Below are 52,827 nucleotides of genomic sequence, written 5' to 3'. Positions count from 1 at the left end.
TCCCTCTCTTCTGAGCCTGCTTCTTGCTCGTCTTCCAAAGGCCGGCACGGGAGCATCTCCTCAGCCTGCGAGGAGGCTCTGGGGAAATACCCGCCCACCCTGGAGAGAGGGCAGAGAGAGCAGCAGTTACTTGGATCCACCTGCAGGGGGACCCCCCTCCCTTGCTCATAGGGGTGGTGAATTTGCGCTCTAAGACCAGGGAACAGACTGCAGTTTATAAAATGTCACCTCACCTCCACCACTGATGCAAGCTTGGGGAGGGAGCTGGTTCTACCTCTTGCCACTATGACCTTGAGTACTCATTCAGCCAATCCTGGCCTTGCTTTTCCTCCTGGGTTTTCAGGAGCAGGTTGAGATGCTATGCATGGCACCACCGTGTAAACAATCTTATTATTAAAGTGAGTGAGTGTCTAGGGACAGCTTCAGAACCAAGCCCTAAACCTTCCTAGCCAAGGGAGTTAGTCCCAGCGGGGGCAGATGAGCCGCTCCTAGTGGGTCTGTTTACTGTTTTGGCACAGAACCCAACCTTCTGCATGCAATCTGTTGGCCTGAGTGTGAATACAGCTGCCACTCTCAGAGCCCAGGACTGACTTGCAGCTGATTGAACAAGAATCAAGCCCTGGGCCTGATGAAGACCTTCAGAGACCCCCCACAACCACAGAAAAGGTTATAATGTCTCCCTCACCATCCAATTCAAAATAAAAACAAGACCAACTTGTGAAACACCTATAAGGAAGTTTTTAGCAGAGTTCTCATCCACCCACCCTACTGATGACTTTTTGATGTTTGCTTGAAATTTCAAATATCAAAAAAATTTTAATGGTTTAGAATGCCCCTGCTTCACTAATCCTTAGGAGTCCTTAGGAATGTGCTTAGTTTGCCTTTGGGTAACCCAGAACCACCCAGGCCCAATTAACTGATTGATATCCCCTTCTCATGCAAGGGGATGTGACACTTCAGTGACGATAAAGCCAATTTTCTGGGGCTCTCATGTCTTCTACCACCTCCAAAAACCCTGCAGACCTCCTGACCATTTCAGTCCCTCTCCTTTAATGCCTGTAATCTTCTTACAACTTGCTACTTATTCTTCCCTCACAAACTCTGTGGCTTTTAAAAGAGGATACTAATAATATCCTTTTTACAATTGATTGTAATTTATTATTATTAATGAAATAATATGATATTAAAGGAGGCTTAGAAAAGGGTAGGATGGGAAATCACCTGTAGCTTTTCTACCCTAACATAGCAGCATTGGCCCTTTTGTGTATTCTTTTATTCTTAATTCCTAAGCATAATTATCCTTATGTAATGGTAACCATAATAGATAAACAAGTTTGTATCTCCTCTTTACCCATTTAATATAATATCAAAAACATCCTTTGGCTTGTGGCAAAGTTTACATGTTTCCAGGTTTTAATGCCTGTGTAATAATATCCCATTAAAGGACATTTAATGATATAGATAAACAAATAAATACATAAGTAAATATCAGAAGCTAAGGATTAGTGAAGCAGGGGCATTCTGAATTTAACCAACCATTGCCTATTGTTGGCAATGTAAATCACTTCCAATTTTGCTGTTATATAAATGGCTCCAAAATGCACACTTCACGTACAGAAGGCTTTTTACTTCTTTAGGATTACTTTCTTAAGATATATCCAGAACCAGGATTACTAGGTTAATGAATATGAAAATTATGTAGCTTCTGATATTTACTTATATATTTATTTGTTTGTTTATCTATATCACCATGTTGTTTCCCAGAGGAATTTCAACAATTTGGATTACCTCCAACAATATGCAGTTTTAGCAGGCTCACCGGAGGCACAGGATCTCTTTGTGAATGACCCTCTGCACCCAAACTTACTAACTCCGGACAACTTCTAGCCCTTACCACCATATTTCTAACATTGCTGCACCCTTCCACCTCTCTCTTCCCCTTTCCCAAGCCAACTGGTGAGGAAGGCTCTAACTTGCAGGCTACCTACATGTCATTTAATAATAAGCCCTGATGTGGGTACCATTCTTCAGGCTCTTCAAAGAACTGTCACATACACAATCACATTGAATGATCACAAGTACGGAGAGGGAGGGCAGAATTATTAAGTTGGCCCCCGACTGCCACTGGTTTCTCTCTGTCTTGCTGAAGAGGGCTGCCCCTTCGCCAAAGCCCCCTTACAGTGACACCTGAGCAAGGGAGAAAGCATGGTGCTAGGTCAACAAACCTACGAAACCTGGGCCTGGCACATTGGTCTTTCCCAGGGAACAGGCACCACATTCTTGGCGAAATTCAAGAGGACTAGGGTGCATGAAATCTTGACCTCGGGCTGCTCTCTTTCCATCCAGGTCAACGGCCGCTCCACTCCCTCGCCCTCCACAATGGCTCCTGTTTACCAAACCCTCACGGAGGAGTGGCTCCGTTTACCTAAAGGTTAATGTTCACTTGAGGAGAGAAAGCTGAGCCAGAATTTGGCCTCTGGAGTTGCGAGTTGTCTTTGCCCTTTTTTGAGTCCTTGCCCAAGTGGTAAGAATAACTCACGGCTACTTAAATTTGTCCGCCTCAAAGAGAAGAAGAACAACAAAAAAGGCCAAATTCTGTTTACTCTTGCACAAAAGTGTCTCAGGCACCTAAGGCAAGGAGCTGAGCCCATGTACTTTTAAAGGAATGGATTCACACAGCATTCTTACCTATCTTCTCCTGTATTCTAGGCTAGCTTTGACATGAGAGCCACTTGGAAGTCACCTGAGACAGGTGCAAGAGGACAGAGGACAGAGGACAGTCATTCCCGCACGTAACCACTTCTGTTTTGCCTTTGGTCCCCTGGCTTTCTCTTCCCTCAGCCCTCTCCTTCCTGCTTCATCCCCAGGGCTAAAGCCTGCTGGCTTCTCTGCAAAAGCTCCTTCCTGAAAGAGAAATATCTTGCTCAGAGTTTGCCTACCGGGGGCTTGCATCCTGAATCTAACCTGCAGAAACATTTATTTGCACTGCTGGAGTATGCTGGTGTTATAGTTGTTAAATAAAAGTAGTTGCCTATAACCAGAAAGTGTACATTTCTCATAAATTCACATTTCTATTAATTTTGGAGAAGTGGGTCCCCATTGCTTTATGCCAGCAATTAACCAGAGCCGAGTAATGGCTCACTCTTTAGACATTTTCTAGTCTGTTATTTTCCAGTCCCTAACATTCCCTAGAGTCTCCCTGACATAGAAGCCAAGCGACAGTTGCCATTGTGGTATAGTTTTCTTACAGTCACATTAAGAGACAAGGAACATTTCATATGCCTGGGTCACTTCTCTCACGTAGGCTACACACCTGGCCCCCGACATCTGGATTTACCTGCCTTCTTTAGTGTATCTCTGGCCTTGAAGCAGCAACGAGTTAGAACAAAAGCTCTTTCCCCCAGAATCCTCTCAAGTTTTCAGATGTGGGCCTTAGTTGACTCTCCCTGACTTCTCTTTCCCAGTCTTGGCAACCACTCCCTGCTAACATGGAGGTTCCCACCTACTCTCCTGCCTGACAATTTGGTTGTCAAATGCAGTCTTGTAGCCTTGAGGAAGCAAAAGAGGAGAGGCAATAAACTCAAAGGCAAGGCCTAAGGGGCATACAAGAGTGAAGGGGCTGCTGCTGGCCTCCTTAGATGTCCATACATCCTCGTATAAGGGCCTCGACAGTCAGGCATGGGGGAATTTAAATCACTTGCTAAGAGGGAGCTGTAGTAAAGTAGCTAGGAACTCAGATTCTGGGGTCTGTCTGCCTGGATTTAAATCCCAGCTCTGCCGCCTGCTAACTGTGTGACCTCAGGTAATTTACTTAACCTCTTTTTGCCTAGTTTTCTCATCTGTAAAATAGTTTGCCCCAGTTAAGAGAATTAAATGAGTTAACTCATTTTAGTTACAATACAGAAGTTCTTAGAGGAACAGTGTCTGGCACACTAAATGGTGTCTATCATTACCAGCCTTGTGGCCCTGGACTGTGAACTCCCTGAAGGAAGAGTCTGTGTTGGTGAATTCTTAGGTCCTACCATAGTGTCTAGCACATAGCAGAGGTTCATAGACCCCTTGAATGGACTAGAAGAATGAGTAAATTCATGACCTAATTTACTCTCTCTAAGGTTCATTTTCCTCATCTATGAGAGTATTAAATAAATAACATTTTTACAGCATTGATCTTGCGTCCTTTCATGTAGTAGGCACTTAAAACACTTAAATTTATTCACTTATAACAGAGCTACTATTTCCATCATACTTACCAAGTAACAGGCACTAAAGTATTTATATGTATATGTGTATGTATATTTTATATGTACATTTATATGTATATGTATATACTGTCTCCTCCTCATTATATCATATCTTAGATACAATCTTCCCTCTACTACAAGTGAGAAGTTGAGGAACAAAGAGACTCAGCTGAAATTAGAAGCCATGTCTGTCTGACCCCATGGCCCTTCTCCCCTCCACAGTCCACACCTTACCTTTTCCTCTCACTACTCACAAATGATGTGACTGTAAAGTGAGGCAACTGCTCTCCTATCTCCCAGAAGCAGTCTTGGTGACTTAAGTTCCTTAAGAATCAGTTGGTCCCACATAATTTTCATTAAAACTTACTGCTTCTAAATTCCCACCTCCAACAAGGTTTTGATCTCCCCAGATTTACCATAATCTGGGAATAGCTCTATTGTTTCTACTTTGTACAGTTGACCCTTGATCAATGCGGGGGTTTGGGGAACCAACCTCTTGCTAGTTGAAAAACCAAGGATAACTTTTGACTCCCCCAAAACTTAACTACTAATAGCCTCTTGTTGATGGGAAACCTTACCAATAACGTAAAAAGTCAATTAATATATATTTTGTATGTTACATGTATTCTATACTATATTCTTACAATAAAGTAAGTTAGAGAAAATAAAATGTTTTTTTAATTGTCACAAATCTGCAGAAAGTTTTCCAGTATATATACTGAAAAAATCCTTCAGTGGGCCCTCACAGTTCAAACCCATTTGTTCAGGACCAACTATATTAACTTTCAATATTTCTTTCCCTTCTTTTGACCAATGCCCACATTGTACCAGGGCTCTTTTTTGGGGTGTAATTACAACATTTTCTAAGTTCTGAGAAAAATTCCTGAATATTATAGCTAGGAGGGACCTTAAAGAGCATCTAATTCAACCTGTTTGCTTTTTAAAGGAGGTTTTGAAATTCCCTCCTGCCAGCTAGGGGAAGGGACTTGCACAAAGCCAGACAGCAAGTCAGCAGAGCCAGGACCAAAGCCCTGGCTATATGTCCCCTCCATGTATTTTTCCACTATGCCAGGTTAGTGGGCAGGCAATGTGGACTAAATACTTTGGGGAGTTCAAAAAAGAAGACTAAATAAAGAGTTGTGTTCCCAATGCAGCAAACATAGTGAACACTGTCTTCAGTTTTCCTTAATGGCACAGAAATATTTAGTCCACCTTTCCAAATAAGATAGTTAAGACAGTGAAAAAAACGCTAATGTTTCCTTCCATTTTAGTAGAGTTTAATCTTAGGTTGTTATAAGCCTGAGACTGCCAACCTCAAATTCTGGTTAGACTGCATGAAATGCCCTATATTGGCCACCAGGGGGAGAGAATGAACACTGGGATAGCTCCATGCAAACACACCGCAGGTTATTTGAAAATTTTCAGAGAAGGATCCACATCTCATTCTACTTCTGAAGGACTCTCCGAGTTGACTACTCTTCTTTCCCCTTAGAGGTGCTGCAGAAGGGTGGAATATGCTTTGGGCTTTCTTTCAAAGCAAAGTTGAATTAAAACAGGTGTCCAATAAATGGAAGGAAAGGACCATTTGGTGGCTGATTGAGGTAAGAATGATAGAGGACCAAGTTTCAAGATTTAACAAAGTTTTTCACCCTGACCTTCACAGCCTGAACTTTTCTTTACAACTGTAGGAATACATATGACACTGAAGAGCTCTCCTACTGTGTCTGCCTGTGATTTCCTCCCAAATAATGGGTTTTCCAGTATCCCTTCCCATTTTCATCTTTTGGTCCTCATTCTCATACTAGAAGTATCTCTCTGAGGGCTTCCAGTACCTGGCTCTTGGAAAACGTCAAAGCAGGAGAGGGTGGGGTGGGGAAGAAGATGGGTAGGTACGGCCTCTGGATCTTGCTTTTTTAGCTTTGCCTCCTTGACTTAGTATGTCATAAGAAGCCAAGTGATTATCTCCTCCCTTATTCCCTCTTTTTTTTGTGATTACAGGACCACCAGGAAGATAAAGGCTTCATATCTAGAAAAGTGCTTCGAGCTTGATGCAGACAGGATAAAATAAGATGCCTTATCAAGGGAGGAACAACCTAAGACAGGCACAGTCGCAGGGGGGCCATCAGGTGAGAAATTGGGGATCAACAGAGGTGAGGCTTAGAACCTCTCCCCCCCTGTTCTGAGAGAAATCTGCTGCATCCGTGGATGTTTTATTACCCTTGTCTAGCTTGGATTAACACATAGTCTACAGGCACACACCTGATCATCTACATCTGCTCTCTTACAACACTAAACTATGTTTTCTACCTTTATCTCGCATCTACCTACCACTTCAGCACTTTATTAAAAATAATAATTAAAGAGAGAAATGTGGTATCCACATATAAATCAAGTATAAAAATCAAACGAATATTCATATTTGAACTGATTGTTTATAGTTCATAATGCATGATCAAAACCGAAAGTTTCTGTGATGACTGCCCTTGTACTGTTCACCATATAACTTATTCACTATGTAAGAATTTGTTCTCCATGTAAGAACTTGTTCGTTATGCTTCAGAAGATTGGAGACTGACGAAAATTAGGCTTGGGGTGGATTAATGATTATACATTGAGCATTGAGTCCCCTATACAGAATTTTATTGTTGTTAACAACCATTTGATCAATAAATAGGAGAGATGCCCTCACCAAAAAAAAAAAAAAAGTACACACTTCCAATTGTAAAATAAATAAGTAACTGGGATGTAATGTATAGCATAAGGAATATAGTCAAAATATTGTAACAACTTGGTATGGTGATAGCTGGTACCTAGAATTATCATGTATATAAATGTTGAATCACTGTGTTGTACACCTGAAACTAATGTAATACTGTGTGTCAACTACCCTTCAATAAAAAATAATTATCTAAAAAAAAAAATAAGATGCCTTAATCGCTTTTTGGCTTTTTATTCTAGCCAGCCTTGTAATTTTAGCACAGGGCCTGAATGAGTTCTTAGCAAGACATGGACTAATAAGGGAGCAATGGGGACACTCAACTGCTCAAGGGCATTGAGCAGTAAGAAGTGCTGAGAACCTGCTACATCCACTGGGAACAACAACCTTGCTGACACAGATGCCATCTTTTATTCTGCTAGAAATTGAGGGATTCTGCAAGACTGGAAGGGGCCATTTTCAGGGCCAGCTCATGCCCAGCCATTTTCTCCACAATACTCAGTGCCTGACTAGCAAAGACAGATGGATCTGGATCCAAATCCCAGTTCTACCACTTGCTAGGATGACTGTGGGTAACTGAGCCTCTTCATACCTCAGCTTCCTCATAAGTAAAATGAAGGTAATAATATTCATCTCATGGGATTGTTTTAAAAATTAAGTGAGTTGTTATTTCTAATGCTCTTAAAGCAGTGTTTGTTCAAAATAAGGGCTATATTGTAAAATTAAAATAAAATAGTAGGATTGGTGTACATATTAAATAACTAATTAAAGCGTCTGGCACATATGGGTGCTTGGTAAAGGTTAGTTCCCCTCCCGTGTCACCCCCAAATGCAAGTTACATCTTCCCTAGGGTTCAACTCCCAAAGGAGAACTCTCCTTCAACTTAGAAAAATTCTTCAGGAGGGTAAGAAATAACAACTGGAAGTGAGGGGGGGGGGAAAGAGGAAAGGAGGGTAAGGGCATTTGCAGAAGGCTGTAGTAGCCATCAAAAACAGAAGTGTCTTTCTGGAAGGTTTCTCCAAAGGAAGAAAAGTGACCAGGAGAAAGACCCAATGAAGGGGAAGGAGGAGGAGGAGAGAGCTGATTCCCAGGGATCTTTGGTATCTAAGGGGCAGCCTCCTGGGGCTACCAGGTTTGGGAAATCCAAGAAGGGCAAAAAGTCAGGGTGCACACAGAGGGTGACCTGGATTCGGGAAAGAAGTGAAGACAGGAAGGAGTATGAAGCTGGGAAAAGAGGAGTCGGCGTGTGGGCGGGGTCCTGGCTTCGGAGCCTTGCGGATGATAGGTGAGGTTATTGCAGTGTTGAACGCGAGTATGGGGCGGGAAGAGGGCAAACGTTACTAAGAGGGCCTGAGAAGAGACGGGCTACACTGCCAGGGGCCACAGAGATCGGAGAGTGAGTGACTTGTTCCATAGAGCGTCACCAAAGAAGGACAGAGGGGTAGCCCTGGGGAACTGGGCACATTTGGGAGACATCGGGAGCGGGCAGAAGCAGGTTTTCAGTGGGCAGGCTCTGGGAGGCCGCGATCTGGGCCAGCATCGGGCTTTGGGGCGCTCTTACCGGCGATTCCTACTCCCCCGTCTCGCCCCCGCTCAGAGGCTGTGCAGCTGGCAACCACACAGGCGGGTTCCCTGCAAGGATTAAGGAGGCAGGTTCCCATTGGCTGCCAGACACGCCCTAACCCCAACCCCCTCTGGTCCTAACTTGGGCACCCCTGGGTCCTCATATTTGCATATAGGGCTTTCTAGGCCTTCGATAGGCCCCTGAGGAAGGCTGCCATGCCCCCCTCCCCACGAATCCAATTAACTGCCTGGGCTCTCTGAGAGGGAAGCGCCGGACGTTGTCCGGGGAGACGCCGAGGACGCTGGGCCGCACTCCCGGCGCGCGGGCACGACTACCGCTCTCCTCCCAGAGGTTCCCACCGGCCCGCGTCCGCGCCTTCCCCGCGCGCCCCCGCCCTCGCACAGCCCGGCCCGCGCTGTCGGGGCGCCGTGCGCAGGCGCGACGGGCAAGTCCTGGCGGAGCTGGTTGGATCCCTCTGGCTCCCGAGCTCCAGCTGCAGGGCTTCGTCGCTGAGCGAGCGGCGCCTAGTACTTGTATCACTTGTTCCCTCTGGGGAGGGTAAAAATCCAAAACCAGGAGCAGAAGGCGCAGTGCAGAGAGCATAGGATTGAGATCCAAAGTCAAGATCTCAGTGCAATCTTGGGTATTTGACCTTACGTCTCTGAGGTTTAGCTTCTTTAACAGTAAAGTAGATAAGGCAAACCTACAATGAACTGCTCAGGAATCACGACGGGTCATCGGGTTGGGGAGGTGGGGGCCTGGCCATGAGAGAGGGCCGCCCAGGGCTGGGGGCGGGAGGGGCGGTGTCTTAGCTTCTCGCAGCAACATCTGGACTGTCCTTAGGCAAGTGGAGGATCAGTGTAGTGACTGGATTCAGATAACTGTGGTTTCCTTCCCTTTCCACCTGTCTGAGCCTAGACTTCTGCCTGCTAGACTGCCTGCAAACGATTGGCAGGCAGTGAGGGTTTCTGCCTAGGCTAATTCAGGATTGGTGCAAGATCAAGTAAAGGATCTATCTTAAATTCCTCAACCACCGCGTTTTTAGGAAACTTCCTTATGGACTGAGTCAAAGGTTCTTGTTGCCTGTATCCATCCCTCTCCATCCTGGAGATTTCCAGATGCTTGAATTGATGTCACTGAAATGTAGCTGTTGCTGTGAAAAAGGATTATTTTAGTCCCAAGGAGTAAGACTTACTCAAGACTAGAGGTCATTAATCTCTACTGAGGGTAGAGCTCTTTCTGTCAGTTGCGGGGAGACATATAAGGAAAAGCAGGCATTTCTCAGAAAACCTATATTCCTAAGAACTAATGTAACAGACAAGATCCATGTCTGATGTGGATCAAGTTGGAGTTAGTGCAGAAAGTTTCCTAGACGATGTAAGCTTTTAGCAGATTCAATGGAAACATTGTGTCCAGTGAGTGTGCCCAGGATTTCATACTGTGCTGTGATAGAATATTGGAAAAATGCCAGGTGAAGGAACTAAAAAAAAAACAACCCTCCAAGATGGTTTTCACTTCTAAGTGAAAACATTTGAGCTACAGCAGATGGATAAAGAAATCTTACCTGAACATCCCTTATCTGAATAAAGCTTTGCAAGAGTTAGCTGTCATACACACACACACACACACACACACACACACACACACACACACACCGATGCCCTCTGGGGAGATCTCCAATCCGTGTGGGGGGTATGGCGGGCTTCGTTCCTTGGACACATGGACATTCCAAAAAATTGTGTAAACAAGTCTCATCAGAGACTTCCATCCTTTGAAGCCCTGACACCCACCTTATTAAGCTGATGTGTAAACCTTTATCCCTAGCTGTTTGGGGAGTTACTCACTCGAGTGCTCTCATATGCATGTAAATAAACTGTTACATTTTGCACCTAAGTTGGTAGAGGGGACACTGCCCCTTTACCTGCTGATCTGCCTAGGTAGGAAGCTAGAGGCAAACACTCAGCCCCAAGCAGACACTGAAAACCTCCTATGTAATTCTACCCTGAAGGACTTGAGTAGAACCAGCTGCCACTCTCCTATTCTTCCAGAAACCTTTCTGCCATCCTGTCCTCTTCCCTCTTCCTTCCAGGTGGCCCTGAGCTATCTTGTCACTCTCCCTGTCCAGGGCCCTGGGGGCCCAGGTGACCAGCAGCAGCAGATGCTTCCCTATGACCAACTGTCCCGGCACTATTCTCCTCCCCCACCCGCCTCTGTCTTTCCCCAGTGTCCTACCAATCTGCTCTGCCAAGCTCGCTTTGGTCTCAGGTCCCTCTGGAGTGATATTGTGATGGAAATGAGGGAGAGGATGCGTGAGGGAGCAGCAAGATTTACGGCTTCCATTGGGTTTCCATTAAAATCCCTGACAACTGTTTATTTATGAGAAGGCTGGCTGGCTGCAGTGGGCGCTAATAGGCCAGAGCCCAGCATTGCTGTCCTCACAGGGGTGATGACAGGAACAAACATGGGGTGAAGAGCTGCCCCCACTAGAGCAAAGCAGTCTCCAACTCTGTCAGGAATACCCTCCAGGGCCAGAGAGTGACAACCAGGAAATCAGAGAGTATCAGTGATTTGTGCCAGGCAAACGAGAAACATCCACATGGCAAACCCTGAGGGTTTTTCTGAGCCTGAGTGTGAAAGGTGGAAGCAGTGTGGTAGGGGATCCCTTCGGCTGTCAAAAAATTTGAACCGTGTCCCCTCCTCTGAGCTCCAACCAAGAGGCAAGAGTGCGAGAAAAAACAAGTCTGAAACTGTTGTTTTCACTGCCTGTTTGTTCCTACGGCAGCCACCAGGCTAAATAAATAAATAATAAGACAATAACAAACCCCCCAGCTTGCTGTTTGTTCTACAGTTGACACACAGACTCTTGTTTCTTTGCTTGGGACTCATCCTTTAAGTAGTTAATGAAAAAAAAGAGAGAGCCCTGGTTCTGCTCCCATGAACCCAGGTCCCTCCTGCAAGCCCCTCTTCCTGTACCTGTAGCCAGAATAAAGTCTTGGTATATGTACCAGGGATAGGAAACAGAGCAGAACTGAAGCAAAGATGCTTAGAAGATTTTTTTTTTTTTTGCTTCAAGTCTGCAATGTATGAGGGAATGTTGTAGAAGTGGGTAAAATCACAGAATCAGGATTCTTGTAAATCAGAAGAGATCTTAGAGACTCCCTGGTATTTTCTTGTTTTCAGATAACAACAGTAAGGCCCAGAAAAAATGGTTTGGCCAAAGCTTTGCAGTGCATTCACAGAGCCCACTGCTTCCTTGCACACTCTTATTATTGTTATGGGTGAAATAGAAACAGAAATTACTGCCCAGAACCTTTGGCATGTATCTGACAGGCCTGTGTGGCCATGAGCAACGGCGCTTCCAGGCTTCAGTCTTTATCATGAACTTCATCATCTTGCCTCTGCCTTCTGGGGAAAACAGCTTTTCCTGAAAGGAGCTGTTCATGATTATTCTTACAGCATCCTTTTCTTGGTGTGGATGGCTCTTAGAAACAAGTTGCATAGAAAATGCCCTGACTGCAGGTGAAACAGCAGGTGTATTACTCAAGCACTTCCCCTATGCAAAGCGGTTTCCTGGGTGGCATGGAGACACAGAGACACACTAATGCATGCACTACATGAAGTAAAAGGATCCTCTGCAGTCAAAGTTGTCTTTTTATTTTTCTTCAAAGTGCTTGGAGCATCCACTTCCCACTAACACTTATTTTTGGTGGGTCACACACCATGTATGTGTGTAAAATGGGTATATAGTATGGAGTCCCCTTACTTACACACTGTTGTCACTTTATATGGTAAAAATAGTAATATGTAGTCAAGTCCAGACTTACAAGCAGTTTAATACATGCAGCTTTGCTTTTAAAAAATTGTTTAACAAATAGTTTAAATATTTAATGGTTAGGGAATGGTGAAGTAAATCATAGTAGAGACTCACTTATAACAAAAAAGAAGGCAATAATTATGAAGATATAAAAAAGGCTTTTTATGTAATAATAGTAAGTGAAAGCAAATTTTATAAAGGCTACAATTAGGTCAAACATGTATGCATAAAAAACTGGAAGAAATGTTAAGAAAATTTTCAAAAAAGGTAAAATGATGACTCTCATACAGGTATAAAAATGAATGCATATTAAAGATTTTATTTAAATCATTCAGTGAGGGAACCAGCCAGATAGTCAGATGGTCCTGCTAGTCTAAAAAAAGCACAATTTTCTGAGAAAAGGAATGTTGAAAGGAATTGCAAATAGAGGCAAAACAGATTTTTCCGCAAAGAAAGGAGAAAAACAATCAAACCTCTATCAGACCAGACAGAAATTGCTTGTCTGTCAATTACTTGCAATTTACTGAGTTGTAAAATAATTCCCATCTAATCAATCCAAATCATCTATTTCAATTCAAAACAGACAAATTTTTCTCTATAAACAATGGTCTTGGAAACATGGATTGGATTATGTAATTTTTTTTTGTTCACTTAATATGATTTTTAAAAACAAAGATATCCCTCCCAAATTTTTAAAGAGGCCATAAGCAAATCACCTTTAAATATCAACATTTCCTGAAGTGTTTACTAGGTGATTTGGTTTGCTGGCACATTTTAGAAACACATGGTAGACATGAGGTATACCTGGCTCCTGATTCTCCTGAAATTTATAAAATACCATACTTGATCTGCATACAGTAAAAACCCAATGGTATCTCAGTTTAATTAGTAGTCTCCTTCCTCCCACTGATTATTCAATCCTTCTCTTTCTCAACCTGGGCATAGGAACTATCTATACTTTGTAAGTCAACAAATTGCAGAAACTTAGGTGATTACAGAGACAGCAAGCTTCAGGGATAAAATTCCACTGACCCTCTTTTTCCCTGGAGTTGAAAGTTCAAAGGCCAGAGTCATTGCTGCTGGACAGGACTGGGCTGGGCTGGGGCTGAGGGCAAAGGTGAAAATAAGTAGCAGCTGCTGCTTGTATACCTTCTCCTAGGCTACCTCCTCCTTCGTCCCATAGTCCACAGCTCTGTACCCAGATGCTATAGATCTGCACTAGCCAGGACAGTGACCACATATGTCCATTTAAATTTAATTTAAAAATCCAGTTCCCAGTTGCAAGAGCATTTCAAGTTCTCGAGAGCCACATGTGGTGACAAGACCAGACAGTCCAGATATTGACCATTTCCATCACCGCAGAGAATTCTATTGGACAGCATTGCTGTAGATGACTCCTCCTTCTCTGCACCTCCCATTTCTCTGCCATCTCTTTTTCTGCTTGCTAAGCTTGATGCAAATAAATCAAATGTCACCTTTGACAAAGACCCTTTCTTTGACCAAATTTTCGTTAGGCTCCATTGAGCCCTTTCTCAACCAGGCCTCAGCCTTGGGCCTCCACGTCTGTCCCTGCCAAGTCTAGTTTTAGCAAAAATCCTAAATCAGTTTAGAGAGAATCCTCCTCCCTTGTTATCTGCTCAATTCCTAGTCTAACTTACGCAAGAATCCTATTAAGTCAGTTTAGCAAGAATCCCCCCCACCCTTGGTATCACCTGTTAGTAATTTCCCATCAATTGACCTCTTCATTCTACTTGATGGCTATAAATCCCCACTTGTCCTTGTATTTGGAGTTGAATACAATCTCTCCCCACTATTGTAATATTCCTTTGCAATAGTCCTGGATAAAGTCCTTCTTACCATTTTAACAGGCTTCAGAATAATTGTTTTTTTAACACCTCTTTTATGAAACTTCTTCCTTGCCCCTAGGAAAAAATAATAATTCCTGTGCAATTTTAGCACTGTGTAAATTCCTGTTCTGAAGCCAGTGTCATGTGGTACTATACTCATTTATGCATTTGTCTTCCCTTATGGATTACTGAGTTCTCCTGAAAAGTACTGTGAGTGTGGTGATTTAGAGTTCAGTCACTTGAGTCAGAATGCTAGGTTCAAAGCTGTCTCCTGGCATTTACTAGCTATGTGAGCTTGGATGACTACATTTATATCTCAAAGCCTCAGTTTTTTTATTTGTAAAGAAGGGATAATAAAAGTGCTCCCCCTGTAAGGATTAAATAAGAAAATCCACTGTGTGAGGCACAGGGTAACTACTCTCACCCCCAGTCTTTCTTTGACTCCATACCTAGCAGTGAAGAGTGGAAGATTTCCTCTGTAGGTCTGAATGTCAATTTTCTCTTCTTCAATATCCAATTATAAAGGCTTGCAGCTTTCCCTTGACATTTCTATTATATATAAATCAGACTAATTAATATATTTTAAAAATACTATGATATCAAAGTTAGCTCTCAAAGTATTGAAAAATGCCCTGTTCATAAGACAAAATTAAGTTTATTCTTACCACAGTAAGGAACAACAGTACCTTGACAGAGTTTTAGTAGTGACTAAGAGGCAGCAGGACAAATAATGGTATTTACTGAAACTCTGAAGTTTGGTTTGGGCGGGTAGTCTTTCAATTCAGGGTGCACAAGATGATTAGGATTGGGTAAGGATCATGATAGTTTGGAATTGATGGACACAAGCAAGGATTTCAGGCCAAGAGTTCTGAGTCTTGGAGTGTACATATCTGTCATATGATGCTTTCTATTGAAGAGTTGATAGTTCTTTTAGGAAATTCCTAAAGTAAACAACAGATTTATTTTTAACTTCCCTGCAATAGTTGTGTCAATATGGACAGTAAATTGCATGGATGCAGGAGGGGTCAGTTCTCAGTACTTTTTAAAAAGCTGGTAAGTAATATGAAGGGAAATATATCCAGGATACTGAGGGAACTTATCCCTGTAGACAGAGTTTAAAATGGAAGAGCATTATTTTGGTAACTCAGAATGACTTGTATTTTCACCAGAAGCACATTGCTTGGTTTACTCATCATTTCCCACTACCCATTCATCTCAGTTGAATGCCACCAGTCCTAATTCTGAGAAGGCAGAATTAGGAATGCTCATTCTCCTGCCTGAAACTTAAAGTGGCCTTAGGGGCATAAATTCCTAATAGAAAAGTTTCTTTCCAGATTTTGACAAATGCTACTTATTAGAGAAGGACACATCTGTACTTAACTTCCATAGATAGCATCTGCAATGTGAAAGAATTATTCTGCCATTTGTTAAAACAATGAGAGATTTTATCCAAGACTATTACAATAGAGACATTACAATCGGGAGGAGAGACTTTTCAACTCCAAACACAAGAAGTGGATGAGAATCAAGGATAGGGGGAAGAATTCTTGCTAAACCGACTTAAGAGGATTCTTGCTGAAGGTAGGCCAGAAACTGATCAGATAGCTATCAAAGGTGGGGAATTCTCCCTAACCTCACTTAGTAGAAGTCTTACTGAATGTATGGCAGTTAGGAAGATTGCCACCTTGACAGTTAACGCTGAAGAATAATTTCCTTATACAAAGAGAAGGATGAAACACAGAAACTGGGGCACCCAGGGAGATGGCTGGGTCTCCCTTAGGGGCAGGTGGGAGGCATAATTGTCAAAGGGAGTCTTATCTATAAGACTCAGTGAAGCGTTACGTGGGGCAGGAGAAAAATGACGACTTCTCAATGGCCCTTTCTTGTTCAAGGCTGAAAGAAATAAAAAAAATTTTAAAGTTAAGTAAACAAACAAAAATATAAACAAAAAAATTAAAAATAAAGGTTAAGTAAACAACTCGCTCTAAGGGAAGAAACAGGCTCGCGGGAGTGAGATCGCTGTTCCGGAGTGGGAAAAGCCCTGGAACCCATTCACAGCACTACAAGTCCCAGAAAGCACCGCGGTGAGGGTGGGGCTGGCCGGCCATTAGGGTGTGTGGGCGGGGCCAGACGGGATCCTCACTCTCTCGGGTTCTTAGTCCCGCCCCTGCTCTCTTCTCTCCCCTGTTGCTGTTGCGCCGTCGCCGGCTGCTGCCCCTGGTGAGTCCCTGGAGAGAAGGAGGGCAGTTTGGGCAGTTGGACCCTCGGATTCCCCAAATTAAGACTTCCAGTCCCGAGAAAAGGCCATAGGCAGATAGAAGTGCAGCCGGTTTCGTTTTTCACCTCCTTCCATTTTTTAATGTGACAGTAAGTCGGAGTGGCGTCATGGAGCCCTAGAGCTCCTTCCGCGGCCTTGGTGGGTTGAGGGGCAGTTTTCTCCCGGTCTTAAGTGCTTGTGGCCGGGTGGGAGGCTGCTCGCGCAGAAGGGGCCCTACTGACGGAACTCAGGGGCTTGACGTCACGGCGTCATGCCTCCTGCCCGCGGGCGGACGTCGTGGTGGTTCTTAATCCCTGCCCTTGACGTCATCGCAATTTGCGTTGAGGCTGAGGCCGGGCACTGCCCAGACACCCTAGGCAGGTTTCCTCTCGCTTGAGCCTCGGTTTCCTTGTCTGTGAGTAGGCGTGATCCCTGAGGACTTTTCCTTCAGATGAGGCCTTCTGTAATTGGAGAAGGCGGTCTAGGCAGCCGAGAAGAAACAGCAGTGACCTGCTTCTTTACAGTTCATCTCCCGTAGCCGCTCCCCAACGCCAGCAACAGCCAGTTTAGTTAGGAAGCTAATCTGCCCACTCATATTGTGATTTCCAACCCCTTCTGGCCATGTTAACTTTTTCTAACACTTGGTTCTTTGCTCCTGACGCAAGCCAACAAGTGACTGTGGTTGGAGCTGAGTAGTATAAATATGGAATCTGTGTAACTTCTCCATTGTTGCAAAAACCATTTAAAGCGAAGGACTTCTCATGCCGTCGGTCTTTGCTTATGTAGAGCACATAATTAAGGAATAGCCAGGTGACTCACTTTCAGAGATATTTGCAGAGGGCCTCTACCTGAAACTCTACCCTCTAGCAGATATGACAGCTGCGGTGTGGAAAGGACCCTGATAAAGGTAGTAAGAGTTGCCTAGCACCAGCAAGTCGTATTGTCTTTCCAGTCAGATAGTATATCTAGGACTCTAATTTAACATTTTGATTGTGCTTATTGATATAACACCATGCTTCCTTATTTTCTTAGATGAAAAGAGCGATAGTTAAAATGAACTTTTTCACTTCCTTTTTCTTTCACCTAAGATCATCACTATAGCTGTAGAGTTTCTTAGAGATTTTTTGTTCTGACCTATGCATTCTACTGATGAGTAGCTGAGGCCTAAAAGGAGGTAGTGTGACTTGGCTGAGATCTCAGAGCTATCTCGTGGCAGAACTCAGACAGGAACCCAAATCCCTGGGCTCCTTGCCCAGTCCCCTTTCCACTACATTTCAAACACTGTCACAACCCATGTCCCTTCAGAGGTTAGCCTAGTCACCCCTTTCAAGAAAAACATGTAAAATCTGAGTAAAGTAAAATGGAGATTTAGTACACAGCTTTGAACTTTCCAGTTTTTTCTGGTTTGCCTGCTTGTCGTCCCAGAACTCTTACTGTCCTTCCCTGGTTCTGCTGGCACTGTGGTGGTGTGGGATGTGGGATGATGGTCTGCTTAGAACAAGCTGGGTGGCCAAATAATTGGTAATGAGTTGTATTAAAAGCTTTCTGGGGTATAACGTTTTTCTAAGGCGCTCAGATTTTAGGCAAGGAACTAGAATGAACTTGGAAAATTTGAATTAGAGCAAGTGGCTCAGTAATTTGTGGACGAGTGACCATGTCTTGGGCCCTCTGTGCCCCCATCATGTCCATGTCAGTGTTCTCTTGGGGCAGTACTGTGTCAGCATCTCCTCCAAGGCCACGGAGGAATGGGATTCCAATCAGGTCATCCATTTCACTTATTGCTAATAGTTTAGAAAGTTAAGTAAGCAGAAGGATGAAGGAATTATATTAAATGTGAATTTGGTTTTTACTTTGTTTTTACTGATTCCAAATGAAGAATTGATGTACATTTCTCTCTTGGCTGTGGAAGCATTTGGTTTCCTTCTGCAAATGAAACCAGAGTAACTACCTATCGCCTTCATTTCTCTTAAATGTGCCCACTGGTATAATGCTGATGTAAAAATGCTGGGCATTCTTTTAAGGTAGAATTTGTCATTTTTAATAAGGTTATTTCTTCGTGGTTCAGCATACATGAGGAAAAATCTTTAGGAAAATTGGTGACTTGATTTGGTTGAAGATTTACATTGCTAGAATCTGAACCAGGAAGCTTTACATGTTATGATGTTTTAAAATTTTTCTGCTAAAAAGCATTTTAGTGTAGTCTATAGACTTAGAAATTATCAGAAAGAGCAGAAGTAGAATTGGCTGTTGTTCCTTTCTTCAGGAGAACATAAGAGAATCTATGCCCTCGTGGAACAGTCCTGGGACTAGTATATTAGGCTCGAAAAGCTCATTAGATGAAAATGTGTCAGATTTTCTTAGAAAATAGAGGCCAGTTCAGGGCACTCATTTAAAAATATTATTCCCCACCTTCTCAGAGGACCCTAATCCTTTCAGAAACTAAAAAAAAAAAAAAAGTAACCACTCTGTCAGAGTCCAAGTCAAGTGCCTCTGACAGCTTGTGGAATCTTTGCATTATTTTCCCATGATCAATGGATTGTTTTTAAAAATTCCTATTTGTTTTCCCTGGTCACTCCTTATATGGCCAGTCTTTGTCTTGAGACTAGGAGTAAGGAATTAGATATAATACCATTCCACAATTTCTAGGGGGCCTAATTCATCCCACTGCTTTTTCCTGATTCAGTAGCTTTACTGGGTTTCTAAATTTAACTTTTGCTCTCTTCTTGTATTTCTTCTGTTTCTTACTTCTATGGATATTACCAGAATTACGACAGGTTCTATAGTGGGAAGAGTGGTTAAAGGAGGGGGAAGTTAATGCTTACCTCATTCTTTCTTCCACATCCTCCTTGTCATGCTTTGTCAGGAAGGTAATTTCCCAAAGCTCTTGTTGGAGCCCTTTTATCACTGGGAGGAAGGAAAGGCTTTAAGGATTACTGTCCTTAAAAATCAGTAGAGACCTTCCTTCCAGGAACAGATAAAATGAAGTACCTCCTCACTGACCCAGTTCAGATTGGCATGGTGGTACCCCAGGCCTCCATGGCCTTGTCTGTCCTCAGCTTTGGTACAAAGCAGGGAAGGGAAGTCGCTGCTGTTCTCCACTCCACCTGCCTCCTCAACCCTTTCCCCAGTCTTGGCAGAGGAGAGTGTTTTAAGAATGACTGAGTTCCAAGTACCTAACATGCCATTGGGTGCCCTTGAGTTCTTCTGGGAAGGTGATGAGATCTCTGAAATAGGGAACTTCATGGAGTGTCTTATTTTTTTGTAAGCAAGGAACCAAGACCGTTTACTTTTCCAGAAAGGTGATTAGGTTTTCAGATCCATGAAGAGATAAAGTTTCCATTGGCTATATAGGCAAGCCTCAGAACATGAGCTCTGCCAGGTCATTTTGTATATATATGCTGTTCTTTCTTCAGTGTTCCATTGTTGAGCTAACTTACAGATTGATTGTTTTTCTAGTAAGGAAAGATAGGCTTGTACCAAGCCCCATACCCTTGACTGGTCTTGCCTTTTAGAGTAGCATCCATTTGCAAAACAGCTTGCCAGGGTTTGAGTGTGTGGAAGGGGTTTAATGGAGTGTGAATGTTATGGGTCCTTAAGGAAATCAAATTTGTGCCTCTTGTTTTTTGGCACCATGACACTTGAACCAGCTATGCCAGCTGAACCAGCCATACCACAAACTGACATAGCACTTGGAGATTATCATTTCCTCACCCTATTTTAGAAAAGAGAAAGCTGAGGAACAGCAGCTTCTCCAGGGGTATCCAGCAAATTAAGAGCAAGGCTAATAAAGGAATTAGCCCCACTGTCACTCACACCACTCTACCTACAGAGCCGCTTCCTTCATTTTTTTGATGAGTTGCATGCATATTATTCATTCATTCATGCAATGAATACTTAACGATTACTGCAGGCTAGACATAATATTGTGTATATAGTGGTGATAGTATTTTGAAGGAACAGAGCAGGGAATATGATACTAATTGAGAGACCGCCCTGAAGTCACTCTTACCTGAGTGTTCTTCATGATCCATATAGTCAAAGGACAGATTAAGTCATTTTATATGCTCAGATAAATGGTACTCCAGGCCTAGCCCTCAGTATGACTGGAGACCACTAGGAAAGATAGGGTCTGCAAGCTGAGAACCTCCCAGCCCACCCTGCCCTAGCATCCAAGAGATCACACAAGCAACCACTTATCATGAGGAACAAGTCCTGACCTAAACTGGAATGTGACATCTCCCTTCCTTAGAAAAACTGAGCTGAGGTTTGAAGTTGAGGATGTAGTTAAACTGTGTTACAAATCAGAAAGCCAGTACATTTCTTAGCTCCTTAGCTTAATCCCAAGAATAGACATTTCAGTGCTCCAAAGCCCCCTAGCCTTCTCTGTGAAAAACTGAGTTCTGGGGGAGCTGGAAGAAGAGGCCTGGTTGTTTAGAGTTCAAAGTAAAATCAGGAAGTAAGTAGGGTGGGGCAGGGTAGAAAAGCTCCTGTATATTTTTGGTTATTGTACTTATTTTTTTACATTGTGTGTATGTGTATACAGTCTTCTAACATGTCCCAACCCCCAGTTTGTAAGGTGGTATACAGTGTTTGTATAAGTACAGCTATTTTGTCATCTGCTGTGCAGGACTGCAATACCGTTTTCATTTCCCAGTAAAACTGGGTTGAGAATAATGTTAGATCAGGAAGCCATTTAGAAGATAGGACTTGTGACTTTTGAGGGGCAGGAAGTATCAGATCTCAATAAATAAAAAGATCTTGTTTCTTTTGTACATTGTTTTTACCTCCCAAATAGTTTCCCACCCTTGATCACTTTATCTGTACTGTGATCTAGAAAGGTAAAATATAGGTTATTAACCCCATTTTATACACAGGGAGCCAAACTTGCTGGCTGTCCTCCAAACATGGGCTGCATTTTTCTGTTTTTATGCTTTTATGTGTACTGTTTAATTCACCTGGAATTTCCTAATCCCCAAATCTATTTGTCATGATTCTAATCTTCCTTGAGGGCTTATCTAGGATTCTACTCGCTGCTGAAGGTTTTCTTCATTTCCTAACCAGTTGCATCTCTGTTTACTCATCTAACTTCCAAATTGGATTGGGACCCTTTTGAGGACAAAGACTGCAGAAAAAATAACAAAAACCTCACAATAGTAATAATCACCAACATCTGTTACACCCTTTCTTTGTGCCGATTCTCTGCTAAGTACTTTATTCTGCCATTCAGCTAGTCTCTACTCAGTGTGAAGTGACTACTCTATGGCAAGTACTGACCTAAAGATTGGACACTTTTCAGTATTTTAGTTATTTACATGATTTCAATTAATGCTCACAAAAAAAACAAAGTAGGTGTTACTAGCCCCATTTTACAGATGAGGAAACAGGCATAGAGTCCAGTTGATAAGTAAATTGCCCAAGGTCATGCATTGAATAGGTAGCAAAGCTGGAATTTGAACTCTACCATTCTGATTTCAGAAACCATGCTTGTCACCACTACATGTCAAATAATCTTCTTTCATCCCCAGCTCCTGCCTTAATATAAGAAGGGCCTGATAATTAATTCCATTAAATGAAGAAACTGAAATCTAGAGAAATTGGTATTCCAAAAGTCACAGGACTTGTTGGACTGAAAAACCTAGAATCTATGTCTTAAATTTCCAGCTCAGGTTATTTTCCTCTAGGCTGCCTTACTTTTTAAGGCATTTAGAAGATGGGGATGAACTAGCTATAAGCAGAGAATAAGGTATGTGAGGATGGGGGTGCCTGTCATGAAGAGGTCAAAGATATTCTTAGAAAATTCTCATAATATAGGAAGTTATGAATGCACAATGGCTCAAAGTGAAACAGAAAGCAAGTTGTATGATCCAAATACTTGTCAGGCTTTTGCTTTTCCCAACTTGTCTCGAACAGAATGTTCTTTGGATGAGAGCCCAGAAATCTCCAGCATTTCAGACAACCCTTTCTGAGCCTTATTCTTTCCCATATCTCATAACAGGACCCCCACCATGGAAGAGATAATAGAAGATCCCCCCACATCAGCTGTCATGCTGGATCACTGTCATTTCTCCCAGGTCATCTTTAACAGTGTGGAGAAGTTCTACATTCCTGGAGGGGATATCACATGCCATTATACCCTCACCCAGCATTTTATTCCCCGTCGAAAGGATTGGATTGGCATCTTTAGAGTAAGTGGTTAATTTAGTACCAAGTGACTGGGAACTAGAGGTAAATCTTCGTTACCTGAGTGTGTGACTGTCTGGATATTATAAGCATTTTGTACATTATGTCTGGCCAATTGTAAAATCCTAAACTAACTTCCCTAGCATTTCCCCTTCACACACCTATTTCTATGGGACTCAAATTCTAATTTTAGTAGCAAGCTAAAATGACAGATCATACAATCCCCAAGTTGTATTATGCTTTCAATGACCAAATGCAAATTTTTAAAAATTATGTTTCTTTGAAATATTCATCTATGACTTGACTGGGATAGGTAGCCCCTTATATAATTTGTGTGACTTTAAACCTCACTCTCTTACTTAGTAGAAGTTTGTTCCTGACTAAGTGTGACTTGCTTGTTTGTAAAGATTTCCAAGGACAGAAAGTTTTATGAGTTTATGAGCAGTGACCTCTTCCAGTGTCTAATTACCTTGTCAGTTCAAGTACGGGAATGGCACTTTTATATTATAGTCAACTTACTCTGTACCTCCCTTTTGCCCCCATCTGTGTCTCTATCTGTCACATCTTATCACACATACACACACACACACACACACAGAAACACACCATAATGATAAATCTTCCTATTATATCAAGAGACAGAAGAGAAAGGTCAAATTCAAGTAATTTACACTGCTGAGTCCCAACGCCAGTGACCTTTGTTTTGACACCTCAGTATGTCAATGTGCTTGTTTGCCAGTATTGTTCATCCTGAAATGAAACATCGTTCTTGACTGCACTATGAAGGAGGAGTGGGTGTTTATTCCCATGCTTCTTTGAGATACTTTTCCTTGATTGGAATGCAAAGCTAATAGATGGAGCGATGGAAGCTGATATTTAGCGGTACAGATAGTGGACAACCAGAGGGACACTGGCAGGTATCATGACAGCTCCTGAGACTGTAGGATATTGACTCACTAGGCTAGAAGAAGTTCTAACACAGAAAACTGACACACCAGAGGGTTTTCTTATTTGGAAAGATGGTAGTTGTTTTTTTCTTCCCCATATGTAGCAAGCTATCCAGTAAAATTTTATACAATCAACACTGTCCAGTAGAACTTTCTACAATGGAGCTATACCTTCACTGTCCAGTACAGTAGCCTCTGGCCACATGTGACTACTAGCACGCAGAATGTGGGCAGTGTGACTGAATAACTGGATTTTAAATTTTATTTAATTTTCATTGATTAAATAGCCTCATGTGACTAGAGTTTATCATCTTGGACAGTGCAGGTATAGACAATAAAAGAGGATGGATTCCAAAATTACTTAGTAGGCTTTGACATGTAATCTGCAACTTTTTTTTTCAACACAGTTGTATTTCTGTTTTTCTGAGACTGTATTCCCCAAGCACTTAGCAACTTTTTCCAGGAATGACTTTTTCATAAACCAAATGAAAATCTTACGCTTTTTAAAAACAAATAGTTGGAAGGAACAAAACAGCAGCCGAATCACAGAACCCAAGAGTGGATTAACAGTTACCGAAGGGGAAGGGACTGGGGAGGAGGGGTGGGAAGGGAGGGATAAGGGGGGTGGTGGAGAAAGGGGGCATTACGATTAGCATGTATAATGTGGGGAGAGGCACGGGGAGGGCTGTGCAACACAGAGAAGACAAGTAGTGACTCTACAGCATCTTACTACGCTGATGGACAGTGACTGTGATGGGGCTTGTGGGGGGGACTTAGTGAAGGGGGGAGCCTAGTAAACATAATGTTCCTCATGTAATTGTAGATTAATGATACAAAAAAAAAAGTTAAAAACATTTTTTTAAAGATGCACCTGTATTTGGGATGTTTCATGCATTTCAGAGGTTTTGTCATACCAGTAAAGAAATCATGGTTAACCCAAAGAACGGCCTCTAGTGTCCATTGTTTGTAAAGCTATTGATTTGAACACCTATCCTGAAGCCTGAAAGATCTAAGACCAATAAAGAGAGAACACAAACTATTTGAGATCATATGATGTGCTAGGTCTTTGATGACATGTGTGTATGCGTTCACGTTGGGGTGTGTGTGTTCTAATTTAATTCTCAGCACAGCAGCTCCCTGAGGTAAGTAGTAGTATCTTCTGTGCACATATGAATAAAATGAATATACTCAAGAGGTGACTTTCTCAAGGTATCCCAGTGAGTAAGGATAAGCTAGCTGGACTCCCAAACCTCTGCTTTTTAACCTCTATTCTGCTGCATTCCTTTGAACAGCAGACAGTAAATTAGAGAATTAGAGTTGACTGTAAAGTTTTGTCTTTCATATCTCACTTCTAAAGCTCTCCCAGAGTTCTTTCACTGTAGTCTTACTCCTTATCACTCTAATGCTGGTACTTCTGGCACCAAGTAGGCATTCATGAAATGTCTTTGCATCTGCATTAGCTACATCTTCTCTATATGGTAGAAGCTACTGTTAAAGATAGAGTGTAAAGTGGTGGGCGTCGGCTTTCCTTCCTTCACTATATAATCCTGTGCTCCATACTCTCCTTTACCTGCACCCTTAAATGTCCCCGAGGTTTCAGAGAGGGGAAATACCATGCCATGAGAGACAGACTGGGACTAAGACTACTCAGGTGGAGGAGCCAGGGACAGAAATTGCCGGTGGCGAGGAGTTGTTTCCTTGTTCCAAGGCAGCAGTAATTCTTAGATCTTCTCAGCTGATATTTTGGTCACAGTGCATTAAGAAACTCCAGGATGTGAATGAAGACTTCATAAAATTCCTGCTTTCTGTACCACCACAGGCTGCAGTAGCTCTGAGACACTTACAGCAATGGGGTATTAATGAGACACTAAAACATGCCTTAGTATGTTCTGATGAGCTTTCAGTGTAGCCTTTTCAACCCTGCTCTGATTCCTTAATATATAAAAATAGAATTTATTTTTAGTTCTTTTTGTTCCCACTGAGCTCAGGCAGGGTCAAAATACAGCAGTAAATGTAATTTTGCTTCTCATTTGCTGACTGTTCTCCCCTTAAAGACACAATGGCTCCCTTTCTATTCTCTGGTATGTTCTTATCCTCCAGGTACGATCTGAGCCATCTTTTACCCTTTTTGTATCGGTGAGATATTTGCCACTTAGCCAGCTTTCTGTTATGAGGTATATTTTACTTATATCTTATGACTTAACTGCATTCAGTACCTGGAAGAAGCCTTTATGACTACCAGATAGTTGTTATATTTATCACAAAAAACCTTCATTAAGCATGTATTAAGAAAAACACTGAAGAAAGAAAACTATGTGTACTGAACTTACTATCTGGTGCCTCATAATCTAAGAACCATCTGGCCTCTCCACCCCTAACACACTTATTATTCAGAAAACACATTTTTTTAAAGGCAATATGGTATAGTCAGGTAGGTGACAAGATTGAGTTGGACCAGGAAAGGACAAACCAATAGAGAGGGCAGATCAGATAAGAAGAAGTGCTTTCTGATTGAGAACTTCCAGGAACACTGTTGTAAGAAAATAGTGGATCAAAGTTCACAATCTTAGGACTCTTTTCCCCAGTCCCTCTCAGTTCCATGTCTGACTTGGAGACATAATTTTTGAACTCGTGTTTTAACTCAACTTCATTGGTGTTGAGTGGCCAGTTTTCATTTCCTTCTCTGACAGGTATTTTGGACAATGTGCATGTCAGTTTTTAGTCATATCAGACATTTTACCATATATAGTTTGTCAGAAGTCCAGAAGCAAGATTTGATCCATGGTGGGTGGACCTTGTCATAATGAACTTATTCTATTGTATTTTCATCAACATAAACAAATAAAAAGGAAGTGCATTTTTAAGAATACATAGCCCAAATAAGAATTTTCCCCCAAGCACTTTCAGATGCTGAATGAGAGCCTCTTGTCATTGCAGGTGGGATGGAAAACAACCCGTGAGTATTATACCTTCATGTGGGTTACTTTGCCCATTGACGAAAACACCGAATCAGCCAAACAGCAGGAAGTCGAATTTAAAGGTGAGAAAAATACCGAATTAAAGGTATTGAAGACAGTTAGCAGCCAAGACTAATTGATTCCCTTGAACTTGAGCTTTGTGAGGCAGATAAAAGACTTTCAGATTTTTAGTTTTCTGAATAGACCTTATTTTGGGTTAAAAATCATGTTGTGTTTTCAGCTTATTACTTGCCCAAAGATGATGAGTATTACCAATTCTGCTATGTGGATCAAGATGGTGTGGTCCGGGGAGCAAGTATCCCTTTCCAGTTCCTTCCTGAAAATGAGGAAGACATACTGGTTGTTACCACGCAGGTCTGTAAACATCTCATGTCAATCCATTCCTGCCATTAAGAGTTGTAATCCAAGGGTAGGGTAGAAGTTGAGTCAATAAGTCTTTGTTGAATATCTAACAGATACTCGAGTTGGGGGAAATTTATGCATTACTCTATCAGTAATGACTCAGGAACAGTAATAAGAATCATCTGTGTGATTTCTGCTATCTCTGAAACTTGTGTAACTCACTGGCATTCACTTATTCCCTTAACTTTTCCAGTTATTTAATTTTTGTCATCTGTACATCTTACCACCATAGTCAATTTCTGAGCTCCTTTGAGGAGATTCACACCAAATACTCTTCTGTGTAGCTCTCAGTTCTGACCTAGAGTCTGTCAGACATGACTGTTCGATTTACTCAGTTACTTAGCAGGAACACCTACTTACCATCCCACATTATGATAGGCACTAGGGATGCAGTCAAGGATCAGTTAAAACACTGTGCCCAGCTTCAAGGAGCTAAGCTTAGTAGGAGAAGAAGACCAGATACATTTTTTTGCCATTTTCTCTTCTAACCGCTTTGTAGCCTTCATTTATTTATCTTTCTTTCTTGGTGATGGCAGGCTCAATGCTGCAATTACACAGACATACCTCTCTTACCTCCTTCCCTGTATACTGAGATGCTGCTCCCACTTGGGGTACACAGATGTCACTACAGTGAGTGGAAATCAACCAGACCCTCGCCATCCCAGCCGATTGGAATTTCCTGCTAGAGGGGAACTTGAATATCCATTCAGGTATAAAAGATCAAAAACAAGCTTGTGAAATGCTCTTTTGTAGGGTGAGGTGGAAGAGATTGAACAGCACAACAAGGAGCTTTGCAAAGAAAACCAGCAGCTGAAGGACAACTGTATCAGCCTCCAGAAGCAGAACTCAGACATGCAGGCTGAGCTCCAGAAGAAGCAGGTATGGCTGCTTGTTAAATGTGAACTTGGAGTATGAGACAGTGCCTCTTATGCAGCACCATTTTCTGTTTGCTTGTGATCTCACTCCCTTAATACTAATACTTTTGAATAGGCATGGTGTTAAAAGTTGTTATGGATTATTTTATTTAAACTTCATGGCAAACCTTTGGAATAGGCACTATTATTATGCCAATTTTGTAGATGAGTAGCCTGAGGCTTAGAGATGCATTAAGTAATCTTTTATACAGCTGATCAGTGATGGAGCCAGGATTCAGACCCAAGCAGTCTGACTGGTTCTTCCCACTGCCTATTATAATTTGAAATGCTTGCTTTGATTAGCTATAATACGGGCATCAAGAAAGAGAACAGAGTATTAAAGAAAGGTTGCAAATTATCCAGTCTTTGCCTCTTCATTTTGGAATCACCCTTCAAATCAGCAGGTGATGAATGAGAATTGATAATGCTAGGAGCCAAAGAAGAGAATCTTCTCTAAAGACTATAAAGTAATTATACTGAAATCATTAGCTTACAAGTTCCCAGAACACACAGACTTTGGCAGTTACCACCTATAAAGCCCTTGATCTATAGGTAAGGAAACTGAGGCCCCGAGGAGAAGGAAAGAGGTCTGGTTAGTGATCACACTGGATTAAGACTCATGTCTCTTGACTCCCAGACAGTGCTCTGTTCTTTACACCTTCCTGACACACAAGTGCCTGTGATATCCTCAGCCCTGGGCTGGTATAGAAGTGTGGATGGCAGGCCCAGGCTGTAGACCTGGCCTGTCCCAGGCAGTTAGATAATAAACAAAGGTGGCAGAGGTGTAACTCAAAATCCAGCTGTCGAGAATCAACGTCTGGCCAGGAGCTCTACAGCTTACCTATCAGGTACCTAGCCAAGGAATCAGAAGGTTTGGGTTCTTGGGTTAGCTCTCCTACATACTTGCTACCAGTTACTATAATGATAACAAAAGCCAATATTTATCCAGCACCTATTATGTGCCAGGCACTATAATTAAGCACATGGCTCCATTTAATCCCTACAACAACCCCCATCTCAGAGAGGTCAAGTGACTTGCTCAGGGTCACAGTCAGTTCATGGCTTTGGTATGAGCTGGGATTTGAACTCAAGATATTTTTTATTTTAAAAACCCATGGTTTTTTTTGTGTGTGTGTGTCCCCACAGGTATTTTATTTTATTATTTATTTATTTACTTTATTAAGGTATCATTGATATACAGTCTTATGAAGGTTTCACATGAGCAACACTGTGGTTACAACATTCACCCATATTATTAAGTCCCCCCAACACACCCCAGTGCAGTCACTGTCCATCAGCACAGTAAGATGCTATAGAGTCACTACATGTCTTCTCTGTGCTATACTGCCTTTCCCATGTCCCCCCTCATTATGTGTGCTAATCATAATACCCCTTAATCCCCTTCTCCCTCCCTCCCCATCCCCTTCTCTTTGGTAACCACTAGTCTCTTGGAGTCTGTGAGTCTGCTGCTGTTTTGTTCCTTCAGTTTTGCTTTGTTGTTATACTCCACAAATGAGTAAAATCATTTGATACTTGTCTTTCTCCGCCTGGCTTATTTCACTCAGCATAATACCCTCTAGCTCCATCCGCATTGTTGCAAATGGTAGGATTTGTTTTCTTCTTATGGCTGAGTAATATTCCATTGTGTATATGTACCACATCTTCTTTATCAATTCATCTACTGATAGACACTTAGGTTGCTTCCATATCTTGGCTATTGTAAATAGTGCTGTGATAAACATAGGGGTGCATCTGTTTTTTTGAATCTGGGATCTTGTTTTCTTTGGGTAAATTCCTAGGAGTGGAATTTCTGGGTCAAATGGTATTTCTATCTTTAGTTTTTTGAGGAACCTCCATATTGCTTTCCACAATGGTTAAACTAATTTACATTCCCACCAGGAGTAGAGGAGGGTTCCCCTTTCTCTGCATCCTTGCCAGCATTTGTTGTTCCTTGTCTTTTGGATGTTGGTTATCCTAACTGGTGTGAGGTGATACCTCATTGTGGTTTTAATTTGCATTTCCCTGATAATTAGCAATGTGGAGCATCTTTTCATGTGCCTGTTGGCCATCTGAATTTCTTCTTTGGAGAAGTGTCTGTTCAGATCCTCTGCCCATTTTTTAATCAGATTATTTGCTTTTTGGGTGTTGAGGTATGTGAATTCTTTATGTATTTTGGACGTTAACCTCTTATCAGATACGTTGTTTACAAAGATAATTCTCCCATATTGTAGAATGCCTTTTTGTTTTGCTGATGGTGTCCTTTGCTATACAGAAGCTTTTTAGTTTGATGTAGTCCCATTTGTTCATTTTTGCTTTTGTTTCCTTTGCCCAAGGAGATTTATCCAGGAAAAAGTTGCTCATGTTTATATTCAAGAGATTTTTGCCTATGTTTTCTTCTAAGAGTTTTTTGGTTTCATGACTTACATTCTGGTCTTTGACCCATTTCGAGTTTACTTTTGTGTATGGAGTTGACAATAATCCAGTTTCATTCTCTCACATGTAGCGGTCCAGTTTGTCAACACAAGTTGTTGACGAGGCTGTCATTTCCCCATTGTATATCCACGGCTCTTTTATCATATATTAATTGGCCATGTATGTGTGGGTTTATATCTGGGCTGTTCCATTGATTTATGGGTCTATTCTTGTGCCAGTACCAAATTGTTTTGATTACTGTGGCTTTGTAGTAGAGCTTAAAGTTGGGGAGTGTAATCTCCCCAGCTTTATTCTTCCTTCTCAGCATTGCTTTGGCTGTTTGGGGTCTTTTGTGGTTCCATATGAATTTTAGAACTATTTGTTCCAGTTTATTGAAGAATGCTGTTGGTATTTTGATAGGGATTGCATTGAATATGTAGATTGCTTTGGGCAGGATGGCCATTTTGACAATATTAATTCTTCCTATCTATGAGCATGGGATGTATTTCCCTTTATTGGTGTCTTTAATTTCTCTCATGGGTGTCTTGTAGTTTTCAGGGTATAGGTCTTTCAAAAACCCATGTTTTTTTAGAGACAGGATCATACGGTGGTTAGAAACCTTAACTTTGGAGTCACACGGACTGTTCTCTCACTTACTATTTAATGACTGGGAGAAATCTCTTTACATCACTGAGCCTCGGTTTCCCTTTTTAAAATGGGAATTTAATAATACCTGCTTTCTCAAAGAGATCCAATACACCCACGTCCATAACCACATTTTTTGCAAAGGCCAAAGGGTGGAGGCAGTCTGGGTCTACACCCAGGGTTAGATAGACATATAGACATGGTGTGACATGTACATACAATGGAATATTGTTCAGCTTTAAAAGGGAAGTTCTGACACATGCTGAAACATGGATGAACCTTTACTATATTATGCTGGGTAAAATGGGTCTGACACAAAGAGACCAATACCATATCATTCTACTTATGTGAGTTACCTTAGAGTAGTCAACATCATAGAGACAGGAAGTAGGATGGTAGTTGCCAGAAGCTGGAGTGGGTTGGGGGTGGAGGGAATGGGGAGTTAGTGTTTAAATAGTACAGGACCTCAGTTCTGCAAGATGAAAAGAGTTCTTTGGGTGGAGGGTGGTGGTGGCTGCACAACATTGTAGATGTACTTAGTGCCACTGAACTGTATGCCTAAAAATGGATAAGATGGTAAATTTTATGTTACATACATTTTACTGCAATATTTTAAAAATAAAAAATGATTTGAGAAAAGACTATAAAAATTTTTAAATCTTGAAGCTAAAAATAGGGAGTTGTTATTGACACACAAGGTTGGCTTCAATGCAGAGTGAAATTGGGAAAGAAAAAGCAAATGTCTAGGACCAGTGTGGCTGCCACTAGCCACATGTGGCTATTGAACACTTGAAATGTGGTGCATTGTGATGTGCTGTAAGCATAAAATGTATACCAGATTTTGGAGACTTAGTATGAAAGAAGTGTAAAATATTTCCTTTTTATCGTTTGCATGTTGAAATGGTATTTTAGCTCTATTGGATTAGATATGCTTTTAGTAAAATTAATTTTTTCTGTTTTTTTTCTACTTCTTTTTTAACATGGCTACCAAAAATTTTAAGTTATATATGTGGCTTTCATAAATTTATTGGACAGCACTGTTCTGGGATAAAAGGAACTTTATTTTGTCTGCAGTGCCAGAACAGTGTCTGGTGGGTAACAGACATTCATTCTACATTGGTGTGATGAATTAATGGATAGATATAAGTTCCATTGAAAGAGAAATTAAGGCAGATGCATTTTTAATTCAGAAAGAACATATTAAGAACATTTTAATATGGAAACCCCTTTATTTAGATATTTCATTCGCTGCTGTGTCGTGCTGTGCCTGACATACAATGAGTGCTCCATAAATATTTGTTGGCTGCCTGAAATACTAGAAACTGTCTTAGAAATGGTGTCCCTTTGACATTGAAATACTAGAAACTGTCTTAGAAATGGTGTCCCTTTGACATTTCAATCTACAGGAGGAGCTAGAAACCCTAAAGAACATTAATCAGAAGCTGGAACAGAAAGTCAGAGCACAGAAGGACTGTTGGGAGACAGAGCTGATTCAGTGAGTGTGATTCTTGGATGGGAGGAGCTGCTGCATCATCGACACCCTTAGGGTGGGGGTCAGCTTAGCTTTCTAGGATTTGTTAGAAAACAGTCTTCCTTTGATGAGAATGATAGGTATGGTCTGCCCCTCTGAATCATGAGCTCTTTGATTGTAGATTAGAGAATCAGTATCAGAATACCAATAAGAAATTACCTGATTTCAAGTATTAATGTTAAGTATTGAATACTGCAGTGAGAGGTCCGGAAGCCAAAACAGGTCTGAAGAAGAGACTGTTGGATTTTTGGCTTGGAGCCAAGGCAGTCTTCAGTCATTTAAGGCCTGGGGGATTTGACCTAGAATCAGCATATTTTTCACATAGTCATCTTCACCTCCACAGACTGAAAGAGCAAAACCAGAAGATGTGCTCAGAAAATGAGAAGACAAAAATCAGCGTAGATCAGCTTCAGGTAGGTGATGCCAGACCTTAGCCAAAGTCTATCACTTACCCTTGCTGCCACTCCTCTCTGGTGGCCCAGAAAAATGCATTTCATTGTAGTGAGTGCCTAGTGGTGTACCTTTCCACAGCATCAGACTAAAATTTCAAGAGTGTATGTTTTCTATTCTTGACTCCCCACACACCCTTTTTTAAAATAATTACAGTCCACAAGAAACTGAATAATTTGTTCAGTTTGTGTTTAGCATGAGCTCTTAAAATGGAACTGTCATCTATACCAACAGTCTTCAAACTTTTTTCTTTTAGCTACAAAAGCTTTTCAAGCAAAATCATACTTAAAAGTCTGAAACGTAAAGTAGATAGCAGCCGAACTGCTCTAGTCTGTGCCTTAAAGAGGGACTTTGAAGAGTGGTTTGTTGAATTTTACTCAGTTGAGTCTTAGATTCTTAGGGTGTAAAGGTCAAGCTGAAAAATGAAGATATTCTAAGGAATATTTGGCAGTTGGGAATTGCTAGGGAACACACATCTCATTACTGTACATTAAAAAGCATTGTTCCTATTTATTTTCCTTCTTTTATATCTTGGTTGTATTCACTATTTTTGTTCTAGGCACAGCTGTCAAATCAAGAGAAAGAAATGGAGAAGCTTGTCCAGGGGGATCAAGATAAGACAGAGCAGTTGGAGCATCTGAAAAAGGAAAATGGCCAGCTCTTACTCAGTTTAACTGAACAGGTAGCCATGGATGAAAATAACACTTTTAGGCATTTTTGAGAAAATATATACATTGTTTTTTCTTTTTTTAAATTTTATTTTGGTATCATTAATGTACAATTACATAAGCAACATTATGGTTACTAGACTCCCCCTATCATGAAGTCCCCACCACATACCCCATTACAGTCACTGTCCATCAGCGTAGTAAGATGCTATAGAATCACTACTTGTCTTCTCTGTGTTGTACTGCCTTCCCCATGACCCCCCCTACATTATGTGTGTTAATTGTAATGCCCCTTTTTCCCCTTTATCCCTCCCTTCCCACCCATCCTCCCCAGTACCTTTCCCTTTGGTAACTGTTAGTCCATTCCTGGGTTCTGTGAGTTACATTGTTCTTTCTTTACTCTGTCATATACCTGGATATCAATGGCTCTGAGAAGGATTTCAGAGGAAGCCGTCTGAGATGAGATATCTCATGGCTTTTCTCAGAAAGTAACAGGAGACAACTTGCTTCTCTGTCTTCTGCTTAGCTCAGTTGGCCCTTCATGCGTGCGTGCGTGCGTGCGTGCGTGCGTGCGTGTGTGTGTGTTCCCAGCAGTGATCCTGAAATTTGGTTTTGTGCAGAGAGAGCACCAGAAGAAGCTCGAGCAGACAGTGAAGGAGATGAAGCAGAAAGAAACGACCGCAGTGAAGCAGCAGCAGGAGTTAACGGCATGTCTGTCTTTGGATGGCTATGTGGGAGGGCGCCTAAAGAAAGGAGGGAATAGGGTCTGTTTCCAGGTGGTGGAAAGGATAAATAAGACAGATAAGGATAGCATTTGCCTCTAAACATTTAGCTCTACCCCACAGGGCAAAGAATATGTATTTACAGACTGTTTAGGAGAGGTGAGATTTCTATTGTGTGATGAGTGATAAAGGAATATTGAAAGGTAAACTGCAGGACAGTTAGTAAATACAACCTTGGGCTAAGAATCACACAGAATACCCCTCCCCACTTCTTCAAGAGTTATTGTAGGGGCAGACAAATTAATGATTATAAAGTTAAGCTCTACAATTAGGTAATATTATAGTAATCAAAACAAATTTTGTTATAATTCATATATGTTATTCTGAGCTATAGTAATATAGCAATGAAAGCTAATTGACTAATAATTTCTGAAGTACTTTGTTGGAAAAGAGGCCTTATGGTGATAACAGGTATCTAGGAGCCCCATTTTCTGAATTGATGTAAGGGATGAGAAATCCTGAAATCTGGAGGATGTCCAGCTATTGGGACTATAACTCAAATCACATAGGCATCTTTCATTCATTCAATCATTATTCAATCAGTTATTGAGGACCATGTATATTTTAGCATGATATAATAAAGAGTAGAACAGAGTTTGAAAATCATCTCAGAGGTTAAGTTTAGCCCCAAAATTTATTAGGCCTAAATGGTGTTTCTTAAAAAAATTGAACTGGTTACTAACAACTAAAAATAGGAGTATTTCCCATTAAAAAAAATTTTATTTCCAGCTTATTGAAATACTAGAGATGCTGGCAACACTGAGCCCACATTCCCGCACAGCAGGAGTGTCTGGAGCTCAGGAGTGTCTGGAGCTGAGAGCTGCTGTACCTTTTAGATGGGCCGAGTGTCCCCCATTTGGCTGCAGGCTTCAACTGTTTCACTGCATTCAGCTCCTTCATTCAGTTACATTACTTGCTGCCACTATTGGCACATTTGAGTTTACAACCTCTGAGATAGCAAAGAAACTATTGTTTTAAATAATCTATAACCATTCAAAGGTTTGAACCTCCTTGGGTCAGGCATGGGTTTCCTCGGTTTTCACGACTGTTTTTCAAGACCCAGGGGCTCCCCAGCTGTCTGCTAGCAACTATTCCTCATGCATCCAAAAGGCCACCAACTGTGAGGACTATGTATCTCATACTTCAGGAGCCTAGGAACAAGAGAAGAGCAGTGGAGAAGCAGTTAGTACAAGAGGTGGAACGCCTAAAGGCAAAGGTAGAGGCCAGGAAAGCCTGTTGCTTAGAGGAGTACAGAGAGTGTCACTGACTCCACAAAGAGATCAGGCAACTCAGGGCTGCTGCACTGGTACGTGACAGAGATAAGGGCCCAGGAAGCAAGGGGTGTGAAGGTTCATGGTTCTTAAACCAAGCCCAGAGGATTGTACACCCTTGTCAAGGAAAAAAATTTATCTTTCTGCCAAAAAGAGGAGGGATGGAGTGTGTGACCAGAAACCAGCCTGGGGATCCCTGGAATCTAGCCCCCAGCTCAGCCATCCATGGGTCACAGGGAAGGTTTTTATAACCATTGAGCAGGTTTCTGTGCAGACTCAAGATAGTCCTTTATTTCTGCCTTTTGAGGAAGTGCAGCAGGACCTGAAGAGCCAGCAAGAGCCAGTGGGGATGGTGAGCCAGGAGCCCGCAGTCAGCACTGTCATCGGGTAGCCCTCTCGCAATTACTACCGCAGGGTCGGCTAGAAGCGCACAACAGTTTGGGCACCAGCATTCAAATAAAAAATCTTGGGGAAAAAAACCCCACAACTAGTAGGATTGGCTTAAGCATTTTTGTGAGGTACGCTTACGTGCATGTGTATGTACGCAGGTAGGAAGGAGATGGGAAGCACTGAAATATGCCTACAAGTTTTGGGCCTGTGAAATTAGTCAGATGAACCCATCACACTGGAGAGGTCGTATCTGTAACCTTGAATAAATGCCTTCTGGGCTCCTGCTTCCTCGGTGTAACCTGAGTCCAGATGCCCTTCTTCACACTAAAAGAGGGATTCACACCAACCTATCCCTGAATGCTGTATGCTGCATGAAGTGAGATGTTTATTCAAGACAAAGAGCATTGTGTTCATGGTTGGGTGGGGCCAAACAAGCTCCATTTATCCCCGATTCTGATCAGTCAGTCTGGAGGCTTTCCCCAAGCTTAGTTTTTCTCTCTCTGGTCACTTATACTCCCAGCTAAACCAAAGGAAACCAGCATCTCGATGCCAGCTCAGGTTTTCAGGCATTTTGTTAAGTCACTTTTCTGGAAGTCAGCATCTGTCCGTCATACCACCGTACTTTCCAGCCTAGTGTCCTTCTCCCCCACCTCCATCCCACCACTTTGGAAAGCCAGATTCTCTGCAGTCTTCATTTTATCCCCACTTTAGACCCAGATTACAATGTGTGATCCTAATCCTAATTTTGTTTAATTATTGACAGGACCAGAACTTGGACTTGTCAAAAAGGCTGAGTGAGAACAAGATTATATTTAATGCTCTGCAGAAAGAGAAAGAGAGAATGGAAAAAGAAAATGATGTAAGTGTGTAAAAAGGTTAGAAAACCCCAAGGTTTTAAGAGGAAGGAGCAGGGTGACCTAGTGGTGATAAAATAAAAAATAAAAGAACCTTTCTGGGACAGTGGATGAGACAGTGACTCTTAAACAAAGAGTAAATTTACTCCCATTTTTTCCAAATCAACCACAAAATCCTTTCTTTGTTCTGTAACTGAAACTTGTTTGGCATGGCAGTAGCCAACCTGAAAGAAACAGTCTTGAAGATCTAACATTATTTTTGCTTTTAACTTCATAGCTATTGTAAGTATTGTCTTTGGGAAGTAGTATCCCACATCACTTTTATACTAGCTGAGGGACCCATTTCCTTCAGCACAACTTTTTCCTTTTTTTTCTGCTGCCAAAACAGGAGCAGAAGTGGTGGTCTGTACCCGTGCTGGACCCATGGTAGGCTGCTAATAAACGCTCTGTATTCATTCGTTCATTCATCAGTTCATTCATTCATCTGGCCAATTTATCTTCTGCTGTGTGTTAAACACAAATTATTATTGACTGATTAAAGATGTTGGCAGCAAATACAGTGGTTGCCCTTGAAGTCATCCTCATGCTCTTACTGCAGGCATCAAAGAGCTAGAGTCTCTGCAGTCTGGCTGCTCCTTCTAGACCCACACCTCCAGCCGTTCTTCGTCTGTACTCTCTGTAACCCTTCTGGGCTATGCCCCAAAGGGATCATTTCTACGTTTGATTCTATTATTTATGCCAGTGTGTTTCAGTATTGTAGAAGCCCTTTGGGTTCTCTTTCGGGTCTGTCGTTCTCATCCTCTTGACTGAGATAAGTGTACCTTGAGTTTAAAATCCCATTTTTCTAGGATGGTTTGATGAGGCATGGAGGTGGGGGAAGGAGTACACACACAATTTGCAACAAGAAGGAAAAGATCTAATATTTGGAAGCTCTGTTAAGAACTACAGTAAAGCCCTTTTAATATGTTAAGGGGCATTTATTAACTTTCTCTTTTTTCTAAGAACTTGAGATGCTGTCTGTGCCCTTGTAGTTTGTTCTCATTCCTTCTCTCCCTCCTTCCCTCTCCCTCTCTGTTGATGTATCAGTTTGATGGGATAAAACATGACGAAGGGAAAACCTGTATCAGGTGAATATTCACAGTGTGTATGAAAATTGTTCCAGGAAGAAGACTAAAAGGAACATTCTGCTCTCAATAATCTACAGCAGTTTCCATCTTAATATAGTCCTGCCATCCTCATATATCCACACAATTTTTGTACCCCCTTCAGTGGGTACTTCAAGATTTAAAATTCTTTTTCTCATTGATCTAAATAAAATTCGGTATATATTTAAGTTCAGAGGTTATGAACTCAGATCTTTGAAGTGTTGAGGCCACTGCCTCCCCTGTAAAGGATTACAGTTCCTCGTTTCTTGGGCTTCTCCAGTGCCGCATTGTTAATTGAAACTCCCTGTAATGTGCGTCCCCCAGCCAGTTCCTTGTTGCCATTCTTTGCTGTTGTCTTTTAATGTGTCTGTAAATACTCTATCCTTAGCTTTTGAAGAGGGATAACAGCAGATTGATGAGTTACATGGGTCTGGATTTTGACTCTCTGTCATTTCAAACACCTACTTCAAATCAAGGAGGTGCAGGACAAAACGCAGGACTTGCCTATGGAAACCCATATTCTGGTAAGAGAACTTGGCCATTTCAGCTGGAAGGCCCCTGCCTGCATCCCTTTCCCCCACTAAATTTTTTTTTGTCTGAGATGCTAATTAAGACCAGTCTCATTGTTCAGGCTTGCTGGGCAGAAGCTGAGGACTCAATAGAAAGATTGCCAGGCGAGAAGTGTTAATTGAGAAATAAATCTGAATCTAGAAGACGCAAATCAGATCATTCGCCTAGAGGCAGCAGACACAAATTGAGTCCCGTGGCTATATTCCAAATAAATAAATCAGAGAAATGTCTCTATGTAGAAGATATACACATACAAAGCTGAGGAAGCTAATTAAGGTTTGGAAATGGAAGCAGAAGAGGCAGGTCACGCTGCCCGGGAGTGGGCAGTGATGGCAGCCGCCCCGACAGCCTGACCCAGGGTAGCAGAAGTGGTCTCCACAAAGAGCCCTGGACGGTTTGGAGGGCAGGACAGGGAGATGAAGACCAGTTTTGTCCGTCGAGGACTGGGGGTCAAATGTCCTTGCCAAACAGGGAATTTTCCTCTTTTGTCTCCAAAAGGGATATGAGATCTCATTTGCTTTTTTGGGGAGACTGTTTAAAGCAGTCACTTTCTCTTAAGAAGCATTATCAGATCTTTGCAACAGACAAAGGTGCAAGTTTATTTTTTCTTTAAAAATTTTTTTTTTCCTCAAAAAAAAATATTTTTAAGCATTCCGTTTGAAAAATTACTGCATGGATTCAGTCTTAAATTCTATTCACACACTGTTGCCTTGTTAAATCGTTACTGTTTTTATTAAAATTTCACTTTCCCCACACTGAAAAGAGGTTTTTTTGGGTTTTCCTGATTATATAACAAATACATGGCTTCATTATTTTTTCCTTCTTTCCCTTTATCACTGACCTAGATCCCTCTGTCAGAAGTAAATGGTATATATGAGAGAGAAAGAGTCAGAGACAGTGGGGTGAAAGGCAACAATGACCCTTACAGAAAACAGCTGCTAGAATGCGGTTGAAGAATCCAGAGATGTTATTTTTTCATTTTTCATCTTTTTTCTTACCCTCAGGTATCCAGGAAAGTTCCGCCCCCAGCCTGGTAAGTACTTGATTCGTTAAATTGCCCACAGCATATCCTTGAAAATTTCCATTCCTGCTCCAGTTAATGGGAGAACCGTAAGGCGACTGGTTCATTATTTTGAGAACTCCAGAAGTCAGCTGGATCTATTTGGTCAGTGCACAAAGCGCAGTGAGCCTGTTGAGGTGGGGAGAAGTTCGCCCATCAGCCTTCTGCTCAGTGCCTCCACCTGTGAGTTGAATTTGGTAGCAGGACTAGGAAGGAGATGTGAACTAGGCAGCTACCCAAACAAGGTCTGCCGAGTGCCACTTCAGGTTGGAAGTTATTTGACTGCATCAGCAATATTAAACTGGGATTAGAGAAAGCCCCAGGGAGTATATCCAAGTGTGAATCTGTCCACTCATCCTCTATTTCTTAAGAACTTACAGCGTGCCAAGCATTATGCCAGGTGATGAAGGCTTAGTAGAAAATCAGATGTGGCCTCTGCCACATATAGCTTACATTTGCTTTTTGTTGTTTGTTTTATTGGAGTATAGTTGATATACAATATTAAGCTTACATTTGTACTCACCTCTTTGCCGTTCCTCTCAGCTTTCCATCAAGAAATGCCCCACCTGCAAGTCAGACTTTGCTGATGACATTTTTGATCACACCTTGGAGCAGCAGCATGTGCAGACCCTTTGTTTGAATTGTCCAGTTTGTTACAAGACCTTCCCAGCAAAAGAGAAGCAGATCTTTGAAGACCATGTGTTCTGTCACACTCTATAAGTGTCCCAGCCTCATGGGTCTTTATTGCACATAGATTTTATAAAGTAGAGCCTATAACTTCTACTATGAGGTATGACCCAAGATCCTCCCTAACCTGAGATTACTAGGGATTTAGTCTTGCTACCCTAAAGTTGGAGTCACGTTGTTTATCTGAAGAATAGTGTTAAGGGCTGTTAGTTCCATTCCTGTGGGTTCCTACCTTTTAAATAATAACTCTAGCGGTGTCAGCCTCTCGCCTATGGTGCCCATTCTTCCGAGGGTCCCCAGTACGAGGACCCTGGGATGGAACAACAGGCCTAACTTGAGTACTAAGTGATTTGTTTTCCAAGTTGTCCCACTGCCTTTCAAGGGCAGGCCTTGAGTGTATTGTTACTCAGTTCTCAGGCCTAACCCTGGGGCTGGAGACAGACCAGAAATAGAGAACTGCCGCCTCAGGCCTCTGGCCCACTGACTGCATTAGGCTACCAAACAGCGTGGCAGAGAGCCCAGACACCCCGTTTGGACACCGGGGTTTTCTCATCTTGGTTTCTCAGCTTGCAACACAAGCATCTCATTCCTGAACTGTGAGGCGAAATATTATTTCTATTACAGAAACCCTTTTTTCTCTCTGGTATTCTCTAATTGGCATTTTCTACTCTTTGATCTTTTCAATGCATGTAACTTTTATTGTTGTAAGTCCTTTCTTAGTGGTTAGTAGGAGTTGTTAGAAACTATGGTTTGCAACTTTCTGAGCAGGTGAGTTTGAATATGGATAAGTCAGAATAATGAGAACTATTGTTCATCTCTTTAAGACTAAAAATAAACGAGTCCTCTACTTCAGGGACTTTGGCAATTTAAAATAAATCTTGAGTTTATGGTCTTTTATGTTGAAGTTTATTGGAAAAGTATAGTCAAAGGATTGTGGGAATTTGAGACCCCACCAGTGATTTCTCTTTGCCTGTCTTCACTAGTCATCAAGAGAGTGTCCTGACTGTTATCTTGAGGTGGAGAGGAAGGTGCCAAAGCATTAATTTGAGAAATCAGGAGTGCTGACTTCTTGCTCTTAACTTTCCATGCAGTTTTTGAAAGGGGGCAGTGTAGATTTTGGCCCTCTTTGTGAACTAAATTCGGTTCCCTTCATCCAGATTTGCCTAATTGAGCTCTAAGAAAGCAGTTCCATTTTCTTTCCCCCGCAGCGACTGAACAAATGGAAATGACTCTCAGGCAGCCAACCAGCTGGTCACTATATAGACTTTTACAAAAACATTTGAATGATGTGAAACATGATGTCATAAAGAAGACTGAGCCAGCCATAGCTCTGCATTCCTTCTGGGGTTTTCCCTGATGTGATGGAGTTAATGCCCTCAACTAACTATACTAGCCTAGTCACAGCTCCTCGCCTTTATTTCTCCTTTGATAAAATGAAGATGAAGCTATATGACTACTACTCCTGTATCACCACTTCAGAAAGATGTCTCTTGGACTTACCAGCCTTTTGCCCCTTAAGAATCAGATGTGACGTTACGACTGACTGTAATGGAAATGTAACGGGGAGATGGTAATGCAGTTTTCCCAGCAGATCCTCTTTCTCCCTGCAAAATTTCTGTTTCTCCCCAGATAGTTCCAGTGAAGAATTGCACTTTCATTTATTTTGTCCGAGTCAGCTCTTAATTAAGCACATGAATGGAGGGGAGCAGCAGTGCACATAATCCAAATCAGTGAATACCATTTTCTGGTGAATTACCCACCCCTCTGCCCCTGCTACCCTGAGGGATACCATGATTATCAACAACGGCAGGAACCCTTCCGCAGCCTTGGTAAAAAAACGAGGTGTTAATGATCCTTTTTTGCTGGATGTAAAGCAAAGTATCTTTAACCACTGTTCATTATCCCCAGCTGCTCTTACCAAGGCTTTGAAAGGGAAACTATGCTCCATACACTCCTCACCCCAGCCTTTCCCCCTCTATGTCCCTTGTAGCCACACATTGTGTAGTTTAAAGTACCTGCAAAAAATACCAGGAAGTTATGAGAGCAAAGAGTATTTATTTCTAAATTGGATCTTAGAATCTTTGTACTTTTTATGGCAACAAGTTCTTCCTTTCCAATTCATATTATATTGGTCTAATATTAAAATTTTTTGCATTGCTGTAGCACAGCTAGTTGGGCAATGGGCAAGAACTCACCCTGGCACATGTGAGTATGGCAGAGTGGTGAAGGAAAGCTAACCTCACATCAGAAAAGGCAGAGTTGGCGAGATACTCGATAAGCCTAGGCCCTGAAGAACACCTGTAGATTCAGCCCTTCTCCCTGTTCATGCTAAAAATTGAGATGAATCCCTGGATATTTAAATATTCTCCTATGAGCTGAGTAATTTTCTGCAGCAGCCCTGGCTTGCACTGACCTAAGCATATGCCAGTCTGGTCTCCTAGCAACAAATGTTAATGAGCTGATGGGCTGGGCTGAGAGATGCAGTCCACTACCTGGGAAAAAAAGCAAAATGGACTCTACATAGAGATCAAACCCAAAGAGATACTCTCCTAATTCCCCTGAGTTAACCAAGAATAGGCCACAAGCTCAGACCCAGTGCTCTCTTTAGTTGATCTCATATAAATATTAAAATAGCATCCTTACATGCATGTAGTGTTTTATAGTTAGAATGTATTTCCTGTATTCCATGTGTACTTTTCAATAATCTCTGAAATAGACAGCTATTAACTCCCATTTTTATCAATGAATAAATTGAAACACGGACAAATAACTTGCTAAATGTGGAAACAACCCAAATGTCCATCAATTGATAAATAGGTAAATTAAAACAATATGGTATGTACATAGAATACTATTTGGGATATTATTTGACAATAAAAAGGAATGAAGTACTGACATGTCACAATATGGATGAACCTTGAAAACATGATAAGCAAGAAGCCAGTCCCTACATATTCTATAATTCCACTTACTATGAAATGTCCAGAATAGGCAAACCCAGGGAAACAAAATAGATTATTGTTTTCCTAAGGCTGGAGGTTGGGGGAAATGAAGAATGACTGCTAATTGGGTGTGGAGTTTCTTTTTGGGGGTAAAGAAAATGTTCTAAAATCTATTGGGGAGATGGTTATAAACCATTGAATTATACACTCTAAATGGGCAAATTGTATGCCATGTGATTTCTATCTCAAGTTGTTTTATTCTTAAAAGTTAAATAACTTGCTACGGTCATACATTGGCTCACAATAGGATGTCTCAAGTACAGTGCAACAATGTTGAATTTGGTTAGAGTACACGTGTCTCAGGACATCCCATGGCCACACAGTGTTGGGTTCTCCCTGTGTCTTGGGCTGCAGCTTCCATGGTGATGAAATCAAGATTAACCGGTCAGGCAATTAATGGTAGCCCACCCTTTGGCAGCAGCAGTAGTGGCCCCTGGGAATAGCTAGTCCATGGAGATGAATGTACCCAATAAAGTTGGGGGCCAAGTGTCACCAGCCCACAAATCCCAGGTAATCATATTAAGGGCTCTGCTCTGCTTAATGTTACTACTTTCTTCCTGTGGAAAGAAAGAATATTACACTGTGGAGACTAAGTCTACTGTTTACTGAGGCAGTCAGTCTTTATTGAGTACCACAGTGTGCATGGAGCTAGTATAGTGCCAGGATTTTAAAAATATAAGAGAAATTCTTCCCGTGGAGGATCCACAGGATCAACAAAGATATTCTCTCTGCTGTCAAACTCTCAGACTTTTGGGGAGAGTCTCAGGTTTCAGGGGAATCCTAACCAGATGGGTGAAAGAGATAACCACTTGCAAAAGCAATTTAATATTACAAAGATAAAGCCATTTTGCAAACTGAAGACCTAAGGGCTGTGGACCTGAGTGTTAATTAAGATGTGATCAAAGCCTAAGTTAACATGTCTTATAAGAGTGTGCTTTTGAAGAGGTTAAGAGACAGAAATAGCAGACAAAAATGGGGATTGTGTCCTGAGGGTCTCTACAAAAGGGGAGGGAGAAGTGAGGACCAGAACCTGGCCCAGAATGCGAAGGACTTTTAAGCAAAAGTATTAGAATAGAAAAAAGAAACCTGTTTCTATCCTCAAAGCCTACCATCTACCTAGGTCACATCTAACAAGCTCATTTGAGCTCAGAAGGGACTGGAGAGGGTGGGGAGGAACATGGTGGAAACAGGGATTTAGGAATGTCTCAGAATCCCAGGCATCTGGAGGTCGAGGCAGCACAGAGACGTCCTCACTGCCATCTCCCACCCTGCCTCTCTCTGATTCAGCACTCCCCTTTCGCTCTATAGGCTGGCTCTGCCTCTGGACCACGTGATGAAAAATGGTTGCTGCCTACAGCTCTGGGTCTTTAAGCTACTGTATTTAAGAAAAACAAAAAATAAAACTGCAACAGGTTTGGAAAGGATGGTAATCTCTCAGTCCAATTATAGATTCCCTGAAGCAGGGACTCGGCCCCACAGGGTGAGCCAGCACTTGCTCCTGTTCAACAGTGGCCAGTGTGTGGTCGCTGCATCAGCATGGCTCCTGGAACTCCCTGTGAGGATGGGGAAGACCAGGTGAGGGGTGGGGACGAGGACATGAGAAAGGAAGAAAGAGGTGTGAGCAGAGCATCTAACAAATCATTGCAATAGTAGGCAACAAATGCTGGGGACAGGAGGGCGACATTGGAAGTCGCCTCTTCTCAGTGTATGTTCTCTCTGTTGTCTCTAAAGGACACTTGTCATTGGATTTAAGACCCACCTGGACAATCCTAGATAAACCCCTCTCAAGATCCTTAATCACATCTTTTGTCATTAAGGCAATATTCTGTAGCTGTTTAAGGTAATATTCACAGGTTCTGGGAATTAAGACATGGACATCTTAATGGGGGACCACCATTCAACCCACTACAGAGAGGTGGGGAAGAGTAGATAATTACTAGGATTCTGACCCAGACCACCAGGATAAATAGTACAGAAGGAAGGGGAGCTTTCAGGGAGGGAAGTTAAGCTTTAAGCATGTTGAATCTGAGGGATTTGTAGGGATAGTCAGTAGGCAATAGGAGAAATGTTTCAACAAAGAGCTGGGCTGGAGCTGCAAGTTGTTAATACTGTAGGGCCGCAGAGCTAAAACCATGGGAGTGAATGAGCTAACCTGGATAGAGTAGATAGGGGAATTGAGGACAGACCCTGAGTAGCATCAACTAGTGGTTAGGCAGCCATTCACAAAGGGAAGAAAAGCAGGAGAAGAGCAGCAGCCTGGAAACTTGGCGAGAAAACAGCTTCAGAAAATGAGTTCAATAGTGTCAAATACTAGGAGGATAGGGCTGGAAAGAAATCTCTGATTTTAGGACCTTAAAGTTGACATGCAAGTGCCCTTGTTTGCTCTCCTTTTAAAAACCAGTATAGGCTCACTAAAGAACATTTGAAATGCATAATTAGAAAATTATAGTTCCATTAAGCAAACAGTCACTATTAATATTTCCATCCAGTTTTTCTATGTACAGGTGAACTAAAAAAAAAATGGTCGTTGAATTATTTATGTGTTTGTGTACATGTATTCCTGTAGACACCCACCTTGATTTCCAAGAAGGCACCCTTCTCTAAATCCTCAGGTAGGGAGACTGAGTTCTGGATCCTGGGGAGGCTGCCCGGGACCTGTGGGCCTCCAGGCCTGGGGCACTTCCCTGCACCTCCTCCCATGGAAGTTGCTGCACCAGTTACGCCTGGGCAAACACCAGTCTCTCTTCCCTGGGTTAATATTTCACATCTGTTGTCAGAGTCTGATCCAGCTTCACCATGTGCACCCTGGGATGGTGATGTTCTCTGCCCTGCCACCTCTAACCCTCATGGTATCTGCCCCGAAAAAGAGGTTCTCTCCAAGACCCCAGGGCAGAGATGCTTTGTCCACATTAGTGCTTCTTGGTGTTTATCCTCTTCTTCTTTTTAAGTCCTTAACCTTTACCTGGGTCAATAATCTCCCTCAAATTACAGGGAGAAGCCTCCTCCATTCGGAAGCCTTCCCTGATTACTGAACACAGAGGTAACAGGTTTAAGCTTGTTACCTCCTGTTGAATTCAGTGGTTCCTGCCCAATCTTCACCCCACACACTCTATCTAGTCCCCACCAGATCTTCCTATGCTTTTGTAATTAAATGGTCAGTTGTTTGGTATCTGCCAGTGGGCCCAGAACACATTTTGACCAATGTTGGGCTTTCCAACCTGTGCTTCCTGACTGCTACTTCCTGTCATCATCCTGTAGAAACCCTGGGGACACACCTTCATCTGAACAGCATCTCAAAATAGATGGTGAAGAGAAAACCAATGCAAAATGGGACAAAAAATACTGCAAAGGGTAACTGGAAACTACAGTATTTCTGCTTTTGCTCCCCACCATTGGCTACAAAAGGCATTTCCAATTGCATTTCTTTTGCCCTTGTTCCTTTAATCAGCACCCAAGAAGAGGGACAGACTCTGTTTACTGTTCCTTCCCCTCCGTGCAAATCTAACCCTGACCCTGGGACTCATCACTTATTCTTATATTGTTTAAGTCCAACATATACTGAGTGTTACTGTAAGGGCTGTTGTCCCCTTTAGAGAGAAGGGAACCCAGGCACAACTGAACCAGGGTTTAGGTCTCTAACACTTTACTGTTTGGGGAAACAGCAGCCCTGCTCTGGGGAACGGGGAGGGGTGGGTGGGAGCTGAGGCTAACTTCCTCTCACCCAGCCATTCTGTTCCCTCTGCAATAAAGTTCATAGTCCAGGAAATTCCCTGCAAGTGACAATGACTCTGGAACTTTCCAGAAGATAAGAACTGCTTGGCCAGAGCCTCCCTCACCGCTTGCCATCCCTTCAGCTGATGATCAGTAGCTCTTTCTTTGCCAGGAGCCAGGCTCTCCAGTTTACCTTCGAGTCAGGACATATCCTCCTGAAGAGGCCCAGATACAGGCCCATCCCCATCCCTGAGAACCCATCCTTGCCTCCCAATCCTACCCCACCTCGCCTTTCCTTCCTTCTTCCTTCCTGAAGTGTTTGCAGCTCAGCTCCCACTCAGCCAAAGAGAAGCAACTGTTCATGTAAAACATTAGGGAGATTTAGGAAGGAGCCCAGGGAGTACTTTTAAAACAGGAATTTACTCAGGTCCAGGAAACAGAGCTACACATGGGCATCCGGCAATGTGGGCACTGCATATCCTGGCTGTAAACCCCACACAGTGCCAACTGGAACATCTGTTTATCAACTGCCATGGATTCAGGAAGCCAAACAGACCTGCCCATCACGAGAGCATCCCGTCCAGGCCTCGCCTCCAGACATGACCCCACACACCCAAGATGAAAACCACTCTTGGGAGAAACTGAGAAGGAGCTTTTACAGTTTGCAGGGCTCCACACCTTCTGCTGTTGGGAAATTCTCCCTGTAGCTAACTTCAGTCTCTGTTAATACATCTTGAACAATAGGATTGTTTTTGGTGTTCCCTATATGCTTTATAACATCTCCTTTTAATAACACTGTGGTGTTAAGCACATTGTATTTGGTCATTTTAATCCCCACAATAAACCATTAATCATTAATACATGAACAATTAATGATTAAAGGTATCAACATACCCATTTTACAGATGGGACACCAAGACTTAGAGATGCTGAGAAAATTACTCAAGGTCATACTGTAACAGAGCTAGGATTTGAATTTAGACAGTCTGACTTCGGGGTTCATGTGCTTTATTATTAATTCTGTGTCTCCCTACAGTTTTCCTTTCCCCAAATGGGATCATTCCACCTCCGTAAACCTGTCCTTATAATTTTCCATTCAGTCAGGAAACCTTAAACTGGTCCCAAAGACCCTGGATAGACTTACATTAGTTTCCTTTCCATTGCTTAATTCAATCTGACCACGTCCACACCAACCACTCCCTCCATTCAGCCCCATCTGGCTCATGTCCTGCTCAGCAGAGTAATTGGCTAACCCTAACTGGAGGCCTGTGGGGCCATTCAGGAAAGCTCCAGCACAGGTGGCCCTGGCCACAGGGAAAAAGGCAACAACCCCTCTTTGCAAAGCAGCTGTATTTGCTAATTAAGAACCACTTCAACAAAATGCCCTTCAAAAAAAATATTTGAGCAGTCATTATGCTCATTTGAAAGAAACTCAGCATTGAATTTCTACTGGAGAAACTGTAGAGAAAAACACTGGCTGTCTTTGGTTAGGTTCTCCTTCCTACCCCCTCCCCCTCCCACACCTCCTGCCCATACCACTACATCCCTCTCTCCCATTCTCCACCCCTCTGGGCCTGTCACTGGCCTTGAGACTTGACAGCTCCATACTTGTGCCTCCATTGAGCAGGCAGACTAGTAGAGCATGGTGGTAAAGGGCCCAGACTCTGGAACGAGACTGCCTGGCAGCTACCTGAGGCGAGTACTTAGCCTCTCTTGGCCTTGGTGTCCCCATTTGTAAATCACAACAATAATTATAGTCTCTGTTTCATCTAGATGAGTTGAAATGTGTAAAGCATTTAGAGTAGTGTCTGACACACTGACTGTAAGCACTCAATACATATTCCACCCTGCCACCTAATTAATAGCCCTGTGAAACTGGGCAGGCCACTTTGGAGAAGGGTATGATGTAGTAATTAAGAACAGTGGATTTGAAGTCAGACAGTCTTGCCCTTGAATCCTGACTTTCAACAACTTGCTTAACTTCTCTGAACCTCAGCTTCCCTATCTGTAAAATGAACCTAATAGTATCTACCTCTCATCAGGGTTATTGAGAGGATTAAATGAGGTTATGTAATTTATACATAAACCATGTACAAGTGGAATATACATAAGGGGTTCGGCACAGGGTCTGGCTGCAAGCAAACAATAAATGGCCCTGTTACTCTTGTAATTAACTCCCTGAACTTCAGTCCCTTCATGTATAAACTGGACACAATAACACCCCAGGGATTCTGTAAGGCGTGAAGGCCACACCCTCTAATTTCCCTTTCCCTCTCTCCAGCTCCTCCTGTAGAATGCTCTACCTACTGCCTGTGACTCACCTGTCAAGGCCCATTCAAATGCTGCCTCTTCCTAGAAGTCCTTCCTGGGTCCCCCACCCAGTGCTTCAAAGCCCTTGACAGGTTCTGACTTGAATTCAGAGTCACTCAGTTCTGATGTTGCCTCCTGTCCATTCCACCCCCTGAGCCAGAAGTCCCAAAGAACAGCATCTCCCCAGTGTAGGAACTTAAGTAAATGAAATACCACCCCTGTCCCATCTTACCTTAAGATCAAGAACGATGGTGGCTGACGGCCTCCGTTTCTGACAGTTGTCTTGTGGGGCTTGGCTCCAGAGCCCTCAGCAGGACCCTGCGGCCTCTGACTCCGAAGCGGAGCTAGTGAGCAGCCCCCTGAGCCCCCTGGGGAGTCCGGGGTTCCACAAAACCCTCCTTTGGCTTATGCCCTCCCAGGGCCTTTTCAAGGGCATCCAGGGCCTTTCCCACTTCAGGAGTGCCCGCATCATATCAAAAATATTAAGATGCACTTACATTCCACATGAAATGTATTTATACATAAACCAGGTACAAGTGGAATTGTAGTTGATCGGTTGGTGTTTTGTTGTCATTTAAATATTTACAAATTTCCATTTTGCAATTTTCTTTTTACATTTTGAAACCAATAACTTCTTTTCCATGTTTCAACTGTAGTCTCTAGGCCTAAGCCTATGTGTCTAAGGGATGGGCTGGCAGTGCCTCCAGTGCCTACTAAATCAGCTTGATTAGATTCCCAGATCCCAGAGTTTGTCAACTCCAGCGCCCATCTGGACCACGTCCACCCTATCTTTCCACACACCTACCTACCTATCTCTCCCTCATCTACAGGTTTCTTACCCCCCACCTGAAAGGGGAGTGTTCCTATGAAATCTTTCCTAAGCTGAAATACTGTAAAGCAAAAAAGCAATTACCATTATTTTATATAGAAAATTTTCTAGTGTTCCAAGACCCCCTAAATCACCTCTTTTTGGCTTCTTTGATGCCTTAGGACGCATCTTGCTAACGGATAACCAAATAAGTTGAGATAAAGCACAGATGCTGGCTGCTTGAGGCTGAGATGCTGAGTGCAGTTCCTCGGGAAGGAGCTTGGCGGCGCCGCTCTCGCTGCCTGGGTGTCTGCTGCTTCTAAAACAGCTCCCTGCGCAGCTTTTGTAAAGGCATTTCTTTTTTTATAAAAACTCCTATTAGGGTTTATTCCAATTAGTGAAAACAGGTACAAATGCAGACCTTTCGTAAAAGTGAAGTGGCACAAACTGAACTTTCTGAAAAGCAGGAGGTACCCGTATCTGGCTGAGTTAGTTGCCCAGCACAGAAAAGGAGCACATGGACAGAGGCTGGAAAGCCGCATGTGGTGTGACTGCCCTCTACAGGTTACTCCCAGAAGGTGCAGATGGAGAGTCCCCTCTTCAGCAGGCTGACCAAGCGTGTCAAGAGATCAGGCCCACCACTCACTCACTGACATTTATTGAGCACCTACGTATACCAGTACCTGCTCTAGGAACAAAAGGTACTACAAGGAGGAATAAAACTCATCCCTGTCCTCCAGGAAGTCACCATTTTGTAGTGGCGACTGCAAACACAACACACAATTACAGTGCAGTGCTATGACTACCATTACAGACACATACCAAGTTCTGTGGGAGCACCGGGAGAATTGGAATAAGTCTGGGGCAATAGGGGAAGGCATCCCAGGACAGCTGACATTTACCCTGGGCCTTGAAGGAGGAGTAAAAGATTGTCAGGCAGCACTGGCAGGGAGACCGTGAACAAAGGCAGTGTGCCATAGAAGTGCAGCTTCTGGGGGGCCAGAAAGAGGTGTGGTGCAGCTGAAGTGTGCCTGGGGTGAAACAGTGCAAGAGCCATCTAGAGAGGCAGATGGGGACAGACAGTGGGGGACACTCCTATTTGAAAAACTAAACTGTGACACCCTGGCCAGAACCCTGCGCCAAACAAGAAGGAGCCTGACCCAAGAACTCGGATTTCCAGTGTGAAGGGGGAACCAGACATACCCAGGACCAGGACTTGATACTGAGACACAGCAGCTGTCTCTCAAATGGACACCATTGAACACATCAGCGCTGAGCTGATGGAAGGAGACAGGACTTCAGCGTGGGGGTGGGTCGAAGGAGCAGAGCATGCTGACAGGAGCCAGGAGAGCTCCCAGAACCCCTCTGTCCTCTGGGCTCTCCTGCTCCCTGACCTCAGCCCTCACATTTCCTACCTGGGCTCCATCACCAACTCGCTGGGAGACTGAGCAGTCACTTCATGATGCAGAACCAGTATCCTCATCCTTGAAATGGAAATATAATCATAATGCCCATATGTCAGGGTTCTTTGAGAATTAAGGAGATGAATGTAGAGAAAGAACATCCTTAACTTAGTGTCTGGCATAGACTAGTTCAATAAACGGTAGCCAATTCCCCACAATTCCATTCTTGACCCACTTGTCTTCTCTGCCAACTCCCACTCCTGGGTTTGAGCTCTCCCCTGTACCCTCTACCTCCTAAACCTCCTTTCTAGTCCAGCCCTCTCTCATCTGAGTGCTGTCCCCTCACACACAGCGGCCCACAAGGCGCCCACACCCAGGGGGTCCTCAGGTACCTAACTTCAGCATCTGGAAAGGCATGCCTTTCTGCTACACCCCAACATATCTTCCCTCAAACTTGACTGAGGGCACCATCCAACTACCCAGGACACCCAAAGGCTATATTAGACTTCATTGTCTCCCCTCCCCGACAATCTGCTGATCCCAAGTCCCAGACATCTCAGAACCTGCTCCCTTCCCTCACTTCCATTGCTCTGGCTTGGGTAAGGCCTTGTGTTGGCCCCCTTGCTTCCCTGCCCTCCTACCTGCCCTCCTAAGGATGCTTCTAAATCTGCTCCTGACTTTGCCCTGCTTAGACCCCGTCATGGCTTATCCATACAGCAAAGGCCAGCCTCCCAGCCTCCCATCCAAGGGGCTGAGCGTTGGACTTTCTCAAGAAGTAAGGATCTGAGCCCCATGGAAGTTACTTACTTAATGAGGGTTTAGGGCAGAGGACAGGATTCTCAGCTACCAAACAGCCAGGCTATGTGGTGACTGGAAGGGGATTGAGTGGTCCACCAGGCTACAGTGCAGCCGTGGGGAAGGTAAACATTTCTCATGCCCAAAAAAGTGTATGAGGGATATGTCTGAAAGGTGAACCATAGATTTATGTGTTAGAGGAAAAACAGTTCTGGACCCAGAGAGCAAAAAGTATCTCGGAACACCTAAAAATGGTCCAGAAGCAAAGAAAATAGTGAGTAGGAGTACTGGTTCTGGGTCAGACTGTCCTGGCTCCAATACTTATTGCCTATGAGATGATGGGCAAATTAATGGACTGCTGTCTGCCCCATTTCCTTTCTATAATAACAGAGTGCCCATTTCATACATTAAGGTGCAGATTAAATGCTTCACATGTGCCACACATTTGAAACAGTTTCCACATAGTAACTGTT

The 52,827-nt window shown here is 42.6% G+C and overlaps 1 protein-coding gene across 2 annotated transcripts; it reads left to right on the top strand.

Annotated features, from left to right (window-relative positions):
* The first annotated feature begins 16,271 nt into the window (after positions 1-16,271).
* CALCOCO2 (calcium binding and coiled-coil domain 2) lies at positions 16,272-41,201 on the top strand. Of its 2 annotated transcripts, none has more exons than XM_017650464.3 (13): positions 16,272-16,402; positions 22,435-22,624; positions 26,504-26,606; positions 26,765-26,898; positions 27,700-27,825; positions 32,324-32,412; positions 32,792-32,861; positions 33,458-33,580; positions 34,187-34,273; positions 36,773-36,868; positions 38,397-38,532; positions 39,583-39,611; positions 40,182-41,201. In XM_017650464.3, the coding sequence occupies exons 2-13, from the start codon at positions 22,445-22,447 to the stop codon at positions 40,356-40,358; spliced, it is 1,350 nt and encodes a 449-aa protein (XP_017505953.2). In that variant the 5' UTR covers positions 16,272-16,402; positions 22,435-22,444; the 3' UTR covers positions 40,359-41,201. The 2 variants fall into 2 exon arrangements, with proteins under 2 accessions (XP_017505953.2, XP_017505955.2); XM_017650466.3 differs by lacking the exon at positions 16,272-16,402 and adding an exon at positions 16,428-16,549.
* Positions 41,202-52,827: the final 11,626 nt, after the last annotated feature.

The sequence above is a fragment of the Manis javanica genome, chromosome 4 (genome assembly GCF_040802235.1).
Source record: "Manis javanica isolate MJ-LG chromosome 4, MJ_LKY, whole genome shotgun sequence".
In the NCBI taxonomy this organism is placed as follows: Eukaryota; Metazoa; Chordata; class Mammalia; order Pholidota; family Manidae; genus Manis; species Manis javanica.
The sequence above is the reverse complement of the archived record's forward strand: the minus strand, read 5'-3'. Positions and strand labels throughout refer to the sequence as shown.

What these genes read in the sequence shown, in the direction of transcription:
- CALCOCO2 (XM_017650464.3), top strand. Translation starts at nt 22,445, where the DNA reads ATGGAAGAGATAATAGAAGATCCCCCCACATCAGCTGTCATGCTGGAT. An exon ending in ATTGGATTGGCATCTTTAGA is followed by an intron (nt 22,625 to 26,503) that starts GTAAGTGGTTAA and finishes TTGTCATTGCAG; the next exon opens with GTGGGATGGAAAACAACCCG. An exon ending in TACTCAGTTTAACTGAACAG is followed by an intron (nt 33,581 to 34,186) that starts GTAGCCATGGAT and finishes GGTTTTGTGCAG; the next exon opens with AGAGAGCACCAGAAGAAGCT.